This window comes from Peromyscus maniculatus, chromosome 18 (genome assembly GCF_049852395.1).
Source record: "Peromyscus maniculatus bairdii isolate BWxNUB_F1_BW_parent chromosome 18, HU_Pman_BW_mat_3.1, whole genome shotgun sequence".
Lineage (NCBI taxonomy): Eukaryota > Metazoa > Chordata > Mammalia > Rodentia > Cricetidae > Peromyscus > Peromyscus maniculatus.
In genome coordinates, this window is record NC_134869.1 from 54,057,011 (window position 1) to 54,129,099 (window position 72,089).

The 72,089-nt window shown below is 36.1% G+C and overlaps 4 protein-coding genes and 1 non-coding gene across 5 annotated transcripts; 2 read left to right on the forward strand and 3 right to left on the reverse strand.

Moving 5' to 3' along the window:
• The first annotated feature begins 5,926 nt into the window (after positions 1-5,926).
• On the forward strand, positions 5,927-6,862 carry LOC102922448 (olfactory receptor 6C3-like). Its single transcript, XM_006996609.1, has one exon. It carries the CDS (start codon positions 5,927-5,929, stop codon positions 6,860-6,862), a length of 936 nt encoding a protein of 311 aa, XP_006996671.1.
• Positions 6,863-19,684: 12,822 nt separating this feature from the next.
• LOC102925559 (olfactory receptor 6C76-like) lies at positions 19,685-20,650 on the forward strand. The gene has a single exon (XM_015989916.2). The coding sequence runs from the start codon at positions 19,709-19,711 to the stop codon at positions 20,648-20,650; it is 942 nt and encodes a 313-aa protein (XP_015845402.2). The 5' UTR covers positions 19,685-19,708.
• Positions 20,651-22,023: 1,373 nt separating this feature from the next.
• LOC121823864 (small nucleolar RNA SNORA48) lies at positions 22,024-22,167 on the reverse strand. The gene has a single exon (XR_006065501.1). It is a non-coding gene; the product is annotated as a small nucleolar RNA SNORA48 (small nucleolar RNA).
• A 12,244-nt stretch (positions 22,168-34,411) lies between these two features.
• Positions 34,412-35,314, reverse strand: LOC143269205 (olfactory receptor 6C74-like). Its single transcript, XM_076554218.1, has one exon. It carries the CDS (start codon positions 35,312-35,314, stop codon positions 34,412-34,414), a length of 903 nt encoding a protein of 300 aa, XP_076410333.1.
• Positions 35,315-69,084: 33,770 nt separating this feature from the next.
• Positions 69,085-70,035, reverse strand: LOC102921835 (olfactory receptor 6C70-like). The gene has a single exon (XM_006996608.2). It carries the CDS (start codon positions 70,021-70,023, stop codon positions 69,085-69,087), a length of 939 nt encoding a protein of 312 aa, XP_006996670.1. The 5' UTR covers positions 70,024-70,035.
• Positions 70,036-72,089: the final 2,054 nt, after the last annotated feature.

Here is a 72,089-nt window from a genome sequence, read left to right on the forward strand (position 1 = left end):
CTCTCTGCTGACTCTGGGATGCAGTGAGTCCATGCCTCCATCCAGTAGTGTGTAGCCCAGAAACAACTTCAACAACAACTTCTTCTTCTTCTTCTTCTTCTTCTTCTTCTTCTTCTTCTTCTTCTTCTTCTTCTTCTTCTTCTTCTTCTTCTTCTTCTTCTTCTTCTCCTGCTCCTCCTCCTCCTTCTCCTTTTTCTCCTTCTCCTCCTCCTCCTCCTCCTTCTGTTTTCCCCTGTACTAGCAATAGCTAAATCCACCAAGCAGCATACTACACAGTTTGGAGACGCCTCTGTGTACTGCAGCAGGAATCTGCCATGCTGCAGGTCAAGCCCACATGCTGCTATGAACCGGCCATACTGGAGCTCACAGCCTGTCTGAGAGACACAACTAGTAAGCTGTTTTTAGCTCCGTTTTAGAATCTTTTTGTTTAAACCTTTCTCAGGTTTTAGGTAGAAACTCTTGCTCCACGTTTGGCAGCCAAATGTGGAATGTGGAGCTGGAAGTTTTCTTGGGTCCTGCCTGCACCCCCTCCCCCGCCGGTGGACTCCCAAACCACTTATAAAATAATCACTCACAAGCTTATATTATTTATAACTGCTTGGCCATTATCTCAAGCTTAGTACTGACTAGCTCTTACACTTAAATTAACCCATAATTCTTATTTATGTTTAGCCACGTGGCTTGGTACCTTTTCTCAGTTCTGCCTTGTCATCTTCTTTTCACTGTGTCTGGCTGGCAACTCCTCACTCTGCTCTTCCTCTTCCCAGAATTCTCCTCATCTGCTCACCCCACCTATACTTCCTGCCTGGCTACTGGCCATTCAGTGTTTTATTAAACTAGTATACAAAAGCATTATCCCATAACATCACATGATTGTCTCAGTAGATATTTAATAAGTGTATGAATGCTGAAGTTAGGCCACTTGGGCTTATGCTCTGTAGTTAACATTTACAAGTCTGAAATACTTATGACACCATTTACCATTCTTTGGAATTCATATTTTTTCAGGTATAAATAAGAGATGATGTTATACTTAATTCAAAAAAATTTTGTTATGATAATGCCTAAAATATTTCAATTAAACTCAACAATGTTAAAATAATTATTATTTTCATAATAATTGACTGCACTTGTATATATTTTTTCATATTTTCAACCAAGAATTTGAACTGAGATAGAGATATTTCTGGATGACTGTCAATGAAAAATTTTTCCTAGATATAGGCAATACTTATAGACAAATTTCTAAATAATCTTATTAAATAAAAAACTTGGAGCCAGAAATTGAGGTTAAAGCCTGAGAGAGATCAGAGAAATAGAAACAGCCACAGCTAACCTTACCTCACCAACTCCGCATCTTCTAAAATCAAGTTACTTCCTGTCTACCCACACCTATATGCCTTGCTGTTCTGCCATCTGATTTGCTTTCTCTGTCCAGCTACATCACTTCTTCTTCCTGCCCAGCTCTGTCACTTCCTGTCTGTCTGTAGAGACCTCCAGGCCTCAGTCATTAACTAGTGTTGGGATTTAAGGTGTGTGCCACCACACCTGGCTCTGTTCCCAGTGTGGCCTTGAACTCACAGAGATTCAAACAGATCCCTGCCTCCAAAGTGAAAGGATTAAAGGCATGTGCTACTGTTGCCTGACTTCTGTGTTTACTTATAATCGCTGGCTTTTTCCTCTGATCTCCAGGCAAACTTTATTTATTAAAGCACAAATAAAATATCACCACAAATACTTTCAAGCTTATTGCTGACAATTCCTCCTAGCTAACTTGAATAGACAGAAAACACACATATCTACAGAAAGAAAAATATTGAATGAAGGTAAATCTACTTCTAATGCGTATCAAAACCTTTAAAAATCAGCAAAGATATGTTAAATGTATACAAATTTTTCTAGAGGTTTATTTAATTATTATTGTTGGTAGAGAATGTTGGCATGTACATTGTTGGCAGCTTTGGAGTATACTCCCTCCAGGGTTAGTTAGGTTCCTGATATCAAATTCAGGTCATCAGGCTTCACAGCAAGCACTTTTACCCAGTGAGTCATCTAGCTGGCCCAAGATCTAACAACTTATGATGGTGAAGAGTAGCCCTTTGCTTTATAAAGAGCCATGCTCAATAATATTTTATCTCTATCAATCATAATCTAGCCCAAAAATTAAAACATATGCTAATCAGTTAATGCATGCATGCATGTATTATCTACCATATATTTAATATACATAGAATGAATTAAGTTGGGATAAATTATGATAAAAAACATAATACATGGTAAAATTTATATAAAACAAATCTAAGTGTAGAAAGATAAAATCACTAGATGGCCATAAGGTAGTGTAATCCATTCCTCATGTCATATATGTCATATATCAGTGTACAACCAGCATGAAGTTGCGATATACAAAAAATGTGACAAGTCATCCTAAAGTAGAGATGTTCATATAAAATATGTCTGAACTATTTCTATTAAAGACTATAAGTACATGTGTTGGCAATCAGGTAAAAAGTATTCATATCCATCTTGGAATCTGAGCAGAGGGCTAGAACTATGGCAACAAAGAAGCCAATGACAAACTGTATATTTACATTACGACCATTTAGTATCATGAATTAATGGGTTAAACTAGAGAGTTTTAATAACTATTAATATATCATTATATTATATAATCATTATATATATATTATATAGTTATTATATAATGACATAATAAAAACATATTTCTGTTAGAACTTTAAATTTTACTTTCTGGACTATGCTTTTTTATATGAAAATAAAATTTATTAGATTGGTTTACCCAATTATAGTCTTGGTAACCCAACAGTGGCTGTCTTCACATGGGATACTGAAACTGGGAGCTGATCAGACTCCACACTGCTGGATGCTTCAGCAGTCCTAATCTGGCGTGGAAGGCCTGGAAGATTCCCAGAGAGTCATTGTCTTCATTCTTGTTGGAAGGCCAAAGAAACTGAATTTTGATGCCAGCAAGGGATGATGGGGGAAGCAGCAGCAGCAGCAGCAGCAGGAGCAGCAGAAATTGGTAGATTAAATTGACAGCAATACATGAAGGTAAAAAGTCAGGGAGCAAAATATTTTCAGCTAGACCTGTCATGTTTAGTTATGTGCACACGGATCATCACATAAATAAATATAGTGAATTTATATTTTGAGGAACACAAATGAAATGAAAGAGTACAGAAGATTTATTATCTGAACTATTCTTGAAAATTAAAATAAGCAAAATTTGAAATGAGCATCTAAATCTAAATCTAACCTACAGAAAAAGATAAGAGTACAGTTTGAGACACTAATACAAATTTTCCTCCAATGATTAGTGATGAAATATTTTTTATTAATTAGTATTTTGTGGTTAAAGAAAAGGTAACATCATTTTTTGCTATTTCCAAGGAATTAAGTTGGTAAAGATATCACTCCTTGTGATGTAGAGCCACATCTGCCAAGCTGCTTCTTTACCTCATACTCTATAGCACTAAAGAAATCCTTAAGTTTGCATCTCATACATTATATAGTTCTTTATGAATGACTGTTATTATTGGATGCACAGGTATATGTATATCAAAGCTTCATGTTACATACCTTAAATGTATACAGATGTCACTTATACTTCAGTAAGCTGAAAAATGTAAAATAAAAACTTTACCATATATACTACCTCAGTTTTACATAAATGTGTGGTTAGCTACTTTATCAAACTGTATAACATTTATTTTATTAAATTATATAATATGAATTTTAGCTATTAAATAATAATTACATTATGTCATTATTGTCTTGTTATATATATTTATTTTAAAATATTTGAGAAACAAAATCTGTGGAAAAATTATTAATATAACTCACTAACCAGAATTTCACATAAATAAAATATTAGTGCTCTATGATATTTCTTATTAGAATTTTGAATAGATTTTTTAAAACACTATAAAGGCTAACAGGTAAAGTAAATATGAATAAAGAAAAAGTTTATAGTAAGGATTAAATTATACTGTAAAATGACATTTTATTTCATTGTGTGCACAATGTATATGTTTTAATTGTTATTATTTAACACAGCATTATAACCTTTTATTTCATTATACCCTGACACCTAACAAAACTAAAAATAAACCACTAAATATGTAGAAAATGTATATTTGAATGATATAATTAAATATCAACTGTTAAAGTGTTCCAGGCTTTCAACAAAGCACATTTCATAATTATTTTATTGCTCGTGAATTACTAGATAAGAATAAAATGTGAAGTAATTGTAGCTAATGTAAGTAGGTATTTAGTAGGTGAGAATATTGTGGGCTCTCTGGGATACAACGGTGAACACATTCTCAAGGGAGATCCAGAGTTAGAAGTTAGTGAGATATTGAAGGATGGCTTCTAGAAATCCCCCATGGTCTACAGGAGAGCAGAGCTATGGCCTGGACTTTTAGATCCCAGGGGCTCAAGTCTTTTGAAGTCAAAACAAATACACCTGGAGCATCTTTAGCATAAGTACAAGCTGTCAGAAGCAGGGTTCTATTTTAAGCATCTTGTAATCATAATAGCAATGCTGCCACATCCTACTCTGTTCTCTGTAAATAGTACTTTCTGAACTGCTACTTGAGAGTATAGAAGGCTGGAGTGTGTTTCTTTATCTTTGAGGGTTTTTAATACTCTATTTATGATGACTGAATCATAATAGAAGTTTCTATTCAGGCATCATAAAATAAAGAAAAATTAAATGAAGCCTGATGAATATGAGTGCTGCAAGTGTCCAGCAGAGCAGCCATACCTTTACACTCTGTTCTTCAGAGAAAAAACTCTGCCTTCATAAAATACAGAGGCAACAATTTTCAGGATTTTATAGATCAAATCCAAAGAAAACCATATCCTCCACTGTTGCGCTTAAATAACTGAGAATTAACTTAATAGGTGAAGATTAATGGGAACAGTTCTCTACATATCTCTATGTGTCCTTGTAGACGAATAGATTCGTACAAGTGATTTGATATGGATCAAGAAAGCTTGGAAATAAAATATCTGTCCATAAAACTTCATAAATAAGTACAAATAGGATCAAATGGAAAACATAAATATAGGACAGTTCAAGAGACAGAACTGCTAAGACCCAAGGTAAGTAATGACTTTTGCAATTTGTGTTCTAGAGAAAAATGAAAAGTACATGTCTCTTTAAACTCAAAAGGCAGTTTTCTTTGTACAATACTTGCATTTCTAACTTTGTAGACAGAATCAAGTGTTGTATATGTTAATTGAATTGAAAGATAAATCAATACCTAAAGTATATATTTCCTATTTGTTAAATAAGATAATTACAAGTTATATCTTACTCATGTAACATATATAATGTTTTTTCTTAACAGTTATTCCACAATATTGCTATTAAAATAAATTTAATTACTTAAGCATAAATAATAATCTTTAAATATTTTATTTGCTAATGAGAATCATTGGCTGATTTCTTACATATAAAAGAGTAAAGAGCTGTCATTACCTTTCAACAGCACTAGAAAGCTTTTAGCAGGAAGTCCTCTCTAATATGTACATTAATTTAAAAAGGAAAATTCTTGTTTCATATTACTTACACATATTTTAATAATATTTCATTCTAATTAGACATGAAGCAAAAATTACTAACTTTATTTTCCATTTTCTAATATGTCTTATATTGTGAAAATTTCCTAAGAGCTCCTGTGGTACTTGAGATTAATAAATAAGCTGCACTCATAAATATCTAATAAAACAATGCAAAGATAATAGTCCATATCTAATTGTCATGAACTATAGCAGATAATTTAGAACTGTATTAGTTAGAATGCTATTAATCATGAGTTATAGCTTACTCCTTTACATTTTTTTTACACTATATTTCTTTAAAAGAGGAAACAGGAGGAGTAGGAGAGGAGAGGATATGAATCACACGGAGATTACAGAGTTCGTTCTCTTAGGCCTTTCTGATGATCCTGACCTCCAGATTGTGATTTTCCTCTTTTTATTAATCACATATATATTAAGTGTCACTGGAAACCTGGCTATCATCGTTTTGACCTTTGTAGATTCCCATCTGCAAACACCAATGTATTTCTTCCTCCGGAATTTTGCTTTCTTGGAAGTCTCATTTACAAGTGTATGCATCCCTAGATTTCTGGGGTCTATTGTCACCCGGAACAAGACAATTTCCTATAACAACTGTGCTGCTCAAATCTTTTTCATTATCTTCATGGGATTGTGTGAATTTTATATTCTCACTGTCATGTCCTACGACCGCTATGTTGCCATCTGCAAGCCCCTTCACTACACAACCATCATGAGCAGGAGACTCTGCACGCTGTTTGTGCTGTGCACCTGGCTGGGTGGATTTCTGACTGTTTTCCCACCCCTTATGCTTTTGCTCCAGCAGGATTACTGTGCTTCCAATGTCATTGATCACTTCGCATGTGACTTTTTCCCCCTTTTACAACTGTCTTGCTCAGATACTTGGCTCCTAGAAGTGATTGGTTTCTACTTTGCTCTGGTCAGTCTGCTGTTTACCTTGGCGTTGGTGATTTTATCTTACATGCACATTATCAGGACTATTTTAAAATTTCCATCTACCAGCCAGAGGAAAAAGGCCTTCTCCACCTGTTCCTCTCACATGATTGTCATCTCCCTCTCTTATGGAAGCTGCATTTTCATGTACGCCAATCCCTCCGCAAAAGAAAAGGCATCATTGACCAAAGGAGTGGCAATTCTCAATACCTCTGTGGTCCCCATGTTAAACCCCTTCATTTATACCCTAAGGAACCAGCAAGTAAAGCAAGCATTCAAAGGTGCAGTACACAAATTACTGTTTTCTGTAAGCAAATGAAATTAAAGTATGTTGAAAATAATGAACTCTATTAAGATCTAATTAATTATATTCTCAAAATTATTAAATTTCTGTATTAGGTATTCTTGTTCTCTTATAGTTTCTTTGTGTGCTATAACATAGTAAATGTTATAGTTTCAGTCTATCTCTTTTATTTCTACAATCAACTATATGTAATACAATGGTTTTTGAAATCTTTAAGAAATGTTGACAGCATGGGAAAACCCAAGCCAGACCAAATCCCAGTACCAAGAGGAAAATCAGGCACAAAGTCCCACCCCAAGCCCAGGAACTCTTGGTAATTCTTAGATGCCAGTTTCTTTCTAAGAGTGTAGACCTGGATAAGTTGATCACACTCCAGTGGAAGGCCACACACATAAGAATACTTGGGAAGCACAAATTGGCCTTGATGGTCAAAAAAGGACAAGGACACAAAGCAGAGTGAGGAGGAGGAGAGATCTGGGAAGAATTGTGCAAACTTAATCTTACATCAATTTGAACTCATTTTAATAATAGATTTCTTAATAAAAATATTTCCTGTTCTGATTTTCAGTAATTTGTTCTTACATATAACTTCAGAGTAAATCTTCCCTGTAATTTTGATTATATGTGTATAAAATTTCAGATTGTTTTCTTTAAAGATTTTATTTACTTATTTACATTCTGTAAGTTACTTTCTGAAAATTTAGTTAGGCCATGTTTTCTAGCCAGGCTGCTAGTATATATATATCAATGTGCTGAGTTTTTTGGAGAGTGTAAGAATAAAATAGGGTGGATTTTCACAAAAGACATACTTCTTGTCAAGTTATGATAATATTGCCATAGGTACATGTAATAATTATCAACTTCTCATATATTTTTAAGTAGATAATTAAGGAGCCCATCCATGCTCAGAATTCTTAGGAATCCTAAAGTATTTTGAAGAAAGTTGAAATTTTACTGTAGGTCTTAGACTCCTTCAGCATCAACATTACAAGATTCCCTATAGATACTAGGACTCTTTATTAACTTAGTTATTTTGCTTTCAGAGTTAATGATGAAAATAATCAATTAGTGTAATTTCCACAAAAATCCCCAAGGTTTTGTACCAGGTCTGAGTGAAAACATCATTTATTATTAAAGAACACGACACCTCCAGTGGTATGAAGACAAAGTCATGTTTATTGAAGATGGAATAAGGCAGCGACTACAATTCTTCAGTTACAAGGAAGCAGGAGCACACTACTGTTTGGGAAGACCCTGGTTATTTCATTTGTAGGGAAAACAGAACAGTGGATTGAAGGATGGAACATCCTGTATTCTGATTAAAGAGTGGGAAATATGATTAATAGCTCCTGGGAGAGGAAGAGTAAGTTTTCTTTAAGGGTGTGACCTCTGCTATGTTGACTACATTCCTGGAGATATCCTTCCATCTAGTATTTGGGGAGCATATTTGGGTATGATGGGTTTTAAATGAAAAATAGTACATGAAATTGGGTTGATAGGGAGATGGGGGTGGAACTAGGAGGAGTTGGGGAAGGGGGTCAATATGATCAAACCACAATGTATGAGATCTAAGAGAATTAATAACATATTTATTTCTAGGACAGAAATCTTAAAACTTAAAACTCTAAATATTGGAATGGGATGTATAATTACATATTTTCAAGTGCCTTTTACACATTCTTTTCAACTATTCATTATTAAAAGATGTTCCTTTCAAATACATTAAAATTGGTATAAAACACTTTATTCATTTTCCACATTTTCAGTTTGTATGTTGTGGTGCTCTACATATTTAGAAATAAAGTAGATGAGACATAAAATTTCCTAATATGCATTAGTTGGAAGAACATGAAAGAACAAAATGAACATTTGAATGTGAAACTTTCTCACAATATAACTACTAATCAAAACAGAGACCTCAAGGCAGAAGATGAGTTATTGAAATGAAGCCCATATGATTGAAATTATTAGAGTGCATTCTCAAATTAGCTTTTGTGTTGTAAAGGAGTAGCTCATTTAATTTACAGACAAAACAAGTGTGGCACATTTTAAAATTTACAGAGTATAATCTTGCATTTAAGTTGCTTTATAATAGAGCATATTGCTTGTAGGCGATGAGAATAGAGAACATATAGAATCTTGAAATGCTATCAAAATGTCTATCTTGAAAATATGGAAAATATAATTTGTAATTTAATTCCCAAAGTATTTGATGACAGAATATATAAACTTTATGGACATATAAGCATAATTAAAACTGCTATATGCTATCCTTCCACAGAATATTTATTTTAAAATGTAACATTTCTAGAAAATTCTACAGGGGCAAAAAACTTTATTATTTTAATTATTTTTTGTGAACAATGTACAATGCATTTTATCAAATTCACCCTCCTTTGCACAATTCTTCCCAGAGCTATCCTCCTCCTCTTCACTCTGCTTTGTGTTCTTGTGTTTTTTTGACCATTAAGGCCAATTTGTGCTTCCCAAGTATTCTTATTTGCATGGCCTTCCACTGGAATGTGATCAACTTATCCAGATCTACACTCTTTGGAAAAAAAAAACAAAAACAAAAACAAAAAACAAAAAACTAACCCTGACTTTCAGGGCATCTAAGAATTACCAAGAGTTCCTGGGCTTGGGGTGGGACTTTGTGCCTGATTTTCCTCTTGGTACTGGGATTGGGTCTGGCTGGGGCTTTCCCAAGCTGTCAATATTTCTTAAAGATTTCAAAAACCAATGTATAATATATATTTGATTGTAGAAATAAAAGAGATAGACTGTGAAACTATAAAATTTACTATGTTATAGCACACAAAGAAACTATAAGAGAACAAGGATACCCAATTTTTGTACTGAACCTTTGAATGCTTGCTTTACTTGCTGGTTCCTTAGGGTATAAATGAAGGTATGGCTGCTTTCTGGACACTTACGGCACTCATATTCATCAGGCTTCATTTAATTTTTCTTTATTTTATGATGCCTGAATAGAAATACTTGAAACAAAAGTAGAGTATTAAAAACCCTCAGAGATTTAGAAACACACTCCAGCTTTCTATAATCTCAAGTAGCAGTTCAGAAAGTACTATTTACAGAGAACAGAGTGGACCATTTTCTAGGAGGTAGTTTAAATACTTGAGTACCTGGGGGGGGGAGAGAAGCCACCACTTGACAGCTTTCTGAGAGGAGGCAGGGTTTGAAATGGGAGAGAGTGAGGCTGGAGTGGAGCTTCCAACTTAAACAGGTACCCTTTAATGAGCTGGGGTCCCAGACTGTATAAAGGGAGAAACTGTTAAACACTAGCATTCATTGCTCTTTGTTTCCTGATTGAAAACGCAAAGTGGCCAGCGGGCTCAGTTTTCCCACTTTCTGCTGTCCTAGTCACTATGAACTGAATCGTTTCAGCTGAACCCCGTTTTCCCTTGAGTTGCTTTTTGCCAAGTGCTTTGTAGCAACAAGGAAAGTAACTAACATAACTTTACTTTATCATTCCAAAAGCAAAGGCAGCTCATCTCAGCATTTATAAAATATATGCACATTGCACATTCTTATACCAAACAAAACCCAGAAATTAAGCATATAACATCTCCACATATGTGCCCAGTGATTTAAATTTTATTTGTCTGATACAAAGTTATTTAGAAATTTCGCTGAGAAACCAATAAAAGTACACTTTTTAATTCGTTCATCTCCTTAAGAGCAAAACATTCATCTCTTTTCCAGGTAAGATTTACTAACTTAGTTAATTTGTCCACTAAGTATTATGAAATCATATCAAATCATGAGTATTATTGTTTATAAAGGTTGGCAAACTGTGTAATTTTTTAATGAAAAGTCAATTTTATGCACCATAAATTTTAACATAAAGATCTTTAACAAATACATTCCTATGGAATTTTATATAAATAGCCATAATAAAATTTCTTATTAACATATGTATATATGTTTAAACCTCCATATGCACACATGCTGTGTAGGTGAGCCAACCTGATAAATAAAGACAGTAAATGTTTAAAATCGTGGCAATGATTTTATAGCCTGAATATTACATGGTATATCCTTATACCTCTAGCATATGGAAGGGCTTTAAAAATCTTAAAACTCTTTTGAAGTTTAATTTTTGCACATTATTGGCCCTTGGCATGTGAAATTGAACTTCAGGTAAAGTTGCAACTTCCAGATGTTTGCTACCTGTATTTTAAAATAAACTTTCTTCTACACTCTTTAATGTTCTAAGTCCCAAGGGGATTTATATCTGCATTTCATGAAGATTAAAGCAATGGTTTCAAGGAAAAGAAAAACCACCCAAAATTAAAAAGCAAATTAAACAGCAAGAAAATGTATTTCAGGAAAAAAGAGGAAAATGGAAAAAAACACTCCCTACTCAACACATGATCTCAGCAATTCCAGAGGCAGGTTAAATGTTAGCCTACTGTGGTTTTATTTCCCTGTGTGGCACACAAATTGATTTAGCACTTCTAGTTAATGACAGCATCTTGCAGAGTGCACACTTCCCTGAGAACTTGCACAAAGCCTTGTTACTTTCCGTTGATCTGCTGGATTTCCCGAGTGGTGAAAAGGAGGCAGCACAAAAGGAGATGAGGAATCCCAGGACTGCAGGGCTTCTCCGGGAATGCTACAAACAAGGTTCTGGTAAATTTAGCTCTCTGAATCTTTATCTCACAACAGCGCTGCACAGAACCAACACAGAATTTAAGAGCTTAAACTGTGCTGGAACGACAGAAAATCCAAATGCTTCTGGCTTCTCTCAAACTTCTTAAGAAGTTGGAGTGAAAAAAATAAAACAAACAAACAAACAAACAACAGACAACCCTAAATTTGCAAAAGTTTTTTCAGGAATTTTCCAAATAAATTTGAATCACCAAAAAAAGCATTCCAGGTGGATCCTTCAAATGAGTCTCCAAATCCTTTCTTTAGCAGTGAGGTACACCCATAAGCAGGTAGGGCCACTCTTATAATGGCAGAGCTAGTGCCCTGTCCTTCATAGGTGCCTGGGACTTTCAGTATTCCAACCATAAGGACAGTTCAGGACCCTTCTCCTAAGTCTACTGACCCCATAACCAGAATCTCGGGCTCAGTTCCTTCAATTTACCCAAACAGTGAATTTCTCTATCACTGATTACAGAAAACAGAATTAGGGAGAGAAAATTCCTAGTTTCACTCAATTCTTTTTTCTTCTTTCTTTCTTTCTTTCTTTCTTTCTTTCTTTCTTTCTTTCTTTCTTTCTTTCTTTCTTTCTTTCTTTCTTTCTTTCTTTCTTTCTCTCTCTCTCTCTCTCTCTCTCTCTCTCTCTCTCTCTCTCTCTCTTTCTTTCTCTTCTTTTCTTTTCTTTTTCTTTATTCTTTTTTTTTCCCTTGGCTTTTCAAGACAGGGTTTCTTGTGTGTCTAGCTTTGCACCTTTCCTGGAACTCACTCTGTAGCCCAGGCTGACCTTGAACTCACAGACATTCACCTGCCTCTGCCTCCCGAGTGCTGGGATTAAAGACCTGCTCCACCTCTGCCTGGCTCCCTCCTTTCTTATAAGAAAGGTCATAGAATATGCATAGGTTACTTGTGAGATAGTTATAGGGCCCTGAGACCTTTTTTCTGGGTGGACCTGGTCTCATTTTAGAAATTCAGAAAGAAATGGTAATTCTTTAAGGCCCGTGTTGCACTGTTATAACACTATATTCATCTGTTTCACACATGTCAAGCACTTGGAGATTGGAAGGTGTGCCTGAAAAACAGGTACTGGTATTAACTCTAAAAGGGGTTAGAGAAATGGCTCAGTGGTCAGGATTACTTGCTGTCTTTAGAGGACTCACAAATGATTGCCAGCACCCACAGGGGTCTAACAGTCTTCTGTAACTCCAGTTCCAGAGTATCCTCTGCCCTCTTCTGGCCCCCATGAGCACTGCATGCACATAAGTGCACAAACATCTGTGCAGGCAAAACACCCACATCATAAAATAGAAATGAATAAACCTGTTGGCTGTGTTTCTCAGACCTGCTTTGCCCCATGATCTGGACAAATCTCTCCCACCTGAGGTCCTGCAGCCTCTTATAAAATAATTACACAGAGACTTATATTAATTACAAACTGTAAGGCCTATGGCTCCAGTTTCTATTGGCTTGCTCTTTAACCTTATTTCAACACATTCCTATTAATCTATGTCTTCCCACATGGCTTTGTGGCTTACTGGTACTTTTACATCTTCCTTCTTTGGTGGCTAGATCATGTCTCCTCTGACTATGCCCTTCTTTCTCTGTCTCTCTTGAAATTCCTGCCTGGCTGTAAGCTTTCTTGTATAGGCGAAAAGACCTTTATTTATTAGCCAATGGGAGCAATACATAGTCACAGCATACAGAAAGACATCCCACAGAACTTCCCCTTTTCTATCTAATCCCAAAGAGAGGTTTTAACTTTAACATAGTAAAATCACTTGTAACAAAACAGTTTTAAAGTAAGAATTATAGTTACAATATCTAGTCTACTTATATTTGGCGAAATTAAAGAAAATACTCTATCCTCTATCCTATGTTTGTGAGTCTAGAGTTTCATATCCAATTTACCAAGGTAAACCATAATTATAATTATCTAGTCTTCAACTCCATCAAAGACCCCAGAATGATATACTATTACCTAAGAAGACAGGGAGTGCATTTGCAAGCTACTTCCAAAATTCTAGAAATGATAGAGACATCTGGCTGCCTGGACAGTCACTCAAATTTCTTGTCCAATGTTGGGGCATCACTTCAGCCTGCAGGCCTAGAGTCTCTGGCAGACTTTTTAGTGAAATAGGAAATTTGAAGGAGTGTCTTGCCTATTGACAATGTTTATCAGTCACCTCTCCTCATATCCTGCAGAATGTTTGGCAGTATCTTCTTTGAAACAGGAACCTGAAGGACCATCATGCCCTGTTTTGGTAAAGTTCAGTGTTCACATTCCTATGGGTCCTACATGTCCCATTTGTACAGTATCCTGTCAAGTAATTGAGGCAAGAGTACCTTTTTGTTCAGTGGTTAGCATTTGCCACATAGAAAGCAAACTCCATAGTGAGTTTTTCAATGCCAGTCATCCTCTTTGAAGTAATTAGTGCTTCTAGGAGCAGATATATCTCAATGTTCAGAAAAGTCTCAGTTCTTAAAACATTTTAAATGACATATTCTGCAGGCCTTTGAAGTATTTGAAGATTACCTACCTCACTGAGATATACATTTCTATAAATAAAAAACTTAACTAATATGACAATAAGTTTGGTTATCATAGTTTTCTTTGTTATATGTTACAACTTTAAATGAGTTGCATAAATGTAATACCTTAAACAAGAGTAGGAATATGCATACAACATAACAATTAAGTTTAATTTTTATCAATAAACTAAAATAATAGCAATGGAAAATATTTCAAATGAGTTGTTTTTTAAAAGTAGATTCAATATTCTACCCTTTCATCCTATCACATCTATATCCCCTTTACTTCTTTAGAAAGAGATTGTATTTATAATCAACCCCATTTGAATAAAAACAAACATTTATAAGCAATTTTTGGGAATTTGGGTATAGTTTTTCATACTACTTCCTGTTGACTGGGGGCCATGGCAATCTCATGGGGGATCCTGAGAAAATTCAGAACTATGGTTACATCTTGGCTGTAGTAGACTGTGAAGCTGCATTGTCTCTGCTAGTTGCCTTGAAGCTGTTCTGGATGTTGGTTCATCTGGGCCATTGATTTAATTGGAGAACTACAAAGGGGTCTTCCATGATGGAAACATTAACCTGGAAGGAATCCACAGCTTTTCATCTTCTGTGAAAACAAAAGCAGAGCGTCTTTTCCATAGCAACATATCCTTAGACCCAAATTTTGAAGTCAAGATACCTTTAAGATATATACATTAGTTTAACTAAGCAGCCCCTACAATCAAATGACTCTCTGTGTTTAAAAATCCCAGAGATAACACAATAATGTACAGTATCCAGACACTTTGTGCTTTCCATTTTTCTGGGGCTTTTTTTTTTAATTACACTATTTCTTTTTAAGGACTTCTCTACCCTTCTTCTTTTCTCTCAGACGCCTATGTATATTTTTAAATACACCTGTTTAGAAGTTTTTTTTCCATCTGAATCTGTTTTATTGTGTATCTGTCATTCATTTTCTGACCAGGAGAGTTTTAAACTGTTAAGTTGTGTGGCTAGGACAAAAGCAACAGCAGCCGACTCCAATTTTTGACATGGCACAGGTACCAAGGAGTCACACATAACTCCCCAATTCTGGGTTGCAGTATTAGGTAGTATGCCTCTGTTTTTAAGCCCAAGGCTGTGCTCACAAGCAGGCAGGCAGTGGCCATGACCAGGTAATATGTCTCTATATGGAGTCCATTAATAAGAGACACTAAGTAGAAAGCTGTTCTTACCTCTCCTTTAGGATCTCCTTTTAAATTCTCTCAGGGTTTAGGTGGAAACTCTTGACCCATATTGGAAAATCTGATGAAAGATGAAACAGTAATATCTATAAGGCTCATTCTAATGTTGCTTGGAAGTGAATGATCCTAAAAACATACTCTGCAATGTAGTTACAAAGCTTAGAAAACTATGTTTCTTTATAGTTTTTATGAAGAGTTCTCAAGAAAAGAGCATTTTCCAGAGACAACAGGCAGATGCCCATACAAATCCACAGAGGCTATGGCATCATGCTCAATATCCATTTGCATTAGCTCAAGTCAGAAAATGTCTTAACATTGAGTAAGGTAAGTAGCACAAAGTCTCATTCGTAGAAAAGAATTTATGCACAATTAGTCGCTGCTGGGTTAGTGTCTTTGTTAGGTTTTCTATGTTAAGAGACACATGACCTCGAAAACTCTTATAAAGAAAAATTGGCTAGTGGTTTCAGAGGTTTAGTTCATTTTTATCATGGTGGGATATGTAGTGTGCAGGCAGACAAGGTGCTGGAGAAGGAGCTAAGAATTTTATGTCTTGATCCACAGGCAACAGGAAGTGAAACTTCTACCACACTGAATGTACCTTGAACAAAGGAGACCTTAAGCCCTCTCTAGTGACACACTTCTTCCAACAGGACCACTCAATACCTATTCCAACAAAGCCACATCTCCTAATAGTCCTAACAGTGCCACTTCCTTTGGGGGCCATATTCTTTCAAACCACCACAGAAAGAGATAGTTTTCTTCAGTAGAGTGACACTGGGTATGTCACTTACTCTTCTGGGCAGGCCAATTTTTGTCAACAGAATTTGGATTGTTTTTCCATTTCCCATGTGTGTGTGTGGGTTTTTTTTGTGCATTTGTGTGTGTGTGTATGTGTGTGTGTGTGTGTGTGTGTGTGTGTGTGTAAGAGAGAAAAATAAGATGGAATTGGGATGGTCTGGAAAGAGTTGGGTAAAGGTAAGGGATATGATCCATATATATCATCTGATATTCTCAAAGTAGAAAAAACATTAAAAAGAAAGGTTAAGTTTCTACACACTTTTATTCTCTTTTCTATAGAATGAAATCGTCAGAATGTACATAAGGAAAATAGCTTTGAAATATTGATCTTCCATGTGTATGGGCCACTTTTTAAAGATTTGTTTTATTTTTTATCACGTGTCTGTGTGTGGGTATATGTATGTGTGTGCAAGTGCCTAGGGTGTTCATATGCATCAAAGCTGACATGGGTGCTGGTAAGAGAACTCTGGTCTTTGCTACATATCCATAATAAATAAAGGGATTATAAGAGGCTGACACATCTGGTCTGGGGAAGATCCCCTCTTGAAATAAAGCACAGTAGCAAACTTTCCAGGAATAATCCTATGCCTTTATATTTTTTACATACAATTTTAGCATCGAATAAATGAAATGAGAGATCAGGAGTAAATAGTTCAGGAAGTGTAACCCAAGATTTATAGAAATCCATTTAACATGGGAATAAATATCTAAGTGTACAGCTTGAGGCCTAAACAAATAGTTCAAATATGCATTGTTCATCTTTCAAGATTTCAAATAACCACTGCAAGAAGTATACACTATTTGGTGGACATATAAATATCAAAAATAATATGAAATTATTGAGCACTCCAGAGATTAACAATTAACATTCATATTGTGTGTAAACTAAAGAGCATAGGTAAAGATGATATAATTAAAAATATAGGGCTGTTGTCATTGCTTAGTTGGATAAAGGGTTTCCCGTGTAAGCATGAGGACACGAGTCCAACCCCCAGAACCTATGGAAAATGCCTTGATGATGATGTGTGCTTGCAATCTGGTTATCTAGGATGAAGTACAAGTGAATCCCTGGGACTCACTGACTGTTAATCCTCAGTCAACTCAGTGAGCTCTGGGTTTGGAGAGAGACACTGACACCAAAATAATTGGTTTTATTAAAGCATAAGAGGGCAGTGATGGCTCTGCATATAAAGATTTTCATTAAACCTGATGACGTGAGTTCAATTCCCAGAACCCTTATGGTGGAGGAGAGAGCTGACTTACAAAGGGTGCTCCATCATCCATATTCTGAGAGTGTGCACATAGCAGCACATTCACACAAATGCACACTAAAAGGAAATGCAAAAAATGCATAATAAAATTTTGTGTTTATGAGATAGGACCATATCCATGATAGTATATGAAATTATGGAAAACAGTTTTTAGGCTAGACCAATGAACAGATAACCATAATATAACTGTTAACTTGGATTTTAACCAAGAAAGGAAACATTCCAATAGACTTCTCAGTGGTGTGTAGTGTGTAGGCAGGTTATTCACTAGGTTTTAATGTCTGATTTTAAACATTAGATATAGAATCCATTAACTTATAGTGTAAATGGTTGTAAAAACTTATTCACTTAGCAATAAACAGTCTCCATAAAATATACACGGGTCCCTGTTTTAAACACAATCCCATAACATGACTTTATAGTATGAAAAGCTAAGTAGGTCAAGATAAGAAACACGAAACCATCCGATTTGGGGGGAATTGGTGATCTAATGTATCATGTTCTCTTTGAAAAATGTCAGATCAGAAAAAAACTTGAAGGATCTCAAAATATATTATTTACCATAAATTCTCAAATAAATAAATTTATTTAATTAAATTTAAATTAATTTTTATTTAAAAATAAAACAAACCCATTTTTAATTAATGTGTATGTAAAAGTAACTATGACAAACTGTGGAAAAATATATTGAACAAAACATGGTGGTCCTGCCTATGTCCCAGTACTTGGGTGATAAGGGAAGGGAGATAAGCAGTTCAATCCTTGGCTACAGAGCAGGTTCAAGGCCTGCTGTATTTTCTCAGTAAAACTCTACTGCAGTTTTACTTTCATGTTTTAAACTGACTTCTCCTTGTGTTGAGGATAACACATATTTTGTGTCACTATGCCATAATTATCCTCCACCCTCAAAATGGAGTCAAAAACTGCTTATGAAATGGAGTCTGAAGGCAAAGCTCAGCCTAAAAATTTCCACTACTGTTTTGTAGAATATGGAGTAACACAGATAGGATCAGCCTAATTTCAACACTATCCTATGAAAGTCAGTGTGAGAAGGTAATTGTTTTTCTTGTTAGATCTCATTCCTTCGAAAATGCTTTGCTAACTTTTTGCAGATAAGTTCTGCAATCACCTGGGATGTAGGTCACATAACAAACCAATTAAATGTGATTGCTAGAAGTAATCTTTTACTTGTATACATTAGTGTCCTATTATTATTCATCCCAGAAGTCATTATGCATTTCCACACTTTGTAGAATATTTTTGAAGTTATGTGTTGCAAACATAGTATAAATGCTGTTAATTTTTTCCCCTGGGAAACATATTAGCAACATCCATTTGGGAAATACTGGGATAATCTGAATAATTTTATAGCAATAAAACTCCCATCTAGCAATGTGTTGTTAAAATATTGTGAGGAATATGTCAGGATCCTAGATGTTGGATGATATTAGAAAACACATGAAAAAGATATTTTACTGCATGTTTCCATATTAAATATCAGGGGTGCTGTGAGGAGCCGAGCTTTGTGGGAGGAGAGACATAAACAGTGATTTCTCTTTGTGCTACAGGACTATGGTATAGATTTTGGTTTAAGGGAGCTAAGCATATTACTCTTTTTTTGACCTTTCAATTTAACTATTAATACTTTAAACTGATTTTTCTGTACAATCTTTTATCTTTATTTACTGTCTTCTCATGCAGTTCTTTTTATAGCTGTTTCATATATGTAACTGATATATATTTCAATTTAGTTAATATATATTAGTTAACTTGAAAATTTTCCAACTTAAATATATATTAAATGAAAAATTATAGTGGATTTTTTTAAAGAAGGATATTATTTAACTTTTTAAAATACAAAAACCATAATGACATTTGTTGATTTTATTGTTTTGTTGAGAAAATATTAATAGAATTATATTATTTACTTTTTCTAATTTGATGTTTATACTATTCTTGTAGATAATAGAATAAGTTGACCACTGGTTTCCTCAATTTGTTTAATAGAAAAAATAATACAGGAAAAGCATAATGATGCCAACAATGAAATTAGTACATTTTACAAAATAGTAAAGGTGATAGATAGTGGCAGAATAAAAACATAGTTTAGACTGACTTTAAACATAAAAAAAAATGTATCTTCAAAGATGTAATTGAAATATAGACATCACACATGCAAAACACAGAGAGAGAGAGTGAGAGTGTGTGTGTGTGTGTGTGTGTGAGAGAGAGAGAGAGAGAGAGAGAGAGAGAGAGAGAGAGAGAGAGAGAGGGAGAGAGAGAGAGAGATCTATGCTTGTCTTGTGGCTCATGTCTCCTTGTGTTCTGTGTTTGATTTTATCAGATTTGTTGTATACTGACCACCAGGAATGAGAAACAGAACATCAGTGACATACTTCATCCTCCTGGGTCTGACAGATGATCCTGAGCTTCAGGTTGTGATTTTCTTTTTTCTGTTTCTCACATATGTGCTGAGCATTACTGGAAATTTAACCATCATCATACTCACTCTGCTGGATTCCCACCTGAAGACCCCCATGTATTTCTTCCTCAGGAATTTCTCCTTCTTGGAAATTTCATTTACTTCTGTCTGTAACCCTAGGTTTTTGGTCAGCATCCTAACTGGAGACAAATCAATCTCCTATAATGCTTGTGGAGCTCAACTATTTTTCTTGATTTTCCTTGGCTCAACAGAGTTTTTCCTTCTGGCATCCATGTCCTATGATCGCTATGTGGCTATCTGCAAGCCACTCCACTATACAACCATCATCAGTAAAAAGATCTGCCACCAGCTCATCATCAGCTCCTGGCTGGCTGGGTTCCTGGTAATTTTTCCACCATTGGCCATGGGCTTAGAGCTAGATTTCTGTGACTCCAACATTATTGACCACTTCACATGTGACTCTGCTCCTTTGCTCCAAATCTCCTGCACAGACACACACACTCTAGAGCTCATGAGCTTTATATTGGCTTTGATCACGCTTATGACTACTCTGACGTTGATAATTGTCTCTTACATCTATATCCTCATAACTATTCTGAAATTTCCTTCAAGCAAACAAAGGAAAAAGGCCTTCTCAACCTGCTCCTCACACATGATTGTTATCTCCATATCCTATGGAAGCTGCATCTTCATGTATGTAAAAACATCTGCCAAGGCTGGAGCTGCCTTGACAAAGGGTGTGGCTGTGCTCAACACCTCTGTTGCTCCCATGCTGAATCCTTTTATCTACACTTTAAGGAACCAGCAGGTGAAACAAGCCTTTAAGGATCTTGTGAGAAAGGTATTTGCCTCAAAAACGCTGATGTGATATAGATTACAAATGAAACATGGGACAACTTCAACCATAAAACTAATGAGCATGTCCTTGTTCTAGTTCATCTCAAAAACAAAAGTGTATGCTATTCTTAATGCATTTACTGTCCTCATGTTAAAATTCACTTAATGAATTTATGAGCACGACAATAATGCAATGGTTTCTAAATTTATATGATAAAATTAGAAATGAAGTAATTTTTAATTATAGCTTATATATTTCAAGTAATACATATATTCATTACATGCACATTTTTGGAAAGATTAAGCCATTGAACGTCCTTGTTAATTCATGTATGTGTTACACAAATATATTCACATATATTCTTACATGTATTTTTATGTGTCTGCACTTGTATATACATGTATATCATGATTTTTTACTTTGGTGGTGTTAGAACATGGATTTATTGTATTTTTATATCTGTTGCTATCATTTCTTAAGTGATACATATAGGGCATTTAGTAATATGATATGGGAATAATCTATAAGAAGTACATTGGAATTATAAGTTCTCCACAACAACAATAATTGAAAAAGAAAAATAATAATATGCTAAAAGGAAAAGGGAGATCTTCATATTGTACTGAACATTGAAACTTAATTTACAAGTTACTTATAGTTCCAAAAGAGAATTCTATTTATGATCATGATAGCAAATCACCAGAAAAATATTTGATTTTTCAGGTTAATATTTGTAGAATATTATTTTATTTATTTTATTTGTTATGGTTCTAATCATTATTTATTGTGGTTTAATTAATTGCAAAAAGCAAAATACACCTTTAAGAATATTTTCATTGATTTTTATTCTCACAGGGAGGAAAGGGAGAAATGAAGGTGATATGAATCTATTTTAATTAAATACATTTAAAAAAGAGTAATTTCCTGCTTGTCAATTTTTTTCATTTACAGTTATTACTCTAATAAATGGGCAATAACATTTTTTTTCTGAACACAAAAAGAGACATCTATGTCAGCTGGAAAGATACCAGGTAGTTTATGGGAATTTTTCTATCCTTCACCTGCTGAAAAAGAGATGTCCATTTAATCCTTTTCTTAAGACCCTACCACCACCACCACCACCACCACCACCACCACCACCACCACCACCACCACCACCACAAATGGCAGCCATCTAAAAGTCAGGCCAGCTTTCATGGTTTAGATCTCATAACCTCCATCCTACCATCACATTCCAAAGGCTGGGATTATGAACATAATGACATACCCAACATGTTTATTTATTATATCCCTGCCACAGAACCCAGGGCTCTCATTGTTAGTTCTTTAATCACTTCCATCAGCACCCAGATGGTTCAGAATAATCACTGGGTTTAAATATTAGTAACAGTGGCATCAGGATTTTATGTGCCCTAGGCATGAAACAGCTTTGGCTACCAGGCCAGGCTTCAAGCTATGATGAACAAAGGGCTGTCATCTGCTCTGCCCCTGACTGATATAAGAACACCACCACCACCAAGGTGTCTTTTTGCCCATTGCCAGGGGTTCAATAACATATTTTTTATAAGGACATTTCTTAAAGGAGGGACCAACCTGTGTTTCTGGACAAATCCTCTCTGGAAGCTTCTCACATCATCATGGGTCATCTGTGACTAAACTGTGTCCTTTATGGAGTTATTTGTGTCTGAACTGTGTCCTTGATGGAGTCATCTGTGATTGAACTGTGTCCTTGATGGAGTCATCTATATCTGAACTGTGTCCTTGATGGAGTCCTCTGTGTCTGAACTGTGTCCTTGATGGAGTCCTCTGTGTCTGAACTGTGTCCTTGATGGAGTCATCTATGTCATAGAAGAGGAAACACTGCTGAGGGTATCTTGCTGTGAAGCTGGCCCCAAGGATTTTTTTCTAGAAAGTTCCCTGCTTCAGGTCATATACACCTGTAGGATTTCTGCATTTATTTTTGTGCATTGGGCACATTGACTCTGCAGTTTCATTCATTCATTTAAAATTAGGAGGTGTGATGTCTCCTGATATGTACTCTTTTGGCAATCCATATTAACTGAATTGTTTTCTATTTTTGTGAAAACTGCTGTAAGATTTTCATAGGATTTAGCATTGAATGCACTTATCATTTTGTGAAAAGTAGCCATTTAATTATATTTTCCTCTAGTACTGAACATGGAATTCTGTTTACTTGTGTCACAGTTTTTAGTGTGGATGTCTCCATCTTCTCAAATAAATTTATTTTTAAGTATTTTTATCTGTCTCATGTTACTCTAAATATGATCATTTTCTTAGTTTTGATGATTCTTTTGGTTTGTTTGTTTGTTTTGTTTTGTTTTGTGTTTAAGATAGGGCCTCTCTACCTATCACTGGCAGTTCTGAAACTCACTATGTAGATAGGCTGGCCTCAATATCTTAGAGATCTGTCTGTTTCTGTCTTGAGACTGGTAGGATTAAAAGTGTATACCTCTATACCTGGCTTTGTTTAGATTAGATTTTTGTTCATGTATAGCACTGGAATTTAACCTAGGTTCTAACATATGTTTAGGAAATACACATTCATCCTCTGTACAATATATCCCTGGACATTATTTCAAGTTTGATTTGTGGTACACTCTCACTAAATTTTCCAGGCTCTGTCAGTATTTTAAATAGTTGTGATTCCAGGCCTATGCCAGGAGACTTAGCTTGCTACTGATTTTTGTATATTGATTTTTGATTTTGCAACTTTACTGAATTTATCAGTTTTTAAACTATTTTATCTCTCTCTCTCCCCATTTCTGTATTTTGTTTCTGGTTTTCCAGATATTCCATGGTGTACCCGAGAAGGTAAGAGGCTAACTTTCCAGTGTCTGTTCTACATTGGTGAGGCAGGGTCTTCCTTGTTTATTCTATTGCATCCTGTACTCCAGGACCAAGAGCTTTTGGGTAATTTTCTTGTCTCTATCTTTCATCTCTTGATCGTAGTGCTTGTATCACAGATCCATGCCCCAACATCTGGCATTTACACAGATTCTGAGGATCCAACTTGGGTCATCATGTTTGAACAACATGAAATTTTGTATAGAATTTTTTGAGACAATTTTCTGGTCCTGGGTTTATATTTGTGTGTGTGTGTGTGTGTGTGTGTGTGTGTGTGTGTGTGTGTGTGTTCATTAGGGTTTTCTATATATGAATTCATATGCTTTAGAAAAATGATAATTATACTCCTCTTCTTTTTATTACAAATTAATTCTTTTCTCAAATATCCTGATTACAATTTCCCTTCCATCTACTCCCCCCATTTCCCCTCACTCACTTTCCTATCCAGATCTACTCCCTTTCTGTCTCTTATTAGAAAATAACATGCCCTTAAGAGATAACAAATAAATATAACAAAATTAACACGATAAAGCACAAACAATCATATTGAAGTTTATTAGAAGGAGGTTGTGACCTACTTGGGAACTGAGTTAGGAACATGAAAAGTTCAACTCAGATTATTTATATAATGAGACCTTATCTTAAAAGTACAGCTCTACTTAAGATGCTGAGGCAGGAGGATTGTAAAATTAACAGGCAGGCCTAGGTCATACAGTGATTACTAGACCATCAAGGACTATCACAGGATAATTTTCATCCAAAAATTTTCATTTTTGCAAATATAATGATATAAAGTACCATAACGTTCGTTATATTAAAAATAATCACTTTGGGGACTGGGTTGGCACAGTGGGTAACGTGATTGCTATGTACATATCAAATCATGAGTTTGGATCCCCAAAACCAACATAAAAGCAGAATACAGTGTGTCTGTAACCTAGGGATGCTGTTCCTGGGATCTTACTCACTGGTCAGCCAGCCAAGCATGAACAGGGAGCTTCAGGTTAAATAAGAGACTATATCTCATAATTCAGGCCAAGTCATCAAGAAAAGCCATCCTGATGTTAGACTCTTGCCTCTATACATGCTTGATAGGCACACGCATATGAATTGAATACACATACATCACTCCCCACCACACACATTGATATAAAAAAATTAAAATTTCATTTCAAGACCATCATAGAGACACTGTGGCAAGTGTTAAATAATACTGTATCACATGAAGATTATTTCTTTGGAGATAATTACTTTGCTGGTCTGTGTTTGTATTCCCAGTGAATCAATCTATCACTAAGGCAACTGCAGCTGAGTAAATTGTAGAAATATTTCTTATGCTTACTTTCTCAAAAGCTATAATGCTCTATATAAATGAGTCAAAGGAAACTATGCACGAAATTGTGACTTAGGAATGAATATTGGAATCATTTTTGTATTTTATTTATTTATTTTATGTGCATGGGCACCACAGCATACATGTGGAGGTCAGAGGACAACTTGTAGGAGTAGTGTGGAACATTTATCTACTGGGCCATCTTCCCAGTCCTTAATTTGGGGATATTTTCTTCAATGATCTATGGACACCTAAATTTAGACTTTGTTCAGTATTATTAATTGTTATAATGTATAGTACATGTACACTCATTTTTGTTAGTCATCATAATAGAAAAAAGGAGGTATAATTATAAACATTTTTGGATTTTGAAAATTTAGAGAAATTGTTGTATATACTCATGGAAGAATCTAGAAGTCATGGAAAAAAGTTATAAGGATATCTGGGATTTAAGATATACTTTGGCCAGCCTTATATCATAATTACAATATAGCAAGTGGACAAATTGATGATTGATGGATAACATATAAGCAGATAGATGATATTTAAAATATAAAATAAGAGATATTGGATACTAGGGAGATGGTACAGTAAATTAGGAGTCCTTGCCATACAAGCATGAGGTCCCAAGTTGAAGTTCCCAGAACCCATAAAAATAGCTGGATGTTACCACATGTGCTTGTGACCTCAGCCCTATGTGGGGCATGGAGACAGGAGGCTTCTAACCACCAGCCTTTAGATAAGTAAGAGACCCTGTCTTAAGGACAAGGATAGAGCAGGACACTGATATCTTTGTGCGTACAGGACATACACACACACACACACACACACACACACACACACACACACACACACGCGCGCGCATGCATAAGCAATATTTTATTTTAAAAAAAAGAAGCTGAGAAATGATACCTGGTATACAATTTTAACAATATTTTTAACATAATACATACCCATTTGATTGGAAGAGTGACACTTTTATACTAAATTGGCACAAACTCAGGGAAATTTCAAATTTAAAATTTGAAACATGGTTTCTTTTTAAGAATTTTTTTACATTATAATTACATAATTTCCCCTTTCGTTTTCAAATCCCTCCCAACCCTCCTATGTACCCCACCTTATTCTCTTTCAAATTCATAGCTTCTTTTTACTTAATTATTGATGTATATATATTAACATTTAAATATTATTTATATTTAATAATATTAAACACATACACAAACACACACACACATACAAAAATCTTCCGTGGGAAGACTATTTCCCGCATACTCAGTATGACGGTAGCTCCTTGTCCAGGGTTGAGGCTTTGTGGCCTCTCCCCTGCTAATCAACATGTGCATTGTTATACTCCTTGTTCAGGTGACCATTATGGCGAAACTTAATGGATGTAGCTTCTCTGACATTTCTAGGAAATAGAATTTCACAACAAACTTTCTCTTCCTCTAGTTCTTACAAGCTTTCAACCTGCCTCCTCTTCCACAACAGTCTCTGAGTTTTAGGTGTAGTTGTGTCATGGGTATATATCAGTTGGGAATGGGGCTGCACAATTCTGAATTTTGATCAATTGTGGGTTTCTGTAATGGTCTCTGTCTTTTTTAGACAAGTTTCCTTGATGAGGAGTGAGAACTACTGCTTATCTGTAGGTATAAGGATAAATATTTAGAATGTAGTGAGGAATTATGCTGGTTTAGTAAAGTAGCATTTGAAGGTTCTCCTCCTGGATCCATGACTTCACTAGCCCTTGATAGTTTTCTTGGTTTTCAATACCAGGCATGTTTTTCTTCTTGCTGAGTGGGGCCCTAAGTCCAGTCAGTGAGCTATTGGTTATCACCAAGGTATGTATGCTGCTAGTTCACCCTTAGGGTTATTGTGCCATTGCTGGTTGTTGCTGTGACTCATAGGTATCACAGTTTGGTTGGACTGTTGACTACATTCCTCCTTTGGAAGCTTGCATGGTCCTTGCAAGTTCCATATGAGTCCTTGGAGAGTAGGCTTTCAAACCAGTTTCAGCTCAGGGGTCTCTTGGTATTTTGTCTGAAGTGCATTGTGTCTTTTTTTTTTTCTTTATTAAGAATTTTTTTATTCATTTTACGTACCAACCACAGATCCCCTTGCATCCTTCTTCCCACTCCCCTCATCCCTCACCCCTCTCCCCTTCTCCAAAAGGGTAAAGCCTCCCAAGGGACTCAGCAAAGCCTGGTACATTCAGTTCAGGCAGGTCCAAGCCATTCCCCGCTGCATCAAGGTTGTGCAAGGTCCCCCCATAAGTAAAGGGCTCCAAAAAGCCAGTTCATGCACCAGGCATAGATCCTGATCCCACTGCCAGGGGCCCCCTAAACATACCAAGTTACACAACTGTCTTGTTTATGCCAAGGACCTAGTCCAGTCCTACGTAGGCTCCATAGCTGTTGGTCTAAAGTTCATGAGTTCCTACTAGCTTGGTTCAGTTGTCTGTATATTTCCCCTTCATGATCTTGATGCCCCTAGCTCATAGAATCCCTCTTTCCTCTCTTCAACTGGACTCCTAGAGCTAGCCTGGTGCTTGGCTGTGTCTTTAGCGATAGGGACATACTTTCCACGTATGGAAAGTAAGAGCAACAGTAATATCTACTACTGTTTTGGGAGTTTCTTGGACATCTTGACAAACATTTTGGAAGAGGGCTTCTCAGGCATGCTGTTGAGTTTTTCTTAGATCATCTGTGGCTCTTGAGGGAGCATTGTCATCTCAGATGAATATATTTTATTTAAACTGTATGTGTATATGTATGGACAAATACATGTATGTTATGAATATTTTTTAGGTAGAAAGGTAATAGTATTCCCCCACAGCACAACAAGAATTAGCAAACAATAATCATTAATGATGTTCAATATTGATTGTCTCAATTCTCCAATAAAATGCACACATTGGATTAGAAAACAGTGTCCACCTTTCTATTGCACCCAAGAAACATAGTTCATCATCAAGGAAAGACATCACTTTAGAGTAAAAGGATGAAAAAAGGTATACCAAGCATATGAAACCAAGAAGCAAGTAGATGTAGCACATTATATATATATATATATATATATATATATATATATATATATATGTATCTGACAAAACAAACTACAAACCAAAACTAATCAGGGGAGATAGGAAATATCACTACATATCATTAACAGAACAATCTACCAAAAAGATAAATTGTTATGCTCCAAACCCAAAGGCACCCAAGCTAACAAAACACTTATACAGCTAAAATCATGTATTGACTCTCATTCAGAGACAATGGCTGATTTCAAAACCTCACTCTTGACAATAAACAGATTATTTAGATGAAACTAAACAGAAATTTTGGAGTTAAATAATTTTATGAATTAAATGGACCTAGCAAACATGCATGGAACATTCTACACAAACACTAAAGAGTATGTTTTCTTCTCATACGCTCACTGAAATTTCTCCAGTGACAAAGACTAGAATGTGGGCTCAGCAGACCTACTTGCCATCTTGTCCTAAGTGTCCTTCTTCCTCCCCAGTCCATGTGCTGACTGAGTAGATACCTCCTCAATAAACAAATAAAATATGCAATAATGTCAAAAACTTTAAAATAGAACAGAATTACTACTTGACCTATTAAAATGTTTGCATTAAGTTATTTACAAATAAATGTCCATATGTAAGCATGTGCATCTATACAAAATATAAAGTGAAATGCATATTTTTGAAGAAATACTTTAGATTCCTTATTTCCTTGAATTGATATATACTTCTTAATGAGCTTAAACATGGGCTAATGTTAACAGGTCATAACTTTAAAATGATTGTTTGGCAGTCCAAAGATGGCTCAGTGAATGTAGGCACTTGCTGCCAAGCCTGACAACCACAGTTTGACCCTTAAGAACCTTGCAGTGGAAGGACAAAACTAACTACCATAGGTTGTACTCTGGTCTCCATTGTTGGACATTGTTGAATGTACACACACACACACACACACACACACCACAAATAAATATAATACAAAATTGAAGATATTATTAGAATTATTATTTGATATAATAAAAATATTGAAGCTATATTTCCACTGAGATATTTACAAATACATTTTTATGCTGAGAAGAATCCTACCTTTTAATTGTAAAATAAATTAAATATGTATTTTTATTTAGAGATAGGATCTTCCTATGTAACCCAGATTCAGCTCAGACTTGTGAGGTAAATGTGCCTTAGCATTCCAAGTGCAAGGATTGCAGTTGTGTGCCAACATTCTAGTCAAGTGATATATTTTGAAAAAAGCATCAATATTTTGACATATTATTTAGAATAACAGAACATAACTCTTACAAATCTAGATACTTTAATTCTGGAAAATCAATATGATGAGTTAGCAAAACAGTTGTGTTATACATACTTGGAATGGGAATTATTAACTGAAATTTATGTTTGAAAAAAAAACAGATTGAAAATTATTAATTTTGTGAATTTAAAGTAACTTTTCTGGGATGGTGGTATGACTTCCTGACAAGTAAAGGTTTGAGGATAATGTAAAAGGTTAGCTGGCTGACAGTGATCTTAAGAAAAATGGTATTTGAAATGTGTACCTACAGGCATAGTAACAGCTTATTGTTGCAAAAACCTATTTCAGATGAATAACTCCATGATAGCTAACAAAGCAGCTTAGCTTGAAGAATGTATGTTAACTAAGTGGATCTTCACTAAAACACAGCAATGAAACAGTCTGTTGAGATCATGGGTGTTATTATTCAGGTGTTGGTTTCTGACTGTTACAAATTTATATATATATATATATATATATATATATATATATATATATATATGTGTGTGTGTGTGTGTGTGTGTGTGTGTGTGTAATACATATAAATATAATATAAATGTATATAAATATAAATATATACATATGAACATTTTACATATTCATAAATTAAAAATATTTTACTGAACAAAAGAGTCATAGATTAAAAAAACACATGTAAAAATGTCCAGAAGCCAAATATATTTATTAAAAAGTTAATAAAATAAAATAGCTGTGAAAATACTGCTTATTATCCTTAACTTTATTTAATTTATTTTCTTTTATTTTATTTTACAATACCATTCAGTTCCACATAACAGCCACGGATTCCCTTGTTCTCCCCACTCCTGCCCCCTTCCCCTTCCCCCCAGCCAACCCCTCATTCCCACCTCCTCCAGGGCAAAGCCCCCTCCGAGGACTGAGATCAACCTGGTAGACTCAGTCCAGGCAGGTCCAGTCCCCTCTTCCCAGGCTGAGCCAAGCATCCCTGCATAAGCCCCAGGTTTCAAAGAGCCAACTCATGCAATGAGCACAGGACCTGGTCCCACTGCTTGGATGCCTCCCAAACAGATCAAGCCAATCAACTGTCTCACTTATTCAGACAGCCTGATCCAGTTGGGGGCCCCTCAGCCATTGGTTCATAGTTCATGTGTTTCCATTCGTCTGGCTATTTGTCCCTGTCCTGTATCCAACCTTGGTTTCAACAATTCTTGCTCGTATAAACCTTCCTCTTTCTCGCTAATTAGAATCCCGGAGCTCCACCCGGGGCCTAGCCGTGGATCTCTGCATCCAGATCCCTCAGTCCTTGGATGGGGTTTCTGGCACGACTATTAGGGTGTTTGGCCATTCCATCACCAGAGTAGGTCAGTTCTGGCTGTCTCTTGACCATTAATTTTAAAAAATTCTGATTAGGATACAGAATTGAATTTCAAGTCTCCAATAAAGTATGACCTACAACTAAAAAAATTTGATAAAAAGATTTAATTCTTAAAATGCCTTGGGTTCACTGGTGAAATGTATATCAACATACATGGATGTTTATATATATGCCATTCTGTAAATGTGCATTAAACATAGGTCTGTTATGTACAATAGATAAGTAATTTCAGCAGATTGCTGTTATGTATTTGTGCATGCATCATATGTATGTAAAATAAAAATAAAATAAATAGACTATGAACGTGAGAGTGGGAAGAGAAATGGGAGGGTATGGATGGAACAAATGGAAAGGGGTGAGTGTTATAATTCTATTTTAGCTAAAATGTATAAAACTAATTAATACATTAGGTTAACATTGTTCTTTTTTACATTAAAATTTTTTTGAAACTATAATATAATCACATCATTTCCCCTTTTTCTTCACTCTCTATACCTTTCCATACACCTCCCTTGATCTCTTTTAAAGTTATGGTCTCTATTTCTTTATATATGCACACATACACATATGTACATATACATATATACATACATATCATATCATATTATATATACATAGATATATTCCTAAAGGCATAAATATAGCCTGCTCAGTTCATATGTATTTTTTCTTTTTCTTTTTTTACAGGGTTGATCATTTGGAATTTGCTAACCAATTGGTGTGCTTTTCCTTGTGGAAGACTATTTCTCCAGATCTCAGCATTTCTTAGTTGTCTGTAGTTCTTTGTCTAGTGTTGAGGTATGTATAAGTGGGGTTGGAACTTCCAGATCCAAGCTGGAATGGCTACCCACTACAAGAATACAAAATATATATATATATATATATATATATATATATATATATATATATATATATATATAGCATTTCATTGCTGTTTCAAGGTAAAAAAAATATAGTTAACATATTCCCCCCCTTAAATATTTCAAAATCTACTTGTAAAATATAAATGCAACTTCAACTATAAAGAAGATAAATGATTATTTTCCATGGAAATTTTTAGAACTCCTGAATACTTTTGTCTATGCCCTGATCATCAGAAATGATGGATAAACCTGGTATAATATTCTCTTAATCTCTCTAAGTAAAATACACATTAAAAATGGTAAAACGCAAATTAATATTATTTTACCTTGCTTGTAATTGGTCATAAATAGGGAGTAATATAACTTTTGCACTATATACTGCATCAAATATAATTTGAAATGAAATTACTTTTAAAAAATGTTAACTGGAATTTAAAACTGAATTTTGCTTGTTTATTTTTTGGTAGTGTTAAGGGATCAAACTCAGGCTTTCTTCATGATGTGAAGGTATTCTAGTACTGAGTCATACTCCAAGTCGTAACCTGAATTCTAAAAGACTAAAGAGACATTAAAAATATACATAAAGCTTCTTCATATCCAAAAGGATGAGTAGTTTAAAAGATCTCTATTGGAAAACATAAAATAGATTAGCTATTCTATTTCATCAAAGATTTTTCATTGAAAAAAAAAATAGCATGAAACGATGTAAGGTGAATAGAAGAACAAAAAGCAAAGTAGAAAAATGCTCTTCAAATGCTGCTAGTATTTTCTGAGTCTCCTTCCTTCACCTCCTTCATATAATGAAATGGAATAGTGCCGGTGGCTGTGTCAGTTGCAGCAGGTGGTAATTGAAGTTCCGGGGTCAGCCCCACCAGGAGGAAAATCTCAGATAGGCAAAGCCCAGAGACCACAGACTCCAGTATGTCTTTTGCTTCTGCTGTGCATTTCCATGTTAGCTGCTGCCATCTTTCTCTGGTATCTGGCATGGTGTGAATGGGTGTGGGGCAATCCCCACTGCCTGTAAAGTAGTGTGTTTATCACATGGATGCATCCTGTTCTACTGGGCATTTTTACCTGTGGATTGCTAGGAATTTTCCCTGTGGACTATTATGAAGTTGATTTCTTCTCAAGCTATACTGTCTAATTGATAATAATAATAATATTATTATTATTAGTTTAAACAGAGTTTTGATGATTGAAAATATATACAAGGAGATGCCACACAGCTAGGGCCTACGACGAGTTTCACCTAAGGAGCTACATAGATCATAGTTCAGGTTAATGATTAAGGAAAACAGTTGAGTCTCAGGAGCCTGGCTGGCTCAAATTCTTTTCATCTTGATGTTGAAATATGCCTTCACAGGTTTTAGTGTATTTCATAGCTGAAACAAAGCCTTAGAATAACCTCAGGTTAGATTAAGATATTTTGATAATAACTTTCAGGTTAGGGATCAAAAAATAAAGCAGCCCAATTATTACTAGCTGACATACTTTCCTTTTGAGAATTGGTTGGTGTTCAAAGATGATGATTAATTCCTTATACCCATTTCTAACATCAACCTCCTGATTAAAAAAAAAAAAACTATTGATGAGTGGGTGTGCCCCCTAATGATTTAAAGTAGAGCTGACTATTTTTCATATACAAAGTTTTGGATTTGTGATTCCTTTAATATTCCTTAGAAGATTGCCTTTTAAAATATGTAATAAGGTGATTGGTCCTTTCTTTATAACTGCAAAATTCAACCTGCCAGTAAAAGAATATTTTGCTTGCTTATACTATTAATCTATAACAAGTTGCTTGGGTATGAATGTACATGGGTGTAGCTACAGTTTTCCTGCCTTGCTCACAGTCAGGACAAATCTCTGTCACCCGCCAGTCCCACAGCGGCTCAGACCCAACCAAGTAAACACAGAGACTTATATTGCTTACAAACTGTATGGCCGTGGCAGGCTTCTTGCTAACTGTTCTTATAGCTTAAATTAATCCATTTCCATAAATCTATACCTTGCCACGTGGCTTACGGGCATCTTTACATGCTGCTTGTCCTGGTGGTGGCTGGAAGTGACTCCTTCTGCCTTCCTGTTCTTGTATTTCTCCTCTCTGTTAGTCCCACCTATACTTCTTGCCTAGCCATGGCCAGTCAGTATTTTATTTATTGACCAATCAGAGCAACTTGACATACAGACCATCCCCCAGCACAGCCAAATGCAGACCATCTCAGACACCTGCACTCAGGCCCGTGGTCCTAATCATCCTCTATTCGGACCTGCTGGGTAAAGCCACAAGGAACCCGAGAACAGGCTCCCACAGGACATACAGAACATCCCACAGCACATGGGTTCTTGGGGTAATTTGTTTTTCAGCTTTAATACATAAAATGTTATTTGTTTAATCATGTTAAGGGATATGAAAAACCTGCTTTTTTTTTTACTTGTATTTGTTGTAATCATTTACTTGAAAAATAGAATGTAACCACATTGTGATTTTTATATTGCCTGGAAGATTTTGCTGGGGTATATAAGCTGTAAGTGAAAGAATAAGGATAGAGTTAGAAAGAGTTAAAAGGAAAATGTCAAGAATGGGAGAATTAGGCTAGGTGGCAGAGGTGCACACCTTTAATCCCAGCACTCAGGAGGCAGAGCCAGGCAGATCTCTGTGAGTTCGAGGTCAGCCTGGCCTACAGAGCGAGATCCAGGACAAGCACCAAAACAACACAGAGAAACCCTGTCATGAACCCCCTGCCCCCAAAAAAAGGAAATAAAAGAAGAAAAAAGAATGGGAGAATTAGAAGGAAAATATCAAGAGAGATAGAAGGGACATTTCTGGATAGTGATAAGAAAAGAGATTATAGAATCAGAATACAGAAGAATAAATAAGGAAGCCATCAAGAGAGTGTGTAAGTGTCTTTTTCCCTTAACCCCCTAGGATAAAAAAGCACTATGACTTTTTTATCTGAGGATTCCTTTCTAGCCTTTGCTGCTGGAGGCTGGTCCCCCAAGCAAGGACAGGACAGTCATTTCTTTGAGAAAGATGCAATCCTGTGTATTGTATTAATGAATGCTTTTTTTCACTTGCTGATTCCTCAAGGTGTAGATAAAGGGATTCAGAAGTGGAGCCACTGAGGTATTGAGCACGGAAATTCCCTTGGAAATAGATACTTTCTGCTTGACTGATGGTTTAACATACATGAAGATGCAGCTGCCATAAGACAGGGATATCACAATCATATGAGAAGAGCATGTAGAGAAAGCTTTCTTCCTCTGGCTGGTTGAAGGGATTTTAAGAATCGTCAGGGCAATGTAGGTGTAGGATATTACCACCATTACCAATGTGAGCAAGAGTGTCACCAAGGCTGAGACAAACCCCATCCTCTCCAGGAGCTGTGTGTCTGTGCAGGAAAGCTGCAGGAGTGGAGTGGTGTCACAGTAGAAATGATCAACGATGTTGGAAGCACAGAAATCAAGACTCAAGCCTAACAGGAGTGGTGGGAAAATGACAAAAAAGCCAGCAAGCCAACAACTGAGGACCAGCTGTGCACAGATTTTGTTGTTCATGATGGTCATGTAGTGCAGGGGCTTGCAGATGGCCACATATCGGTCATAGGACATGGCTGCCAGCAAGTAAAACTCTGATGCTCCAAATAGGAAAGCAAAGAACACTTGAGTCAAACAATTACCATAAGAAATGGTTTTGTCCCCAGTTGCCATAGTAGCAAGCAATTTGGGGATGCATGTGGTAGTGTAGGAAATCTCTAAGAAGGAAAAGTTCCGAAGGAAAAAATACATGGGGGTCTTCAGGTGAGTATCCACCAGGGTGAGTGTGATGATGATCAGATTGCCAGTGATGCTGAGCAGATAGGTAAGAAGCAGGAAGATGAATAACACAATTTTCCACTGTGGGTCATCCGTCAGACCTGCTAGGATGAAAACTGTCACCCTTGTGTGGTTCCCCATTGTGATCCTCTGGCTGTTAGCTGGTCTAAGAGGATGAGAGAGATGGGTAGGTGAGGTTATCACTACATAACTATACTGGTGATAAGTAGTGCTGAAGTATCATTGTCATTGCAAAGGCCAGGTTTCAGACAGCAACACAGTGCTCATCCATGGTCTAAAGAGAGCTGTACCGGGAAAACAGTAGCTTATAGCTTCATGGTATCTGGATAGAAAACAAAGATATTAATTTATAATTCTACTTTTGAATAACTTATAAAATGGTGTTATTTGTTCATCTCTCTTACATGAATGCACGAGGGGAAATTAAAGAAACTGAAAAATGTTTTTTTCTTACTTGCCTATACCTTAAAATTGTGATGGTATTTCTTTTCTCTCCACAATGAAAGAGGTTTGCTTGAATAAAATCTTAAGAGTTTGCATACAAGTCCAAAGTCACCTGGAGCATACTGGTGTGCATTTTTATCTTTTCCCCTCTCTTCTTCCCTGTCCCTGCCCCCATAATCACATAAGCACAGGAACAAGCACAAGGCACACACATGACATCTTCAATATCTCAGTATAAAGACTATCATCGATTATCTTAACTAATCAAATTGAAGGACTTTAATCCTATCATTTTCATGACTGTGTTTATATATCAGAAGTTTAAATGAAACCTGGAAAGTGATTTCCTTTAGAGTTTTATGAATATTTCAATTGCTTTAATTTTTGTTGTTACCCTATGTTCTGTGCACTTTCTATTTCAATACCAAGTCAGTGGGAACAGTCTTGTAAAGCCAATGTTAATAGTAGACCATAGTGGTTGTCTTTTGGGGTAGCAATATTGACAATGCAACAAGTAAAATAAATTAATATTAGCATAAAAAACACCCAAAATGCAAACATAGAAATATGGTTTTAGATGCAAGGGTATCGAGACATAGGTATGTGGAAATCTAGTGAGATAAAGATCTTTAGAGATGGATCATGAGCATGAAAAAAGGAAATGGTTAGTAAATCTAAATTATTAAGTGAGAGGAACTGTTCAGTATAAAAATTTCTCCACCTATTACTAGTTATTTTTATTTATTTATTTATTTTACATCCCACCACAATTTCCTCTCCCTTCTCTCCTCCAGTCCCTCCCCTCATCCACTCTGCACCTCTCCCCTCCCCCAATCCACTCCTCCATTTCTGTTCAGGAAACTGAAGAGGTCAGCACTCCCTTGACCTGATCTCTCATGTTCCTATCCCCACCCACCCTCAGTCCATTCATGAAATCTCTTCTATTTCCCCTTCCCAGGGAGGTCCAAGCATTCCCACATGAACCCTCACTGTTACCTAGTCTCTCTGGGTCTGTGGATTGTAACATAGTTATCCTTTATTTTACAGTTAATGTCCACTTAAGAGTGAGTACAGACTATGTCTGTCTTTCCAAGATTGAAAACCTCAATGACTTTGAGATCTGTGTGGTCTGCAAAGTAGGAGGTGAGTTTCAAAGGCAAAATATATCATGAGTATCTTAACACAAGTTTTAGGGAGCATGTTATTCCCTAATATAAGATATAAAATCCCTGGCTATCCTTCAGGTAAAGAGATGTAGGAACTGAGGACATGCTCAGTGTTGCAGTCCTTCTGTAGCAACGATAAGGCTCAGAGTTTGGTGGATCACAGGGAGAGAGTGTGTACATACCTCCAGAGGGTTATTAGCAATATTACTATATATATTTTGACAGGGTATTAAGTAACAAAATTTCGGCTCAGGCTAGGGAAGCAGATCAGTGCCCTGCTCAGCCATCATCAGGGAAGCTTCTTCGTGCAACAGGTGGGAACAAACACAGAGACCCCACAGCCAGACATTATGAAGTGAGATAGATACCTTGGAACACTCAGTCCTAAGTGAGACATCTCCATCAAATCACTCCTGGCAGAGCTCACAGAACCTCAAGAAAGAGGAGACAGAAAGAGTGTAAGAGCCAGGAGATTGAGGACACAAGGAGAACAAGGTCCTCTAAACCAACATGAGCAAATCTCATATGAACTCACAGAAACTCAAGCAGCTAGAACAGGGCCTGCATGGGTCTGCATCAGGTCATCTGCATATATATTATGGCTTCCACTGTAGTGTTTTGACTGGATTCCTGAGTATTCAAATAAGTGGGTCTCTGTTTCTTGATCCTTCTCTTAGGCTCTTTTCCTTTTGTTTGTTTTGTCCAAGTCCAGTGTGTTAGTTTTTGTCTTATCTTTTTATATTTTATTTTATTATAAAATATAAAATTTAACATCTCCCCAAAAGAAACAAAATTGCTTGGTTTTTGCATAGCTAGCATACTGAAGATAAGAATTAAAAGTAATGATAACTCTAGATTCTAGAGAAAATTCCTGGGGAAACTTCATCATCAAACAAATAAACATTTTTATAATGTCATGACATTATCTGACAATACTTTCAGTCTTAAGCTATCAAAGTGATCATTTACCATCTCCAAAATATACATTAATATTAACTAATAAAATATTTTAATACTAATACAAATACTGAAAATACATATTCAAGGACATATTAAACTACTTTCTAATAATATCAAGAGTTATTTCAAAGAAAATAAATCTAGATTTTATTTATAAGTGTAAAGTTGAGAAAAGATACTCCAAGAAGAGGAAGTAGCCTGAATAGAAACAATGTGAGGGACTCACTCACAACTTCCTTTGGAATAAGGAGCAGAGAGTCTGCTGTTGTTCCCACCTATGATGTCCACAAAAATGAGGGAAAGGAATTGTTATTTTTGTAGGACATTCTTTTCACATTCATATAACTGAAGATAACTCTCCTTTTACAAAGTTCCCGGATTTAGACAAATATTATCATGATAGCAATAATAAGAATTCATAGAGCTAAAACACAAACATTAGAAATTAATACTTAAGATCATACTTTTGTTGAACTTCAGCAATTACATACACCAACTATCCCTCAACACACTACAACAAAATAAAGTTCACACTAGAAATTGAATCTATGAATGAAACTTCATTTAATTATATTAGCAATCATGAGTGTCAAATTAATATAAAAATAAAAAAGGTTTTCAGTTTTAAATTATCAGGTCATTTCGTTGGTCTGCCTCATCTTCTTTTCCTCTTGAGTAAAGATTTACAAAACTGAATTAAAATACCTTGATCCTTAAAAAAATTACAATAGGCATAACAGACATTGTTATATTTAAATTTAGCCAATATTGATTACTTTCATCTATTTGAATCCAAAATCAATTTTTCAAAAATCCTTAAAATACAGACATTTACTTGAAACATAAGAATAATACCTTAAAAGAATACAGGCACTATTGTAGTTGCACAAAGTGATCTGAGTTTTCATATTTAATTGTCCTATCATAATGCTGATCTGAACACAGGTACTATTCTGCTCTCTGAATGCATCTGACTCTAAACCAGAATCTATGGTTTGTTTTTCTCACTGTGAAGATTCTCTTGTAAATTATTTCATTACCTAATTTATTCCAGATTGACTGGTGTGTAGGGTCCCCTTATCTCATTGTAATTTCCTACTTATTACCCACATTGCTGCAAAACAAATTAATTATTATATTTGGGAGTTTTCCTGATATTGTTGCCTGAATGAAAGTGTCGAGAGAGGATAAAAATTCTCTTGAGATTTTTAGATCCACATCAACATTTCCCAAGGAAATACCAATTTATATGCTATCCAAATGTTTTCCCCAGACAAAAAAAAAAAAAAAAAAAAAAACTATGTTCAAAAAGATGTGCCTTCAGAGACTACTATAAACTATATCTCTAGCAATCCCAATGCACATTACTCAGTGCTTGGACATTTAAAAAAAACAACCAAACCAAAAAGAAAATTATTGTTATGAAACATCAGTAAAGTTGGACTCCCTTGGCTAGCTTTACTCAAGATTGAGTAATTTTTATTTCATTTATTTATTTTACATCCAAGCCACACTTTTCCCTCCCTTCTCTCCTCTTAGTCTCTCCTCCCACCTAGTTTGTTCCCATGCCAAATTCACACCTGCTCCATTTCTTTTCAGGAAAGGGCAGGCCTCCCATGGACATCCACAAAACATGGCAGATCAAGTTGCAGTAAGACTAAACACCTCCCATGTATGAAGGATGGGCAAGGCGACCCAGTATTAGGAGTAGGGTCCCAAAAGCCAGTAAAAGAGTCAGAGACAGCCCCTGCTCCCACTGTTCATAGTCCTACAAGAGGACCAACCTAAACAACTGTAACCCATACGCAGAGTGCCTAGGTCAGTCTCTGTGCAGGGAGTGCAGGCTCCCTGGTTGTCGGTTCAGTCTCTGTGAGCCCCTGTGAGTTGACTCTGTGGGTTTTCTTAGGTGTCCTTGACCCCTCTGGCTCCTATTATATTTTCTCCCCCTTTTCTGCAAATTCCCAGAACTCTGCCTAATGTTTGGCTGTGGGTCTGCATCTGTTTACATCAGTTGCTGGATGAAGCCTCTCTAATGATGATTGGGCTGGGCATCAGTCTAGAGTATAGGAGAATATCCTTAGACATCATTAGATTGACATTTTCCCCCTCCAGTCGTGATTGGTTCTATCTGAAGTCTCTGGGTCATCCAGCCTGTGGGTCCTGGTGCTTCAGGTAGTGTCAGGGACTGACTCACTCTCCTGGCATGGGTTTTAGGCAAGACCAGTCATTGGCTGGCCACTCTCTCACTCTCTAGGCCACCCTCACCCCAGTCCATCCCATGGGCAGCACAGACTGTAGGTTGAAGGTCATGTGGTTGGGTTGGTGTCCTGAATAATTAATTTATAAAACAAATGGTTTTGTTTTAACTGATGTTTCTGAAGGCTGCTTGCCCCCCTCCCCGCAAGCCAAATCTAGTGGTTGCACAGCAAGCACCTCATTCTCCTTTGGTAACATAGAGCAGAAGTAAAAGAGTTCAGGTAGATTAGAGGGGAAAGTGTGATAATTAGCCAACTTCTGTGAAAAATGGGTTAATTCACTTCAATGATCCAAACCCATTTTTAGGTCTCACCTCCCAACACTGATGCATTAAGAAACTAAGGTTTTCACATAGGCGTGTCAGAGGACAAGCTCAAGCACTATCAGATCCTTTGTGTCTAGGCTTCTACCTGACGTGATTGTTGATCAGACTGATCTCAGTTTTTCACTTAGGTCAAGGAATGAATCATCCTCTGGAAGGTCATGATAGAATCTTACATTTTTGAAGATTTTTGTTGACCTCCCACTTGGTTTTCTCTTGACTACTACCCAGGAAGATGAGTTGAGGAACCCCTTACAGCTGTATTCATTGGCCACTCTTCTGGTTGTTTCTGAAAAGCTGAGTGAGGTGGAGGTTATTATATAATAAAAGTTATCAACCTGCAGATATTATGGAGAGCTGAAGACATCATTCAGATAAATTTCCAGTTTCACAACTGTATAAAATCATCCACCAAAATACTGACAGTGACAGATATGTTAATATTTTTGTGTGTGTTTATTTCCCTTTTCTGAAACTTCATAGGGATAGAACCATGAAGTGTGTCTCATGTTAACCCTCCCATCTTTTATTAAACATGTATTTAAAATTCATCTATGCTTTTGTATCCTTTTTATTTTGTTAGAAAACAGACAAATTGAATTACTAAATTTTGAATCTTAAAATAACATCTTTGAATTATTACATGAACAAAACAACCATTATAGTTATCGCTTATCAGTACATATAAGCAAAAGGAACATTAGGAGATAGGTTTACAATCTTATTCAGATACACCATCTGTCTTTATGTTAACCATCACTTCAAGTACACAAAAGAAACATCTCCCATGTAATCATGTACCTATCATTAATTAATAATCACATTTAAACCAAAGTAAGCTTAAAGACTTTATATATGTTTTATATTATTTCTTGATTAAGCTTTGATTTTGCCAATCAATAATCTATATGATCTAATTCAAATTACTTACCTTTTTATTTCTTAAATTTTTGTTTGCAAAAGGAAACAACTATAGGACTTCTGTTATATGTTATTGAATTATACAATTCATCCAAAATATAGCACTGTATAATAGGTATCACAATATAGTGCTCATCTTTCAAGAATTTCATGATAAGGATCATGTGTATGTGTGTGTATGTGTGTGTGTGTTGTATGAGTGCAATTGCAGACAACATGAGTATTTGTGTATGAATGCCAGAGTTCATCTCTGTGTTTTCTTCTATCACTCTCCACCTTATTTTGCTAATGGTCCTAATATACAGATTTACCACATATGTCTACCATTTCACTTATTGAAGAATATTTTTATCAAGTGCCTATTTTGAGACCTAATGAACCAAATGTCTTCTGTACAGATGTTTATGTATATATGTACTTTCAAACATTTGGTAAATAATGAGGAGTGTTATGTTTATGTTGTGCAGAAAGACTCCGTTTACCTCTATAAGAAATTACTAACCTATGGTCAGCAGTGACTACATTAATTTCATTTTTACAACTGTTTGTTTGTTTTTTGGTTTTTCGAGACAGGGTTTCTCTGTGTAGCTTTACACCTTTCCTGGAACTCACTTTGTAGACCAGGCTGGCCTAGAACTCACAGAGATCTGCCTGCCTCTGCCTCCCAAGTGCTGGGATTAAAGGTGTGTGCCACCACCACCTGGCTAATTTTGACAACTGTTATGGTTCGAAGATAAAATATTTTCCATAGGTTCATGTGTTAAAGCCTAGGGTACCACTTCCTTGGGGATACTTTGCCTATGGCCCTTTTCCATCTTGTTTGTCCACCATGAGATGAAGTTTGTTTGTCCACCATGAGATGTAGTTCCTCTGTCACATGATTCTTCCACTATGCTCTTCTAAGTAATTTTATGGGATCAAGTGTTGATGAACTAAAACTTTAAAGCTGTGAATCAAAATAAATATTCATTATCATAGATTTTTTTAATCTGGTACTTGGTCAATAAGGAAGGGAGGAAAAAAGTAACTATACTTCAACTAAAATAAAAATAGAGGCAAAAATCACACTGTAATCTCTAAATATGTACATTTATTTTATGTTAGTTAAGACTTCATAAATTCCATGTGGCCAAAAAACTGAAATACAAAGATCTTGTAAACACTTAGAAAAATATTCATCATCTTTAGTCATCAGGGAAATCATATTAAAACTACTTTGAGATTTTTATCTCATCCCAGTCAGAAGAGTGAAAATCAGAAACTGATAGATGTCAGAGATTTAAGAATTGGAAATGATCATGAATTTTAAAAGGCCCTACATAATGTGGGATAATTTAACAAGAAAATACCAAATGTATCTTGTTTGTCACAGCCTGTCTCCAACTCCAAGTAGAAGAGGTGACAGAAGCCATGACTTGCAGTGTCTGAGACAATTTCTTTGGCTTTCTTCAGAATAGGACTGCACACATTAAAGCTGTTCTGGTCACAGACTGCTTTGTTTATTGTCAAAGGCTCTTCTTTGAGCTAATTATTACTGGGTCAATATTAAGATGGCTTTCCTAGCTGTGCTCTAAGAACAAAGAAAAAACTGGGACACCGCCTCCCAGAGTTCCCTTCTCATTAATGTTTCTGATTAACTGTCAGTGAAAGGAATTTTACAAAATCTGGAAGTGAAGTAAATGGAGGCCACTGTTCGGAAAGCCATGCTCTTTGTGGTCAAAATGGTGATCTAATTTGGTGGCTGTAGTGGACTTTACTAAGAGTTTGAGAACAGTCTGTATGACTGCAGAGATTACTGGAAAGCTTTCTGCTAGACATGATTGAAAACTGTTACCAATTAACTTTAATATTTCTCTGTACTGCTCAGGCAGAGTTTCAATTTCATATTTAGTTCCTTCAATATTCTTCCAGCCACTCTCAGCCTCCCTTTATTCCTATTCACGGGAGGTTGAGTATTGAAACCTGAAGAAAAGTAGGTGAATTGAGTCCTAATTTTCAGCTGAAATATGTCCTAAAAGAAGCAGCAGAATGTTGACTGACACCTACATAGTTTTATTCTTGTTCATTAAAGACAATTTTGTACTCTTCTTTGCCTAGATAATTGGACCTGGCCAGTTTAATTCTCAAGACACAATGATACAGTTCCTCATGACTCATTGCTGCTTATCATAGATTTGAATGCTTGGTCACCAGGAAGTGGCACTATTAGGAGGTGTGACCTTGTTGGCTATGGGGAGCATTCTTAGTCAAACTACTACACTCTCCCTATATATTTTCCCTCATCCCCTCTCTATTCTCCCCCTATCCACTTGATGCTCCCATTCCAGCCTCACCATCCATGCATAATATCTATTCTATATTCATTTCCTAATGAGATCTGTCTCTCATAATCCATTACTCTATTCCCTATCTCTATGATTCTGTGGATTATAGCTTGGTTAACATTGACTTAATATCCAACATTCATAGCATCCATAAGCAAATAAATACCATATTTTTCTTTCTGGATCTGGGAGATCTCACTCAGGATGACTTTTTTCTGTTTCTAGCCATTCATCTGTGAATTTCATGATGTCACTTTTTTATGGCTAAGTAATACCCTATTAGGTGATGTACCACATTTTCTTTATCTGTTCTGTGGAGGGACATCTAGTTTGGTTCTCAATTCTGGCTATTATGAAAAGAGCATCAGTGAAGTTTTTGAGCAAGTGTCCTTGTGGTAGGGTAAAGCATCTTTTGGGTATATGCCAAAGACTGGAATAGTTGAATCTTGTGGTAGATTTCCATCTTCCTGAGGAAATACCACACTGATTTCCATAGTGGATGTACAAGTTTGCACTCCCACCAGTGTTGGATGAATGTTCACCTTATTCCATATCCTTGCCAGCATTAGCTGTTTTATTGATCCTAGTCATTCTGAATGGGTTTAATATGAAATCTGAAAGTAGTTTTGATTTGCATTTTCCTGATGGCTAAGGATATTGATCATTTCTTTAAATGTTTCTCAGCCATTTAGTGTCCCCTTTTGAAAATTCTGTTTAGATCTGTACGGCATGTTTAATTGTTTTCTCTTGATATCTAGTTATTTTTAAGTTCTTTAAATATGTTGGATATTAGCCCTTTATCAGATATCTAGTTTGTAAACATCGTTTTCATCTCTGTAGGGTCCACTTTGCACATAGGACATTGTCTTTTGCCTGGCAGAAGCTTTTCAATTTCATGTGACCCCATTTATTAATTGTTTATCTTTGTGCCTCTGCTAGTGGTGTTCTGTTCAGAAAATCTCTTCCTGTGCCAATGAGTTCAAGGTCAGTCCCCACTTTCACTTTTATCAGACTTAGTGTATCTGGTTTAAAGTTGAGGGTTTTGATCCACTTGAAATAGAGTTTTGTGAAGGGTGATAAATATGGATCTATTTGGATTCTTCTGCGTTCAGGCATCCAGTTTGACCAGCACCAAGTATTGAAAATGCTATCGCTTTTTCCAGTGTGTATTTCTGGCTTCTTTATCAAAAAGCAGGTGTCCATAGGTGTGGATTTATATCTGGGTCTTTAATTTGATTCTATTGACCAACATGTCTGTTTTCCTCTCAATACCAGCCTGTTTTATTACTATATCTCTTTACAATTTGAGTTCAGGGATGGTGATATGTCAAGCAGTTATTTTATTATTCAAGATTGTTTTAGATATCCTAGATGTTTTGTGTTTCCATATGAGGATGAAAATTGTCCTTTTATAATCTGTGAAGAACTGTGTTGGAATTTTGATGGGCATTGTATTGAATCTGTAGATTGTTTTTTGTAGGACAGCTATTTTTACTTTATTAATCTTACTGATCATGAGCATGGGAAATCTTTCCATCTTCAGATATCTTCTTCAATTTCTTTCTTCAATCTCCCAATGCTTTTTATCAAGCAAGTCTTCACTTGCTTTGTCAGAGATAATCCAAGATATTTTTAGGTTATTATGAAAGGTGTTATTTCTCTGATTTCTTTCTCAGTCCATTTCTCATTTGTATATAGAAGACTACAGATTTTTGTGAGTTAATTTTGTATCCAGCTACTTTGCTGAAAGAGCTTTCAGCTACATGAGTTTCCCAGTGGAATTTTTAGGGGCATTCATGTATACTATCATATCATTACAAATAAAGATTCTTTGACTTCATTATCTTCAATATTCTTCTCTTTGATCTCTTTCAGTTGTCTTATTGCTCTTGATAAGACTTCAAATTGTTCCTGATTTTTCTTGAGTTACTCTGAGTTTCTCTCCATTTAAGTTGATGTTTGATATGGGCTTGCTGTAGACTGCACTTATTACTTTGAAATGTCCCTTGTATCCATAGTTTTCCCAGAACTTTTATCATGAAAAGGTGCTGTGTTTTGTCAAAAGCCTTTTCTGAATCTAATGATACAATCATGTGGTTTTGTCTTTCAGTTTGTTTATGTGGTGGGTTTATATTTATCAGTTAATATATAATGAGTCATCCCTGCATCTGTGGAGTGAAGCCTCCTTGATCATGGTGGATAATATTTTGTATATTTTCTCTTTTTTTGTTATATCTTTTTTATTAAGAAATTTTTTATTCATTTTATATACCAACCACAGATCTCCCTCTCATCTCTCCTCCTGCACCCCCCCCCAATCTTCCTGCCAGTCCACTACCCATCCCCTCCTCTGAAAAGGTAAAGCCTCCCATGCGGGGTAGTCAGTGAAGCCTGGTGCATTCAGCTGAGGCAGGTCCAAGCCCCTCCTCCTGCATCAGCGATGTACAAGGTGTCCCACCATAGGTAATGGGCTCCAAAAAACCAGTTCATGCACTAGGGATAGATCCTATTCGCACTGCCGGAGGGGGCGGGGCAGTACTTAAGCAGATCAAGCTATACAACTGTTTGTCTTATGCATAGGACCTAGTTCAGTTCCATGCAAGCTCCACAGTATGCCCTTAAGATTCTCTAGATTTCCTTGTTTCCTGTTGTTATGTCCCACTTTCCATCCCCAATTTTGTTAATTTTTGTATTCTCTCTTTCTTTTAGTTAATTTTTTGGTCAATCTTATTGATTTCCCAAAGAATCAATTCCTTGATTCATTTATTCTTGACTTTTTTATTGTTTATCTTTTATTGATTTAATCTCTAAGATTATTTCTTACTATCTATTCCTCTTGGATGTGATGTCTTCTTTTTGTTCTTAAGCTTTCATGTTTGCCTTTAAATTACTAATATGAGATCTCTTTAATCTTTTTTTTCATAGACACTTTGTGCTATGAATTTGCTCTCATTATTGTATCCCATAAATTTATTCTAAGAAGTCTTTATTTTCTTTCTTACTTTCTTTCTATTCCTGTTTTCCTTGGGTTTGTAAGCTTTCTATTGTAGCTAATGTTGATATCCAGCTTTAATTCATTGTGGTCAGATAAAATGAGGGGTGTTATTTCAATTTTCTTGTATATGTGGAGACTTGCTTTGTAAACTTTTGAGACAATTCCATGGGGTGCAGAGAAGGGATTTTCTTTTGTGTTTGGGTGAAATGTTCTGTAAATAGCTACTAGGCTCATTTGGCTTATAATGTCAGTTAGCTCCAGCATTTCTCTGTTTAGATTTTGTCTGGATGATCTGTATACTGGTGAAAGTGGGGCATTGAAGCCTCCTACTATCAGTGTGTGAGGGCCAATACGTGATTTGAGCTGTAGTAGTGTTCCTTTTATAAGCTTGGATACCCTTCTGTTTAGTGTATAGATATTAAGATTGTAATGTCCACTTGGTGGAATTTTCCTTTGATGAGATTACTTATTCCCCGTGTTTTTATGAGTGTAGTTAACCTCCTTAGGTTGGAATTTTTCTTCTTAGACAGATATTGTTTAAATTTGACTTTATCAGGGAATATCTTATTTTTTCCATCTATGCTGATTGAGAATACTGCTGTGTATATTAGCCTGGTCTGGTGTCTGTGGTCTCTTGAGTCTGCAGTACATCTGTCCAGGCCCTTTTGGCTTTTAGAGTCTCCATATGCCATGCTTTGTTGACTATCATGGGAGGCCTGCCACTTCCTGAAGGAAACAGAGGAGGAGTGGATGGGGGTGCAGAGGGGAGGCGGTGGGGGAAGGGAACAGGAGAAGAGGAGAGAGGGTAAACTGCAGTCAGCATGTAAAATAAAGGAAAATTTTTAATTAATTATCAAAAAAGAAGTCAGGTGTAATTCTAATAGGACTGCCTTTATATCTTACTTGTTTTTTTTTTCCTTGCAGCTTTTAATATTCTTTCTTTGTTCTGTATGTTTAGTGTTCTGATTATTTTGTGGCAAGAAGACTTTCTTTTCTGGTCCAATCTATTTGGTGTTCTGTATGCTTCTTGTACCTTTATAGGCATCTCCTTATTTAGGTAAAGAAAATTTTCTTCTATGATTTTGTTTAAAATGTTTTCTGGGCCTTTGAGCTGTTTTTTTTTTCTCCTTCCTCTATACCTATTATTATTATACTTGGTCTTTTCTTAGTGTCCCAGCTTTCCCAGATGTTTTTGTGTCAGGAGCTTTTAGATTTAACATCTTCTTTGACCTGTGTATCTATTACTACTATTATATCTTCAATGCTTGAGATTTTCTCTCATTAATTTAATTCTGTTGTTAAAGTTTGTCTCTATAGTTCCTGTTCAAATTTCTAAATTTTTCATTTCCAGAATTGCCTCCGATTGAGTTTTTATTATTGATTTTATTTATTTTTCAGGTCTTTAACAGTTTTATTTTTGTTTCCTTACACTATTTGTTTGTGATTTCTTTTTCTTTTTTCATCTCTTTTTATTTCTTTCTTTTTACTCATTCAGTGTATCTTTCACATCATCCATCTTGATCCCATTCATTTCCCTGTCTCTTCGAATCTACCCACTGCCCCTGCACATGTTCCCCTCCAATAAAACAAAATTTAGTAGAAAAAAAAGAAAAACAAAGGAAAGAATGAAAAATCTCATCATGGAAACTGCCGTGTGACACAGTGAGACTTGTAGTAAACCCCTTTGTCCACGTATCTTTACTTACAAGTGTTCATTGTAGAGTCATTAGCCTGGTTTGAGGCCTCTGGTTGCAACTATGCCATTGATGCTGGGATCTCACTGGGACTCTTCTTGGACAGCCTGTTGGTGCCCTGTGTTGTGGAGATCCTGAACTTTGGGTCTGAGAGTCAGGTCCTCTCACATCACTCCAGATAGGGTGGATGCTAGGGTGGGCCAAGTCATAATCCTGGTTCGGAGCCTGGGTAGCTGCAGGGTTGGTCAGCCTGCCAGTTCTCCCCTGTCCTCACCACCAGGGTAAGTTCTCTAACATTGCTCTGACTAATTCACCATTGCAGCAATGAGCAATGGGTGGGGCCAGTTCTCCTGCTCTCATGCCTTCAGGGTCAGCTCTCCCCCACCTACAACATCAGGGCAAGCTCTAGGATGTTGCCCAGGTAAGATGCAAGGGACACTTTTCTGAGTGCTGTAGCTGATGGGGGGCGGGGACAGTCCTCAGGCTCTTATGACCCCAGGACCAGCTCTTCCCCCTGTCTCAGGTGTGGATATGCAGGTTTGGAGAGGGCACCTCTCTTCCACACATGCTGCCACATGTCAGATGAGTAATGGGGACAATTCTCCCTTGTTGGCAACATTGGGGCTGGGTCACCCACACCTCAGACAATAGGGCCAGCTTTGTTGTGCTGCCTAGGCTAGGAGCAAGTTCCACTTTCATAAGTACTGCAGTTGGCAAGGTTAGAGGGTCATCTTATTAGTCTGTTGCAGGCAGTAAGGAGCAGAGAATAAGGGGGGGGCATCTCTCCCTCACCCACACTGTTGCATGACAGATGAGTAGTGGGGACAGCTCTCCCACACTTACAACTTTGGGGCTGGCTCACCCACACTTCTGCTAACAGGGTTGGCTCTTTTGTGCTACACTACTGAGGTGCAGGGCCTGCTCTCCCAAGTATTGCAGCTGGTGGGGGTCAGAGACAGCTTTCCAGCCCTTATGACCACAGGAACAACTCTCCTCCTGGTCTGAGGCATTGATGGGTGAAGGTAGAGGAGTGGGTGGGTGAGGGCAAATTTTTCTGCCCATGCCACCTCAAGATAGATGAGTTATGGGGACAGCTTTCCCTCACTATTTTTGGGCTGGCTCACCCACCCTCTGCTAACAGGGTTAGCTCTATTGTGCTGTCCTGGCAAGGTGCAGAGCCCGCTTTCCTGAGTATTACAGATGACGGAGGTCAGGAATGGCTCTCCTACTCTTATGACCTCAGGGCAAGCTCTCCCACCTTCTTCCGGCATTGAAGGACAGGGAGGAGAATTTTCTGGATTTTTTTTTATACCCCCATTTTTCTTTATTAAGAAATTTTCTACTCACTCCACATACTATCCACAAATCCCCCCTCCTCCCAACCCCTAGCCCCCTTTCCCAAGCCACCCTGCATCCTCACATCCCCCAAATCAAGGTCTCCCATGGGAAGTCAGCAGAGTTTGGAACACTGAGCCTAGGCAGGTCCAAGCAAGCCCCTTCCCACTGCACCAAGGCTGTGCAAGGTGTCACACCACAGGCACCGGATTCTAGAAGCCTGCCCATAGACCAGGAACAGATCCCAATCCCCCTCCTGGGTGTCTTCCAAACAGTTCCAGCCAAACAACCATCTTCTGTATACAAAGGGAGGCCATGGATTTTTAAAGAGAGCAAGAAGAGATATATTGGAGGCTTTAGAAGAAATAAAGGGAGGAGAAAAATGATTGGTAATTATATTAATCTCAAAATAAAAAAAAATAATTTTAAAGGTATAAAATGTGAGAATGTTTATATGAAAATGAGAAAAGGAAGAAAACTGTGAGTAATGGAAGCAATAGAAGAGTAGAATTCTGTCCATAAACCAAGAATAGCTATTTTGTAAAGAAAAAATTAACCACATGTGTAGATGAAACCAACTGTCTTATTAAATAAGAAACACAGAACTAATGTAAAAGAAAAAGCCAAGAGGTCAGAGCTCAGAGCTAAAAGCTTACCCTTCCTCCTGCGCTGGTCCTACCTCTCTGAAAGAGACCTACTTCCTGTGTGTTTGTCTTTGCATAGTCTTTCTGTTCTGCCTTCTCATTGGTTGTAAACCCAAATATGTGACTGCCTCGTCACTGCCCGTAAGTACAGTCCTCCAGGTCTTAAAGGCATGTGTCTCCAATCCTGGCTGTATCCCTGAACACACAGAGATCTATCTAGCTCTGTCTACCAAGTGCTGGGATTAAAGGTGTACGCCACCACCACCGCCACACTCTTGCAATGGCTCTAATAGCTCTGACCCCCGCGCAACTTTATTTATTAACATACAATTAAAGTCACATTTCAGTACAAATAAAATACCACTATACACATGTACTAGTGGTAATAAAAAATATTCCACAAGGTATATATACATTTTATCCCTATCCCTGTTCTTGGTTACCTATGCTGGCTCTATAATTTATCTATTTGAATATTGATGCAATAATAATTAATGTGCAAGTGTCTCTGACATATTGGCATGGAATATTTTAGATAAATACCTAGCAGTGGTATAGCTAGGTCATATGAAAGATCTATCTTCAATTTTTTGAGAAATATCTGTGCTGATATCCATATTTGCTAGCCTAGTTTCTGTTCTCACCAGCAATATCTAAGGATTCTGTTTTGTCCATATCCTTTTTTATTTGTTATTATTGGTTTCTAAAGATTGTCATTCCAAATTTGGTGAAATGGAATATTAATGTTGTGTTGCTTTACATTTCTCTGATGGCTATTAAAGTTGAATATTTTTTCATATGTTTCTTGGATATTTGTATTTCGTCTTTTGAGAGCTGTCTTTCCATTTAACAACTTTTGTCTTTTTATTACTATACATTAATATGTAATAGATTTCTGTGTAACATTTTTCATACATATCCTTTCCCTTCTTTTGCCCTACCACTTCGGCTGAACTTTTTCTCAACTAGTCCTTCTTAAATTTTCATGTCTTTTGTTCATATTGTTTTTCATGGGCTAATGAGTTTCACTAGAGTTACAGCAGTAAGGGTGAAAGGTTATCTATCTATTGTAACATAGCACCTTACCAATGACTACACCACAGAAGGAAATATCTATCCCTCTTCCAGCAACCATAACCCGCCTGCCGTATGACCTCTACTAAGACAGAATGTTGGTGTCCCAATCGTTGGTAGATTTTTTTCAGATAAGCACAGTGCTGTGTGTTCAAGAGTACATGACCATGTCATACCCAGAAGTCAACATTCCACACCACTCCCCAACTTCCTCTGAATCTTACACTCTTTCCACTTCTTATCCATTTTTTACCCTGAGACAGAGAGGAGATGATATAGGTGTCCCATATATAGTTGAGCATTCAGATATCACTTATTCTCCTCACTTGACCAGTTATGAGTCTCTGCAGTTACCACTGCCTACAGGAAAGAAAAGCCTCTCTGACCAAGTTAATAACAATAACAAGTTATAACAATAACCTATATACCCTAAATGGTGTTATTTACAAGGCAATTTAATGGACACATTGTATCCATTTAGCAAAATAAGAGCAACAGCTTTCCCACTGAGGACTATACCCAAACCAGTCAGGGGCATTTGAACATATTTATACTATATGAATTCTATCCAGGGGACTGGGCCTATATCTAGCCAGAAAATTGTTGGTTACCCCCATAACAGACTTGCCACAGTCTCAGCAATGGGCATACCTTACCTGGCCAGTTTGTAATGCTGCACACAGGGTCTATAGATGAATATGACTTTCAATGGCAGTTCTTCCCAGCCACTTACACAGCACCTTCTGATTCATTAACCAATTTGTTAATTTGTTTATTTCCTATTGTTTAGCTTACAGAGATTCTTCTCCCACTGGGATATTGTCTCTTCACTCAGTGAACTGCTTTTTTTTTTTAATTTCATGAGATCCCATTTAATGAAATTATACTGTTTATAGGACAATAGATGTAACTCTAACTAATCATACTAAGTGAACTAATCCAGTTTCAGAAAATCAAATACCATATCTTTTCACTTATTTGTGGTTCCTAGATTTTATACACATATATAGAGTCATTTATGTATATAAGACATGAAAATAGAAATAAAATTGTCTAGAGAGATAAAGGGGACTAACAAAAAAGGGTAGAGTTGAGAGAGAGATGGTAAGCTTCAACATACAATATACTTTTACAAAAAATTAAATTAAATAAGTTATTTTTAAAAAAATTGAGGCTGGAGAGATGGTTCAGTGGTTAAGAATACAGTTTTACACAAGATCAGAGTTCAGTTCCCAAGTGGCTCACAGTTGCTTATAACTTCAGCCCTGGAGATTCCAGAGGTTTCCTCTGACCTCCACTGGCATTTGCACACATGTGCACACATACATAGATATGCACATAGACGTACACATAAATCAAAATATTAACTAATATTAACTTGGCCCCCCAAGTTAAAACATATGCTATTAAGTTAGTGCATATATGCATGTATTATCTAATATATATTTAATGTACATAGAGTGATCTAGATTGGGTTAAATTATGATCAAAAACATAATATATGATGAAAATTTATATTACAAATCTACGTGTAAAAAGATAGAATCCTTGGAAATGGGTTCTTGCCTGTTTTAGATGGCCATAAGAAACATATAAAATGCAATCCATTCCTCATGCCATATATATCATCTATCAGTGTACAACCAACATGAAATTGTGATAACCAAAAAATGTCACAAGTCATCCTAAAGTAGAGATGTTCATATAAAATATGTCTGAACTATTTCTATCAAAGACTAATGTCATCTAAAGCAAATAGAAACTGTAAGTACATGTGTTGGCAATGAGGTTAAAAGTACTGGATACCCACCTTGGAATTTGAGCAGAGGGCTGGAACTGTGACAACAAAGAAGCCAATGAAAAACTGTACATTTACATTACCACCGTTTAGTATCATGATGAGTTAATGGGTTAAACTAGAGAGTTTTAATAAACATTAATATATCATTATATTATATCATCAGTATTATACATAACTATTATATAATAATGACATAATATAAACATGTATTTCTGTTGGAACTTTAAATTTCACTTTCTGAACTACTCTTTTTATATGAAAATAGGATTTATTAGATTGGCTTACCCAATATAGTCTTGGTAACCCAACAGTAGCTGTCTTCACATGGGATACAGAAACTGTAGCTGTTCAGACTCCACACTGCTGGGTGCTTCAGCAGTCCTAATCTGGCGTGGAAGGCCTGGAAGATTCCCAGAGAGTCATTGTCTTCTGTCTTGTTGGAAGGCCAAAGAAGCTGAATTTTGATGCCAGCAAAGGATGATGGGGGCAGCAGCAGCAGCACCAGCATAAACTGAAATAGGTAGATGAAATTGATGGCAATACATGAAGGCAAAAAGTGAGGGAGCAAAATATTTTCAGCTAGGCCTGCCATGTTTAGTTATGTGTGCATGGATCATCACATAAATAAATACAGTGAATTTGTATTTTGAGGAACACAAATGAAATGAAAGAGTATAGAAGATTTATTATCTGAACTATTCTTGAAAATTAAAATAAACAAAATTTGAAATGAGCATCTAAATCTAAATCTAACCTACAGGAAAGGACAAGAGTACAGTTTGAGACACTAATACAAATTGTCCTCCAATGATTAGTAATGAAATATTTTGTACTAATTAGTATTTTTGTGGTTAAAGAAAAGGTAACAACATTTTTACTTTTTCCAAGGAATTAAGTTGATAAAGACTTTACTCTTTGTAGATGTAACCAACTGTAGCTCAGGGTCATGGGTTCGAACCCCATGTCGGGCGCCATTTGTAGCTAGAGTTTTCCTGCCTTGCTCACATTCAGGACAAATCTCTGTCACCCTTCAGTCCCACAGCTGCTCAGACCTAACCAAGTAAATACAGATACTTATATTGCATACAAACTTTATGGCCGTGGCAGGCTTCTTGCTAACTGTTTTTATAGCTTAAATTAATCCATTTCCTTTCCATTAATCTATACCTTACCACATGGCTCATGGCTTACTGGCATCTTCACATGCTGTTTGTCATAGAGGTGGCTGGCAGTGACTTCTTCTGCCTTCCTGTTCTTTCTTTTCTCCTCTCTGTTACTCTGTTAGTCCCGCCTATACTTCCTGCCTAGCCACTGGCCAATCAGTGTTTTATTTATTGACCAGTCAGAGTAATTTGACATACAGACCATCCCACAACAACTCTTTGTGATATAGAGCCACATCTGCCAAGCTGTTTCTGTACCTCATACTCTATAACACTAAAAGAATCAAGTTTGCCTCTCACCCATAATATAGTTCTCTATGAATGACTATTGTTATTGGATGCACAGGTATATGTATATCAAAGTATCATGTTATATACCCTAAATGTGTACAGATGTCACTAGTATCAATAAGGTGGAAAATAAAATAAAAGCTTTATCATATATGCTACCTCATTTTTACATACATGGTTAATTGCTTTATCAAAATGTATAACATTTATTTCATTAAGTTGTACAATATGATTTTAGCCATTAAATAATAATTATATTATGTCTTTATTGTCTGGTTATATACATTTTATTGTCAAGTATTTGAGAAACAAAATTTGTGGAAAAAATATTTAATATAACTCACTAACCAGAATTTCACATAAATAAAATATTAGTCCTCTATGATATTTCTTATTAGAATTTTGAATAGATTGTTTAAAACGCTATAAAGGCTAACAAGTACAATAAATATGAATAGTGAAGTAGTTTTTTGTAAGAGTTAAATTATACTGTAAAAGGACATTTTATTTCATTGTGTGCACAATGTATATGTATGTTTTATTAAGAAATCTATTATTAAAATGAGTTCATATTGAAGTAAGATTAAGTTTATACAACTCTTCCCAGATCTCTCCTCCTCCTCACTCTTCTTTATGTCCTTGTGCTTTTTTTGACCATCAAGGCCAATTTGTGCTTCCCAAGTATTCTTATTTGCATGGCCTTCCACTGGAGTGTGATCAACTTATCTACACTACACTCTTAGAAAAAAAAAAAAAAAAAAAAAAAAAAAAAAAAAAAAAACTAACCCTTCTTTTCCTGGCATTTAAGAATTACCAGGAGTTCCTGGGTTAGGGGTGGGACTTTGTGCCTGATTTTCTTCTTGGTACTGGGATTGGGTCTGGCTAGGGCTTTCCCAAGCTGTCAACATTTCTTAAAGATTTCAAAAACCAATGTATTATATATCTTGATTGTAGAAATAAAAGAGATAGACTGTGAAACTACAAAATTTACTATGTTATAGCACACAAAGAAACTATAAGAGAACAAGGATACCTAATTTGTGTACTGCACCTTTGAATGCTTCCTTTACTTGCTGGTTCCTTAGGGTATAAATGAAGGTATAGCTGCTCTGCTGGACACTTGCAGCACTCATATTCATCAGGCTTCATTTATTTTATTTTTTATTTTATGATGCCTGAATAGAAATACTTGAAACAAAAGTAGAGTATTAAAAACCCTCAGAGATATAGAAACACACTCCAGCTTTCTATAATCTCAAGTAGCAGTTCAGAAAGTACTATTTACAGAGAACAGAGTGGGCCATTGTCTAGGAGGTAGTTTAAATACTTGAGTACCTGGGGTAGGGGGTGGGAGAGAAGCCACCACTTGACAGCTTTCTGAGAGAAGGCAGGGTTTGAAATGGGAGAGAGTGAGGCTGGAGTGGAGCTTCCAACTTAAACAGGTACCCTTTAATGAGCTGGGGTCCCAGACTGTATAAAGGGAGAAACTGTTAAACACTAGCATTCATTGCTCTTTGTTTCCTGATTGAAAACGCAAAGTGGCCATAGGCCTCAGCTTTCCCACTTTCTGCTGCCCCAGTCACTATGAACTGAATCGTTTCAGTTGAAACCAGTTTTCCTTTGAGGTGCTTTTTGCCGAGTGTTTTGAAGCAACAAGGAAAGTAACTAACATAACTTTACTTTATCATTCCAAAAGCAAAGGTAGCTCATCTCAGCATTTATAAAATATACGCACATTGCACATTCTTATACCACACTTCCCTGAGAACTTGCACAAAGCCTCGTTACTTTCCGTTGATCTGCTGGATTTCCCGAGTGGTGAAAAGGAGGCAGCACAAAAGGAGATGGGGAATCCCAGGCTGTAGGACTGCAGGGCTTCTCCGGGAATCGAATGCTACAAACAAGGTTCTGGTAAATTTAGCTCTCTGAATCTTTATCTCACAACAGCGCTGCACAGAACCAACACAGAATTTAAGAGTTTAAACTGTACTGGAATGACAGAAAATCCAAATGCATCTGGCTTCTCTCAAACTTCTTAAGAAGTTGGAGTGAAAAAAATAAAACAAACAAACAAACAACAGACAACCCTAAATTTGCAAAAGTTTTTCAGGAATTTTCCAAATAAATTTGAATCACCAAAAAAAGTATTCCAGGTGGATCCTTCAAATGAGTCTCCAAATCCTTTTTTTAGCAGTGAGGTACACCCATAAGCAGGTAGGGCCACTCTTATAATGGCAGAGCTAGTGCCCTGTCCTTCATAGGTGCCTGGGACTTTCAGTATTCCAACCATAAGGACAGTTCAGGACCCTTCTCCTAAGTCTCCTGACCCCATAACCAGAATCTCGGGCTCAGTTCCTTCAATTTACCCAAACAGTGGATTTCTCTATCACTGATTACAGAAAACGGAATTAGGGAGAGAAAAAATTCCTAGTTTCACTCAATTCTTTTTTCTTCTTTCTTTCTTTCTTTCTTTCTTTCTTTCTTTCTTTCTTTCTTTCTTTCTTTCTTTCTTTCTTTCTTTCTTTTCTTTTCTTTTCTTTTTCTTTTTTTTCCCTTGGCTTTTCAAGACAGGGTTTCTTTGTGTCTAGCTTTGCACCTTTCCTGGAACTCACTCTGTAGCCCAGGCTGACCTTGAACTCACAGACATTCACCTGCCCCTGCCTCCTGAGTGCTGAGATTAAAGGCCTGCTCCACCACTGTCTGGCTCCCTCCTTTCTTATAAGAGAGGTCATAGAATATGGATAGGTTACTTGTGAGATAAGTTATAGGGCCCTGAGACCTTTTTCCTGGGAGGATCTGGTCTCATTTTAGAAATTCAGAAAGAAATGGTAATTCTTTAAGGCCCGTGTGGCACTGTTATAACACTATATTCATCTGTTTCACACATGTCAAGCACTTGGAGATTGTAAGGTGTGCCTGACAAACAGGTACTGGTATTAACTCTAAAAGGGGTTAGAGAAATGGCTCAGTGGTCAGGAGTACTTGCTGTCTTTAGAGGACTCACATTTGATTGCCAGCACCCACAGGGGTCTAACAGTCTTCTGTAACTCCAGTTCCAGAGTATCCTGTGCCCTCTTCTGGCGCCCATGAGCACTGCATGCACATAAGTGCACAAACATCTGTGCAGGCAAAACACCCACATCATAAAATAAAAATGAATAAATAAACCTGTTGGCTGTGTTTCTCAGTCCTGCTTTGCCCCATGATCTGGACAAATCTCTCCCACCTGAGGTCCTGCAGCTACTTATAAAATAATTACACAGACTTATATTAATTACAAACTGTATGGCCTATGGCTCCAGCTTCTATTGGCTTGCTCTTTAAACTTATTTCAACACATTCCTATTCACCTATGTCTTGCCACATGGCTTTGTGGCTTACTGGTACTTTTACATCTTCCTTCTTTGGTGGCTAGATCATGTCTCCTCTGACTATGCCCTTCTTTCTCTATCTCTCTCGAAATTCACATCTGCCTATAAGCTTTCTTGCCATAGACCGAAACAGCTTTATTTATTAATCAATGGGAGCAACACATATTTACAGCATACAGAAAGACATCCCACAGAACTTCCCCTTTTCTGTCTAATCCAAAAGAAAGGTTTTAACTTTAACATTGTAAAATTACATATAACAAAACAGTTAACAAGCAACAATTACAGTTACAATATCTAGTCTACTTATATTTGGCGAAATTAAAGAAAATCCTCTATCCTCTATCCTATTTTTGTGAGTCTAGAGTTTCATTGTGGTGGTATTGTGTTCCACAAAATATTGTGCACCCTAATAAACTTATCTGGGGTCAGAGAATAGAACAACCACAATATTAAACATAGAGGATAGGCAGTGGTAGCACACACCTTTAATCCTAGTATTCCAGAGGCCGAGATCTACCTGGATCTCTGTGTGTTCAAGGATACAGGCAAGCATGGTGACTGATCATGCCTTTAATCCCAGGCAGTGATGGCAGAAAGCAGAGAGGTATATAAGGTATGAAGACCAGAACCTAGAATCATTTGGCTGGTTAAGCTTTTTAGGCTTCTAGCAGCAAGAGTTCAGCTGAGATTCATTCTGGATGAGAACTCAAAGGTTTCCAGTCTGAGGAAATAGGATCAGCTGAGGAACTGGCAAGGTGAAGAAGCTGTGGCTTTTTCTGCTTCTCTGATCTTCTAGTATTCACCCCAATACCAGGCTCTGGGTTTGTTTTTATTAATAAGAACTTTTAAGAATCTTGCTACATTTCGTATCTAATTTATCAAGGAAAACTATAATTATAATTATCTAGTCTGCAACTCCATCAAAGACTCCAGAATGATATATTATTACCTAAGTAAACAGGAAGTACATTATAAGCAACTTCTGAAATTCTAGAAATGACAGAGACATCTGGCTGCCTGAACAGTCACTCAATTTTTTTTCTCCAATGTTGGGGCTTCACTTCAGCCTGCAGGCCTAGAGTCTCTGGCAGACTTTTTAGTGAAGTAGAAAATCTGAAGGATTGTATTGCCTACTACAAAAGTTTGTCAGTCATATATCCTCATATCCTGAAGAATGTCTGGCTGTATCTTCTTTGAAACAGGAACCTGAAGGACCATCTCACCTTGTTTTGGTAAAGTTCAATGGCCACTTTCCTATGGGTCCTGCATGTCCAGTTTTTACAGTAATCTGCCAAGCAGTTGAGGCAAGAACATCTTTTTGCTCAGTGGCTAACGTTTAGTTTGCCACATAGAAAGCAAACTCTATAATGAGTTTTTTCTATGCCAATCATCCTCTTTAAATTAATTAGTGCTTCTAGGAGCAGATATATCTCAATATCCAGAAAAGTCTAAGTTCTTAAAATATTTTAAATGACAAAATTCTGTAGGTCTTTGAAGTATTTAAAGATTACCTACCTCACTGATATATACTTTTGTATAAATAAAAAACTTAACTAATATGACTATAAGTTTGGTTATCATAGATGACAATCTGTATTTCTTAATTATATGTTCCAACTTTTAATGAGCTACATAAACATAATACCTTAAACAAGAGTAGAAATACACACACACACACACACACACACACACACACATACACACATATATAGTGTAACAATTAACATTAATTTTTTATCAATAAACTAAAATCTATAGCAATGGAAAATATTTCAAATGAGTTGTTTTTAAAAGTAGATTCAATAATCTACCCTTTCATCCTATCATATCTACATCCCCTTTTCTTTTTAGAAAGAGAGTTTATTTATAATCAACCCCCTTTAAATAAAAACAAACATTTATAAACAATTTTTGGGAATTTGAGTGCAGCTTTTCATACTACTTTCTGTTGACTGGGGGACATGGCAATCTTATGGGGATCCTGAGAAAATTTAGAACTATGGTTAAATCTTGGCTGTAGTAGACTGAGAGGCTTCATTGTCTCTGCCAGTTGCCTTGAAGCTGTTCTGGATGTTGGATCATCTGGGCCATTGATCTCATTGGAGAACTCTAAGGGGGTCTTACTTGATGGGACTGTATTAATCTGGAAAGAATCCACAGCTTTTCATCTTCTGTAGAAACAAAAAGCAGAACCTCTTTTGAAAGCAACAGATCCTTAGACCCAAATTTTGAAGTCAAGATAACTTTAAGATATATATATAGGTTTAACTAAGCTGCCCTTACAATCAAATGTCTCTCTACAGTTAAAAATCCCAAACACAACACAATAATGTACAGTATCCAGACACTATGTTTTTCATCTTTCTGTGGCTTTTTTAAAAAAAAAATTACACTCTTTTTTAAGGACTTTCTCTACCCTTATTCTTTTCCCTCACAAGCCTATGTATATTTTTATACACACTGTGACCTGTTTAGAGTTTTTTTTTTTCCATCTGAATCTGTTTTATTGTGTATCTGTAATTCCTTTACTGACCAGGAAAGTTTTAAACTGTTAAGCTATGTTGCTAGAACAAAAGCAGCAGCAGCCCTGGCTGCTGGCTCTACTTTTCAACATGGCACAGGTATCAAGGAGTCACACATAACTCCCCAATTCTGGGTTGCAGTACTAGGTACCATACCTGTGTTTTTAAGCCCAAGGCTGTGCTCACAAGCCCACAGGCAGGTGATAAATCTCTATATGGTGGCCATTAATAAAAGACATGAAGTAGGAAGCTGTTCTTACTGCTATTTTAGGATCTCTTCTTAAATTCTCTCAGGTTTTAGGTGGAAACTCTTGCCCCATGTTGGAAAATCAGATGAAAGATGCAACAGTAATATCTACAAGGCTCATTCTAATGATGCTTGGAAGTGAATGATCCTAAAAACATACTCTGCAATGTAGTTACAAAGCTTAGAAAAATGTGGTTTTTTTTTATAGTTTTTATGATGAGTTCTCAAGAAAAGAGCATTTTCCAGAGACAACAGGCAGATGCCCATACAAATCCACAGAGGCTATGGCAGCATGTACACTACCCATCTCCATAAGATCAAGCCAGAAAATGTCTTAGCACTGAGTAGGGTAAGTAGCACAAAGTCTCATGCGTAGACAAGGATTTATGCACAATCAGTAGGTTCTGGGATAAGGTCTTTCTCTATGTTAAGAGACACATGACCACGGACACTCTTATAAAGAAAAACATTTAGTTGGCTTACAGTTTCAGAGGTTTAGTTCATTTTCATCATGGTGGGACATAATAGCATGCAAGCAGACATGGTGCTGGAGAAGGAGCTAAGAATTTTATGTCTTGATCCACAGGCAACAGGAAGTAAAACTTCTACCACACTGAATGTACCTTGAGCAAAGGAGACCTCAAAGCCCACCCTCGAGTGACACACTTCTTCCAACAGGACCACTCAATACCCATTCCAAAAAAGCCACATCTCCTAATAGTCCTCACAGTGCCACTTCCTTTGGGGGGCCATATTCTTTCAAACCACCACATTCCACATCCTGGTCCCCAAAGGCTTGTAGCCATATCATAATGCAAAAATTCATTCATATCTCAAAGACCACACCTCAGTGACATACTTCCTCATACAAGACCACCTCCTAATAGTACCATTCCCTTTGGGGACCATTTTCTTTCAAACCACCACAGAAAGAGATAGTTTTTTTCAGTAGAGTGACACTGGGTATATCACTTACTCTTCTGGGCAGGCCTATTTTTGTCACCAGAATTTGAGCCGTTTTTCTGTTTCCTGTGTGTGGTTTTGTTTTGTATTTAAAAGAGAAAAAGAAGATGGAATTGGACCGGGTGGTGGTTGCACATGTCTTTAATCCCAGCACTTGGGAGGCAGAGGCAGGAGGATCTTTGTGACTTCTAGGCCAGCCTGGTCTACAGAGTGAGATCCAGAAAAGACGCAAAGCTACATAGAGAAACCCTGTCTCAAAAACAAAACAAAAAAAAAAGACTTTAAAAAAAAAGAAGATGGAATTGGGTTGGTAGGAAGGGGGATGGTCTGGGAAGAGTTGGGGAAAGGTAAGGAATATGATCAATAGATATAATCTGATATTCTCAAAGTAGAAAAAACATTAAAGGGCTCAGTTCCTACTTACTTTTATTATCTTTTCTATAGAATGAGATTGTCAGCATGTACATGAGGTAAATAGCTTTGAAACAATGATCTTCTATGTGTATGGACCACTTTTTAAAGGTATGTTGTATTTTTCATTATGTGTCTGTGTGTAGGTGCATGTGTGTGTGTGCAAGTGCCTAGGGTGTTCATAGGCATCAGAGCTGGAGTCACAGGCAGTTGTGAGCTGCCTGACATGGGTGCTGGGAACAGAACTCTGGTCTTATCCATAGCCATAATAAATAAAGGGATTATAAGAGGCTGACACATCTGGTGTGGGGAAGATCCCCTCTTGAAATAAAGCACAGTAGCGAACTTTCCAGGAATAATTCTGTGCCTTTGTATTTTTACACACAATTTCAGCGTTGAAAAAATGAGATGAGAGATCAGGAGTAAGTAGTTCAGGAAGTGTAACCCAAGATTTGTAGAAATCCATTTAACATGGGAATAAATGTCTAAGTGTACAGCTGCTGGTGCTAAAACAAACATTTCAAACATGCATTGTTCATCTTTCAACTTTTCAAATAACAAATGCAAGTAGTACATACTATTTGGTGGACATGAAAAAATAAAAATAATATGAAATCCTTGAGAACTCTAGAGATTAACAAATAACTTTCATATTGTGTGTAAACCAAAAAGCATAGGTAAAGATAATATAAGTAAAAATATGGGGCTGTGTGTTTATGTGTGTGTGTGTGTGTGTGTTCATTAGGGTTTTCTATATATGAATTCATATGCTTTAGAAAAATGATAATTATACTTCTTTTTATTAACAATAAATTCTTTTCTCATACAAATATCCTGATTATAATTTTCATTCCCCCTACTCTCAACATTTCCCCCTCACTTTCTTATCCAGATCTACTCACTTTCTGTCTCTTATTAGGAAATAAAGGCCCCTAATAGATGACAACCAAATATAACACAATTGATACGATAAAGCACAAACCATCACATTGAAGTTTTACATGGCAAATGAACAGAAGGAAAAGATCCCCAATAGCAGGCACAAGAATTAGACACCCACTTGTTTACACATTCAGGCATTCCACAAAAATACTGCAAATCTATAATATATATGAAGAGGATGTAGTTTTCTTCCATTGAACATGATGTTATTTTGGAATTTTTGTATAATGCTTTAGTACATTGATATTTCTTCTAAACCTGGTTTGTTTATAGTTTTTAAACATTTTTTAAAAGTATGATTTTTTAAGATAAAGTTTTTTTTCAGAATGCACAAATAATTATGTATTCTATATATACAGAATGAAAGAAATATTTTATTATTGCCACAGTAGATGTCTAATAAGTGTATGAATGCTGACGTTAGGCCACTTGGGCTTATGCTCTGTAGTTATCATTTACAAGTCTGAAATATTTACGACATCATTTACCATTCTTTGGAATGCACGTATTTTTCAGGTATAAATAGATGATATTACACTGAATTCACAAATTTTATGTTGTGGTAATGCTTAAAACATTTCAATTAAACTCAACAATATTAAAATAGTTATCAGCCGGGCGGTGGTGGCGCACGCCTTTAATCCCAGCACTCGGGAGGCAGAGCCAGGCGGATCTCTGTGAGTTCGAGGCCAGCCTGGGCTACAGAGCGAGTTCCAGGAAAGGCGCAAAGCTACACAGAGAAACCCTGTCTCGAAAAACCAAAAAAATAAAATAAAATAAAATAAAATAAATTATCATTTTCATAATAATTAACTGCACTTGTATATCTTGTTTCATATTTTCAACCACGTATTTGAACTGAGATAGAGATATTTCTAGATAACTGTCAATGGAAAATATTTCCTAGATATAGGCAAGACTTTCAAGCTTATTGCTGACAATTCCTCCTAGCTAAGTTGAATGGACAGAAAGCACACATACCTACAGAAAGAAAAATACTAAATGAAGGTAAATCTACTTCTAATGCATATCAAAACCCTTCAAAAGTCAGCAAAGATATATCAAATGTATACAAATTTTTCTAGAGGTTTATTTAATTATTATTGTTGGTAGAGAATGTTGGCATGCACACCACAGTGTAGGTGTGGAGACTGCAGACAGCTGTGGAATATACTCCCTCCAGGGTTAGTTAGGCTCCTGATATCAAACTCAGGTCATCAGGCTTCACAGCAAGCACTTTTACCCAGTGAGTCATCTAGCTGGCCCAAGATCTAACAACTTATGATGGTGAAGAGTAGCCCTTTGCTTTATAAAGAGGCATGCTTAATAATATTTTATCAAATAATGCATACTATAATGATTTTATATATATATATATATTATGTATAAATAATAAACCTAACGCAAATATATCATTTAAAATATCTAAATGGCCGGGGGTGTCACATGTACGAAGACATATTTTCTGTATGACTAAAACAGAAAGCTGAGTTTCTTCAAATAAGAGTATTGCACAGAAAATGAATGATTGGTTTTCTTACTGTTGCTAACATTGTTATTTTCACATCTAAATCATTCGTCACTGAAGGAATTTCATGTAGTCTTTCCTTTTTCTTTAAAACTTTTTATATGTGTTTATTTTATGATGAATTAAGATATTATTTTTTGAGAAAAAAATAACATTTGGATAGTTTGTGTCTTAAACCGATTGAATCTATTCTTTACTTTTTTAAATGTAACATACTTGGCAGACACCAAAAAACAGACCAGAAAATAGTTTTCTCCCAATATCCCCAATATATTTCTTCTTTTTAAATTATTATTATTTATCTTTTTGTAACCCAACTGCTGTCTCCCCTCCTTCCTCTCCTCCAGTCTTCCCTCATCCTCACTTCCCTCTGCCCTATCCACCATCCACTCCTCCATTTCTATTCAGAAAAGGGCAGGCCTCTCATGGATATCAACTAAACAGGGCATATCAAGTTGAAGGCTGAATGAGGCCACCCAGTATGAGGAAAAAGGTACCCGAAACCAGCAAACGAGTGAAAGACACCCCGTGCTTTCACTAGTAGGAGCTCCACAAGAAGACCAACTACACAACCATAACATATATGCAGAGGACATAGCTCAGATCCATACAGGTTCTCTAATTGTTGATTCAGTCTCTGTGAGCCCCTGTAAGCCCAGGTTAGTTGATTCTGTGGGTTTTCTTGCAGTGTCCTTGACCCCTCTGTCTCTTACAATACATCCTCCTCATCTTCTGCAGGATTCCCAAAGCTCCACCTAATGTTTGGCTGTAGGTCTCTGTATCTGTTTCCATTACTTGATGGGTGAAGCCTCTCTGATGACAATTGAGCTAGGCACCAATCTATAAGTATAGCAGAATACATTAAGAATCCTTTTTTTTTAATGCATTCATTCTTTAACAAAGTAAATTGAAACAGCTCATATAGTGTGTGGCAACATCTTATGGGACAAAGAGGATTTTCTGAAAATCAGGGATATCTTGAAATCTACCTCTGTGATAAAAAAAAATCAAAATTAAAAAAAACAAGTTCTCTCCTCTCTTTTCAGTGTGGTAGTTATAGAGGTAACACACACCATACACACCATAGGTAAGCACAAGCTACCTGGCCAGGTTTGCTCCCTCTCCTGGAGATAAAGCAAAGCAACATCTTCAAGCCTCCTAGATGACTCTCATATGGATTATACAGATCCTGTGATCATGTTTCCATACTTAGGAGGGAAAATTCAATTCAAAGACCTACTCAGGGTATTGTTTTTCTAAACTTCATGTCTGGAAACACTGCACTTTTGCCTTCTGTTATTAATAGACTTCTTACCTCTTCCCCTCACCTTTTGGGTTGTCTTTCTTCTTTCTTTTATTCCTTGTTTATGCTCATGATTATTTCATCTTAAATTAGATTGGGAATATATGACCACCCATGCCATCTCCTAAAAGCATCTGGAGATTGTTTTCATTTAATCTACGGCACAAGCTAAGCCTGTCTAGGGAAGCTGCAGTGTCTGTCTAATCTTTCATTAAACAGTGATTAAGGGAATAACATGTAGCATTTTTTAAAATTAAAGTCTTATTTGTTTGAAAGGGTGAATTTATGATTTAGGGTGTTTATGGGGTCCAATAAGTTGTTTCCTCTTTTATTACATAATATCTCATTTTCTCATAAAGTAGTCATGCCTGTGTTTTAAAACACACACACACACACACACACACACACACACACACACACACACACACACACAGATACATACACTGACATACACACAGATAAATAAACACATACACACAGACACATACAGACACACAAACACTGACACACTGACACACAGACACACACATACCCACACACATACACAGACACATACAAACATACATACCAATAGACACACAGACATATATTCAAGCATTGATACATATAGATAAACAGACACTGATACACACAGATGCACACATACAGACAGACACAAACACGTATAGACACACAGACATTTGCACAGACAGACAGACAGACACACACAGATAGACAGACACACATACATAGACAGAGCACACACAAACATACACAGACAATCACTACAGATACACACACATGCATACACAGACACACACATACAGACAGACAGACACACATATACAGATAGAACACAAACATATACACACAGTCACAGACAGATACACACACATGCATACACAGACACACACATGTATAGAAAGACACATATACATATACAGTCACACACAGACACACACATGAAGACACATACACACAGATACACATGCAAACACACACACTGACACATAGAGTCAATTATTCTGTTTCTGTTTGTTTCTTCTTTCCTAGTTTATAGGTTAAATATTTCTCTTCTAAAACTAAAGTGTTGCTATTTTTTTCCTGTGTTTACTCTATTTGTCTTACTGTAACAACTGAGAATACCATGTTATATTCTGCAGCAATGACTTCCAGGTCAATGAGCAACAAACTTTTATCATAAGCATAAGCATCTGACTTTCTGATCTTTATCAGGCGGGCACAGATATAATTTACTTAAGGAGGGAATTTAATAACATTATAACAAAAGAAATGGATATTCTTTAAAAAAAATCACTTCTCCTTTGTAGTTTGGCTTGGAATGCAAGTGAACTCCTCTGTCAATACATTTACAAACACATCTGTCTGCCATCAAAATTAGGATCCCTATCCTGAAGATGTCCTGGGCTATGGCTTACTAAGTATCCCCCCAGGACATCACTTGATCTCAGTCATTTGAATCAATTTTTCAGATCCCAAACTTAGAATTTATCTTTACTGCATCCTTCTTTTGTGTAAATTATTTATTCAATTATTGACTCTTATTCCTCATTTTATTCCTCAAAAATATTATTTTTCTAATTTTTATTATCTCAGTCTTCTGATTTGTGTCATTTAAATCTTATTGGATTCATCAATGTTCTCATTGCCAAATATCTTTGTATTGAATGGAGATTTTCTAAAAGAAAACAAAATTAAATTAAATAATTTTCATGATACTTGTAGTAGTTAAGGATCTGACACAACCAACTTCCTTCACAAGACATATGGAAGCCACATTGAGAGTAAGTGCCTTGGCTTACAACAACAAAAGATGCATTGAAAATAGCATGGAACAAATTTGCTACATCTCACCTCTTCCAAGTCTGAGCAGCATGGAGAGAGATGTTCTCTATGGAAGAGAAGGGATTAAGTCTATGCCTTATAGACCCACTAACAGTTCTGGCATGATGAAACCCAGCATGAGGGTGAATACAATAATGCCTTCAGGCCAGAATCCACAGATGCAATCACCATTACTGAATTCTTTCATTGTCCTTGCCCCAACCTCAGACAACAGAGAAAAAAGCAGGACACTACTTGCCAGGGAGCAAGGAATGAAAGCTCCTGCAGGACTGTGCTTTGCAATTCAGAACCAGGCATCTCTATTGTCCTTCTCCAAAGAAAACCCAAAGCCTTTCATTCCTAGGTCAGAGTTTTCAATTGGGTGCTCTAACTGGTTGAATCCTGAAGTTCACAGGGACAGATTTATTTTGATTTAGCGCACTCTTCCTCTTCTAGTGATTGCACAGATTGTTGTGGTTGCTAGGCTTTGGTATAGCCCAGCAGAGCTTGGTGGCCAGGAGACTCTTAAGCCTCTTGGACAGCACAGCTATTTTCATGTCAGTGAGGAAAACCATGTCCTCTAGAGCTGCCCCACACCACACTAAGGTGAGGTATTGCAAGCACCTATACCAGTCTAAATCATGATCAGCTATTTCATGAGCCTGAGCACACCCTGAGACTTGGCCTTTGTGGTTGTGAGATTTGTGAGATTCATTTGTAAACCAGGTTAGCATCAGTCTTCAGGGGCAAAGGACTGCTTTCAGCAATGGTACTAAATCTAAAGAAGACCATGTGAAGTCAATGCTCTGTGTACTAAATAATATTTTATTTATATTTAAAATATTATATCTATGCAATAATATCTATGCAATTTAAACTTTATCTAATACAAATAGTAAAATACCATATAACTGAATTACATTATTCAATTAACAGGAAATAGTGCTTTCTTTTTTTAAAAATATCACTTCATAAACTAACCCATAAAAATATTTTTAAGGAGTAAGCTTTCTTGGATCAATTTTAGCATGTAGAATAATTACAAAATTATAATTATCAAAGGCTTTTAAAGGATAAAACTTAAGAGCAATAAAGTACATTTCTTTTAAGTAATATTTGTTTAATTATTTGTGTTTATTGAATTAATATATGCTTATAGATCAAAGCAATTTTGGATTTTATATTTCTAGCACTGAAAGACTTTCATCTTGAAGAAATGAAAATTATAATAAAAATGCACATAATAGATCAATTTCTAACCTTGGACAAATTAAAATTATACAAATAACTAAATTCTAGATATTTATTATTAAAATAAAAAATTCAAATTACTTTAATGCCTAAAGTTCCTTTCATGCTTTAGGTTAATCATTTAATTAAATGTTATTATCTTTCTGAAGCCAAAAATATTCTTCTAAGTACTGCTCCAAAGGCTTGTTTAACCTGCTTATTCCTTAGTGTATAAATGAATGGGTTTAACAAAGGGGCCACTGAAGTGTTGAGCACAGCTATTCCTTTGCTCAAAGCAACTCTTTCATTTGCTGATGGCTTTATGTAGATAAATATACAACTCCCATAAGTGAGGGAAACAACAATCATGTGAGAAGAACAAGTAGAAAAGGCCTTTTTCTTTTGCTGAGCTGAAGGGAATTTGATAATCGTCTTGACAATGTGAGCATAAGAAAGGATTACTACTACTAACGTGATGATGAGTGTCATAAGAGCGAAGATGAAGGCAATTAGTTCTAGTAAATGTGTATCTGTGCAAGAAAGTTGTAGGACAGGAGAAACATCACAAAGGAAATGGTCAATGACATTTGAAGCACAAAAATCTAAGTCAAGGCCAATAATCAGTGGTGGGAAAATCACTAAGAATCCAGTTACCCAAGAACCAAGGACAAGCTGATGGCAAACTTTGCTGCTCATGATGGATGTGTAGTGCAAGGGCTTGCAGATGGCAATATAACGGTCATAAGACATGGTAGCCAAGAAGAAAAACTCAGTGGCCCCCAAGAATATGTAAAAGAACAATTGACATACACAGGCATTATAGGAAATTGTCTTTTTCTTGGTCGCAATGCTGATTAAGAATCTGGGAATACAGGTAGTTGTGAATAAAATTTCCAATAAAGAGAAATTACGGAGGAAAAAGTACATTGGTGTCTTGAGGTGAGGATCTAATAGAGTGAGGGCAATGATGGTTAAGTTCCCTAGCATACTCAGCAAGTAATTTAGTAAAAGAGATAAAAAAATTACAATCTGTAACTGAGAATTATCTGTCAGTCCAAGAAGGATAAACTCTATCTGTCCTGTATGGTTCTTCATTTCTTTTTGTGGTCTCAGTCAGGCTCTAGAAATAAAAAGACACAAAAATTAAAATCCACATGAGTCGGTGTATATCCAGTAAACAATAAATTATGGGATCCATATTCCTAAACACTGCCCTTTCAAATGTAATATTCATGGATATTCGAGATATGTTGGTAACTATATGACAACAATTCTCCAGTAAGACTTTAAAGGTAATAGAGAATTCAACTCACTATTGGAAATTAATCTGAGCAAGTATGAACTTAGTTTTTCTACTCTTTCAATTTAAACTTTGAGCTAATTGTAACTATTTATCAATGGTCTATTAAATTAATAAACAACTTTGCATTGGGAATCAAAAATAATTTACTAAATTCCTGATTATTTATTTATCTAAGGACAATTATGCCAGTATAATGATTTTAAATATATAGCTTACTTAGTAACTTTCAAATTTCACACTAAAGTATAAGTCTTGTTACCTCTCTTAGCTTTTCTTTGAATTACAGACAACATAGTAGAGGAATACAATCAAGATATCTAAGTTTAAATGACAAAGTAAATAATAGTTCAATATAAAATATTGAAAGATCTGATTAAATAATCACAACCCAATTTACCAAAATGCAAAACATCAAATAATTGTTTTAAACATCAAAATTTGTCATTTGTAATCAAGATCATAAAAATAAAACAGGAAACAGAAAATGTATTACCTCTTCCTGTGGTCTCTACCTAACTATAGGTTCTTAGTTTGAAACCTAGTTTCCCTATGTAATGTGAGACTAAGACACAAACTGGTAATATCTCTTTATGCCTTTTATTTTCTGGCATCTCCAGCAACTACTTATTTTCCAATAAGTGACTCTTAACCAAAAGAAGAGTTGGTATAGAAAGTCTGTATTACTTGAATGAGATTACAACATTCAGATAGCATTTTACTTTTGCAAGTGTATGTTCTCAGTATATCCCACTGTCAATGGTGAAAGAGCAGCAGCAAATGAATTTAGTTGGATTATTAGAAAAGAAAAAATAGAATGTAATAAACATTATACTGTTAATACAACATGCTTATTAGTATTTTAAAATTGATATCAGAGATCTCTTCGAATTTTTATTCTATCATCTATCATTTTATACTGGGAAAATTAACTTATCTCAGTTTACACTCCCACCAGCAATGGATGAATGTTTCCCTTACTCCATATTTTTTGCCAGTGTGAGCTGTCATTTGTTTTATTGGTCTTGAGCATTTTGAAGGATATAATATGTTTTTGTTTTGCATTTTCCTGATGGCTAAAAATGTTGAATATTTCTTTTAGTGTTTCTCAGGCATTTGCATCCTTTTTTGAGAATTCTCAGGTTAGATCTGTACCCCATTTTTAAAATTGGGTTATTTGTTTTCATGATATGTACTTTTATGAGTTCTTTATGCATGTTGTATATATCCTTCTATCATATATAATTTGTAAAAATCTTTTCCCATTCTGTAGGCTGACCTAAAAATGACCATGTCCTTATAAATACATAAGCTTCAGTTTCATGAGATCCCATATATTAATTGTTGATCTTAGTGCCTGTTCTAGTGGTGTTCTCTTCAGAAGTCTTTTCCCATGCCAGTGATTTCAGGCTACCTCCCACTTTCTCTTTTGTTACATTCAGTATATCTGGTTTTTATTTCAAGGTCTTTGATCCATTTAAAGCTGAGCTTTTTGTAGGGTAGTGTACAAAGCTTTATTTGACTTCATCGATATGCAGACATCTACTTTGTCCAGCACCATTTTTTGAAGATGCTATAATTTTTCCAGTGAGTATTTCTGGTTTCTTTATTTATTTTATTTTTTTAAACCAGCTGTCTATAAGTATATGGATTTATGTCTGAATCTTAAACTTTATTTCATTGATCTATGTTTTTTGGGCCAATACCAGCCTGTTTTTATTAATACAGCTCTGTAGTAGAACTTGAATTCAGGGGTGGTGATACCTCCAGCAGTTTTTTTATTATTCAGAATTGTTTTAGCTGTCTGGGTTTTTTTGTGTTTCTGTGACATATGTGTTGATTAAAACCTAAGTAGCCAGTT

Excerpts from the sequence above, each read along its gene's own strand:
- LOC102922448 (XM_006996609.1), top strand. The coding sequence starts at position 5,927 with ATGAATCACACGGAGATTACAGAGTTCGTTCTCTTAGGCCTTTCTGAT.
- LOC102925559 (XM_015989916.2), top strand. The coding sequence starts at position 19,709 with ATGAGAAACAGAACATCAGTGACATACTTCATCCTCCTGGGTCTGACA.
- LOC143269205 (XM_076554218.1), bottom strand. The coding sequence starts at position 35,314 with ATGGGGAACCACACAAGGGTGACAGTTTTCATCCTAGCAGGTCTGACG.
- LOC102921835 (XM_006996608.2), bottom strand. The coding sequence starts at position 70,023 with ATGAAGAACCATACAGGACAGATAGAGTTTATCCTTCTTGGACTGACA.